The sequence below is a fragment of the Microcebus murinus genome, chromosome 2 (assembly GCF_040939455.1).
Source record: "Microcebus murinus isolate Inina chromosome 2, M.murinus_Inina_mat1.0, whole genome shotgun sequence".
Classification (NCBI taxonomy): Eukaryota; Metazoa; Chordata; class Mammalia; order Primates; family Cheirogaleidae; genus Microcebus; species Microcebus murinus.
The window spans coordinates 107,524,589-107,596,677 of NC_134105.1; the positions used below are offsets into that span (position 1 = coordinate 107,524,589).

At 39.3% G+C, this 72,089-nt stretch overlaps 4 protein-coding genes and 1 long non-coding RNA gene across 5 annotated transcripts; 3 read left to right on the forward strand and 2 right to left on the reverse strand.

Moving 5' to 3' along the window:
* Positions 1-5,060: 5,060 nt before the first annotated feature.
* On the reverse strand, positions 5,061-11,728 carry LOC105864486 (olfactory receptor 10J5). Its single transcript, XM_076000273.1, has one exon. It carries the CDS (start codon positions 9,634-9,636, stop codon positions 8,707-8,709), a length of 930 nt encoding a protein of 309 aa, XP_075856388.1. The 5' UTR covers positions 9,637-11,728; the 3' UTR covers positions 5,061-8,706.
* Positions 11,729-15,719: 3,991 nt separating this feature from the next.
* On the reverse strand, positions 15,720-38,753 carry LOC105864489 (uncharacterized). Its single transcript, XR_012918177.1, has 4 exons — positions 34,367-38,753; positions 33,545-33,669; positions 18,466-18,737; positions 15,720-16,904 (listed from the first exon to the last, which is right to left on the reverse strand). It is a non-coding gene; the product is annotated as an uncharacterized LOC105864489 (long non-coding RNA).
* On the forward strand, positions 26,404-27,523 carry LOC105864490 (serum amyloid P-component-like). Its single transcript, XM_012752393.3, has 2 exons — positions 26,404-26,578; positions 26,750-27,523. Exons 1-2 carry the CDS (start codon positions 26,515-26,517, stop codon positions 27,379-27,381), a joined length of 696 nt encoding a protein of 231 aa, XP_012607847.2. The 5' UTR covers positions 26,404-26,514; the 3' UTR covers positions 27,382-27,523.
* Positions 38,754-45,390: 6,637 nt separating the features above from the next.
* Positions 45,391-46,442, forward strand: APCS (amyloid P component, serum). Its single transcript, XM_012752343.2, has 2 exons — positions 45,391-45,564; positions 45,679-46,442. Exons 1-2 carry the CDS (start codon positions 45,501-45,503, stop codon positions 46,284-46,286), a joined length of 672 nt encoding a protein of 223 aa, XP_012607797.1. The 5' UTR covers positions 45,391-45,500; the 3' UTR covers positions 46,287-46,442.
* A 9,184-nt stretch (positions 46,443-55,626) lies between these two features.
* Positions 55,627-56,556, forward strand: LOC105864467 (putative olfactory receptor 10J6). The gene has a single exon (XM_012752351.2). It carries the CDS (start codon positions 55,627-55,629, stop codon positions 56,554-56,556), a length of 930 nt encoding a protein of 309 aa, XP_012607805.1.
* The last annotated feature ends 15,533 nt before the right edge of the window (positions 56,557-72,089 follow it).

Consider the following 72,089-nt stretch of genomic DNA (forward strand, 5'->3'; position numbering starts at 1 on the left):
GACTCTTTGGGGAAGTATCCTGCATCACCAATGCAAGCACACACTATAACTCTTTCCCCAAAACTTCCTCCAAAGGAATCTGCAGCTATATACTACAGTGACTGCATTGAGGAATAGAAAATACCCAGACCTTTCAAGAATCACTTGACCTTGGCCCTAAACTGATGCTAACATCTTGACACCCACAATATTACTGTGGCTCACCCATCAGAATGAAAGCTTATAGTGGTGGGGTGGTCAAAATGACATACTCTGTGGTTGCCTGTCAGCCTCTCTTCTCAGATACCTCAGTGCTTATACAAAAGTCCCATGAACAAAGTGGCCATGTCAGCAGAGATGGAGACTATACATGGACTCAACAATATGGGGTTCCCCTTACCAAGGCTGGCCTGGCTAATGCTACTGTTGAGCACACAATCCACTGAGAGCAGAGACCAATAATAAGCCCTAAATATGGAACCATTCCTTAAGAACTGGCCTGGGGGCAGGTTGATTATATTGGACTTCTTTCATCATGGAAGGAGCAGAAATTTGTCTTTGCTGCAATAGCCATATATTCTAGACAATAGATTTGCTTTCCATGATCATAATTCTTCTTCCAGCACTACCATCTGTGGACACACAGGATGCCTTAATCACCATCATGGCATTCCCCATAGCATTACATCTGCTCAAAAAAACTCGTTTAACAGAAAGGAAGTACAGCAATGGGCTCATGTCCATGGCATAAACTTGTCTTACCACATACTCCATCTTCCAGAAATAGCTGCTGTACTTGAAAGATGAATGGCTTACTAAAGACTCCGTTAAAACCCCAGTTGGGAAATATCTTGAAATTATAGAGCTCTGTTTTATAGGATGTAGTGTGTGTTTCGAATCAAGCAATTATATGCTGCTATCTTCCCCCTAGCCAGAATTCATGGATCCAGGAGTTAAAATGTAGAAGTGGGAATAGTTTCTTTCACTCCTATTACATCTAATAACTCACTTGTAGAATTTTCCATCCTTTCCCAGCATCCTTGAGCTCTGATGATTTTAGCCCCCATGGGGAAAATGCTTCTACCAGGGAATGCAATAATATAGCCCATTCAGCTGGAAGAGGAGACTGCCATCTGGCTATATGTGGTTCCATATGTCACTAAACCAACAGCAAACCCCTGCTACAATTAATTCATTATATTAAACTTTCATTGTTCAAATTACTGTGTGATTTCTGTCTCAGGAATGGACCATGATCGATATGCTTTTTTTCCACTATACGCATTCAAACTATAATTTACTCTCTGAATACTAGTTTAGCTGAATTTCACAAGTTTTAATATCTTATGTTTTTATTTCTATTCAATTCAAAATATTTTCTAATATCTCATAATTTCTTCTTTAATCCATCAGTTATTTATTTATTTATTTTTTTGCTGGACAACATATTGTATGAGTATCTATCAGTTATTTAGCTGTATACTGTTTAACTTCTAAACTTTTACGTTTTTATTTCTAATTAAATTTCATTATGGTCAGAGAACATAGAGTCTGTATGCTTTTAATCCTTATAAATTCATTGAATCTTCTTTTATAATTCATATGTTCTCTCTTGTTTCTATGTACACTTGAAAAGAAAATGTATTCTGTTGTTGGTTAGAATGTTCCATTAATATTAGTCAGTCAGATTGATAGATACCATAGAGCAGCTACTTTATGTGCTTATTTTATGTCTACTTGTTCAATCAATTGCTAACAGAGGAGTATTGAAATCTCTGATTAGAATTGTAGATTTATCTGTTTCTCTCTTTAATTCTCTTAGGTTTTGCTTTATATATTTTGAAGCTCTATTATTAGGAGCATATGCATTTGATTGGTATGGGCTAATTTTCACTGATGATTTAGCCTTTTTTATAATGAAATGTCCCTCTTATTTATGATTATATTTCTTATCTTGATGTCTGCATTGTCTGATATCGATTTAGAAGTGAAAATAAAAGATACTTTTAGATAGTGAAAATTGAGATAATTTCTACATTACCAAAAATGCTAAAGGAAATTCTGGAAGGTACCACACTCCAGTATGATTAGAATTTGCATGCTATTAATATAACTTTCCTCATACTTTTTTTTCAACTTATCTATGTATTTTTATGTCAAGTTTGTCTTTTTAAAATAGGATATACTTGGGTCTTGCTTGTTTTTTATCAATTCTGACAATGTCTGCCTTTTCATTGTCATGTTTGGTACACTTAAGTTGAACATAATTATTATATTATGTTGATGAATTTTTCTATTGTTTTGCTATTTTTTGTTTGTTCCATCCATCATTTTTTCCTCTGTTCCTCCTTTTTTCCTTTTTTTGAATTAAATAAATATTTTTTACTATTTATTTCTATATTGCCTTCTTAGCTATATGTCTTTGCATTATTCTTCTCATTGTTGATTGATGGAATAACATATGAATTCATAACATCACAGTTTTTCTTAGAATTAAATTATACCACTCTTTTTTAAACAAAAGCATCACATAACAATATATTTACATTTACCTTTTCCTTTCTGCTAAAGCTGTTATTTGTATGACATCAACATACATTACAAACTTCACAAAAATGTCAAAATATTTCTTTAAATTATATTCTTTAAAACAATTGAGAAAACAACAAGATATTCTCTTTTATTTACCCACATATTTACCATTTTCAATGATCTTCATTCTTTTCTGTAAATCTAAAACTTATATCTGGTGTCATTTCCCTTCAGCCTGAAGAACTTTCTTTGGCATTTCTAGTAGTACATAAATTATCTCAGTTTTTATTAATCTGAAAATATCTTTACTCCACTTTTATTTTTAAAGTTATTTTTGCTGGATACAGAATTCTGGTCTAACACTAAAAATTTCACTCAATTTCTTCTGGCCTCCATTTTTTCTGATTAGAAGTGAAATACAATTATTATTTTTCCCTGGGTGTGTAATATGCCATTTTAATCTGATGACTTTCAAAATTTTTTCTTTACTTTCGGCTTTAAATATTTTATTCTGATGTACATAGATTTGATGTTATTTTTATTCATCCTATTTGGGATTTACTAAGATGCTTGGATCCATAAGCTTATATTTTTCACTAATTTGAAAATTTTGGGCCAACATGTATTCAAATATTTTTGCAAAACACTTTATTCTCTTGTTTTGAGACTCCAATGTATATTATATTTCTTGCATTGTTATACAGGTCATTGAGACTATTCACTTTTTTATTCATTTTTATCTCTGTTTTTCAGATTTAATAATTGCTATTAATCTATCTTCAAGTTCATTGACCCTTTCTTCTACCTATTCCTGTCTATTGTAAAGCAGATTACTGAATTTTTTATTTCAAATATTTTAATTTTTAGTTCTAGATTTCTTTACTGAGATTCTACATCTGTTTACTCACCATAAACATATTTTTCTGTAAGTTTTTGAAACTATATACACTAGCTGCTCTAAAGTCCCTGACTACTAAATTAAATCATCTTAGGATTACTTTATACAGACTGATTTTCTCTTGACAAAGGGTCATAATTTTCTGTTTGTTCCAATGTTGAGCATTATGGATAATAAATGAGAGTGATTCTGGATTCATTAACCTTGGTACACTTGCTGTCTCTGATTAGGCTCAATGTCAGGAAGTCTCACTAGAATACAGTGCTTGGACTTGCCAAACTCATTCACCTTGGCCTTCTCCTACCAGTACATGCAAGGATGAAATTCACCTAGTTAGGCCATATTTTTTCTCTGGGATTTCACATTACAGTGTGTATAACACTAATCATACTGCACTGAAAAGAGCTGCAAGTAGATCATTAGCTACTCAAAGCAAGACTTAGGTCTTATTTATTTCTGCATTCCTAGTGCCTGACCCAGTGCCTGGCACTCACAGTGGACATGCATGTCATATTTGTTGACGTAACAAACCAAAAAATTTAAAAAGTCATAAATCATACAATGCTACTACAAATTTTATAAAATACTGAAATATGTGGGCTTTTAAATTCAGAAGCAAAGACTCTAAGTTCAGTTCCAATTGAAGATATCAGTGAACTACAACACAAGATACAGTTAAGTGCCCATGTAAACATGTCAACAAATATATTCATGATCATCAATACACTTTGTTTACAAAGGCAGGAAAGGAACTAGGACATTTCAGAGACTATCCATACTGATTGAAATGATGCTTTAGCTAAAACTAAAGTTTACTTATTCATGATACTTTATTCCCTGATGAGAATTAATAAATTGTGTGTGTGTGTTTGTGCACACACATGCACACACACATTTGGACATGTGGATGAAGTAATAAAAAGCATGGAATTTAGAATTAACAGATTTATAATTGAGGCTCACTTCTGTTTTAGTCCTATTTCTGTCTCCAATGATGTATGTGACCTCGGGGAAGTAATTTAAACTATCCACTGATGGTGGATTTCTCTGGAAAATGGGAGATTAATATCTTACAGGAGTGCTATGAGAATCAAATGAGGTCATGAACGTGAAAGACCATCATGAAATGTAAAGAGCTATATAAATATTAGGGATGGATATTAAATGAAATAATGCAAATAAAACACTTTTTATCACAATGCTCATAACATCTAAAACTTTTATATGTTAGCCCCCTCCCCATAAAAACACCCATGTGAGGCCGGGCGCTGTGGCTCACGCCTGTAATCCTAGCTCTTGGGAGGCCGAGGCGGGCGGATTGCTCAAGGTCAGGAGTTCAAAACCAGCCTGAGCAAGAGCGAGACCCCGTCTCTACTATAAATAGAAAGAAATTAATTGGCCAACTGATATATATATATATAAAATTAGCCGGGCATGGTGGCGCATGCCTGTAGTCCCAGCTACTCGGGAGGCTGAGGCAGGAGGATCGCTTGAGCCCAGGAGTTTGAGGTTGCTGTGAGCTAGGCTGACGCCACGGCACTCACTCTAGCCTGGACAACAAAGTGAGACTCTGTCTCAAAAAAAAAACAACAAAAAAAAAACACCCATGTGCATGTATGTGTACATATATACGTCCATACACATGCACACACACACACACACGCTTATACCTGGTACATACACCTCAGCAGTGGCAACAAAACTGACCTGGACTCTTGCACATTTTCAATATATCTTCTTAAAAGTTAAGCTCTGTGTGCTTAACCATAAACTACCTGTTTGTCTTTGGCTTTATCTCATCTCTCCTGCCCACTTTCCTTCCCTCCCTTCTTCCAGAAGCATTTGTATCCATTAATAAAATGTTTTATTCTACTTATTGTTGAGAGGACTGCAGCAATTTTCTCCTGTAATTCATCATGAATTGCAAACAGGGAATGTAAAAGGATATCAGAAAGCTACACAATTAAGACTGTACAAATCATATTTCACAAGTTTTAAGTTCCACAATAGTCTTTTCATAATTTTTCCTAAAAGATAAAATTTGAAATATCTTAACTCTTGATTTTATATGTCAAGCTATCAAGAAATCATTTTTAAGCTCGTTGACGTTATTGTCCTGGTTGTGGCTAAAACATATTAACCCAGTGTTAATCCAGTTTCCTTTAAAAGAAAGGCTTTTTATAGTCTAGTTTTAAATGACTAATTAATGTAATTATATAGTAGTCAACTGAGTTTATGGAGCAAGTAAGAACTGCCTGTAGGGAATCCTGCAATGGGAGAAAATAATTTCAAATATGCACTTAGGATTGTCACCCCTACTCTGTTATTTTCTCTGTTAGTTGACCTTAGGTGAGGGACGTCTGTAAGGTAGACAGAGGGAATATGATAATATGTATCTATCAAAAAATACACCTGGAAATCTTTGGATAAGACCTTACACTTAATAGGTGTCTGCATAGCCATTCACCCAAAGGTATGCTAAGCACCCACTTTTTACCAGGCTAATATTCAACAAGATAGTGGGCATACAGAGGTGAATAAAACACCTGCTCACCTAATACCTCTGGCATTTTCAGCACTTGTGTCTCTGCTCAGGCTCTTCCTTTTTCCCTTATTGGCCTCCCAGACATCAATTGACCCAATGCCACAAAAAGTTAATTAAATATCATCTCTCTTTGAATGCTTTTCTGACCTTCTAAATAGATTTGACCAGTTCCTTTTTTCAAATAACACCCCTGACCCCAGACAACAATCCTGTACATGTGGCAATAGCAAGTTTTTGTAATTCTTGTTATTTTGTCTGCCTTCCCAATTGGACTATGAATAATGTGAAACAGAGTCCCTGCATGACTCATTATGGTAAGCTCGGTGATAGTTAATTGCTTCACATAGTGCTTGAGGTATATACATAGATTGAATAAATAAATTATATTATAGGCATTTCTCTGATGAAAGAAAGAGCTAAATTTAAAAAGTACTAAAGGAATGGAAGTATTTTTGATGTATTATATAAGAAAAGAAAGATAAAGGATCATGGGTAGAGGGAGATAGATATCGGGGAATAATCACGGTGGTGATAATGATAAAAACAATGGGAATAGGGAAAATATTCCCCACATCAGCTGGCAATGTAAGTGTTATGAATAGATTATGGGAGGCAGCAAGAAAATGACATGCTGCTCCTGATTTATCATGCTGAAGGATCCGTGACCACATATGCCTACCCACTTTTATATTATTGCAGTTTTCTTGTAAAAGCTGCCTCTACCAGTGGGTCGAAAGCCATGCAAAGTAACTAGCCGTGCAACTAATACTAGAAGGGTATCCACTCCCCCATAAGGTGTTGGAGGGAGGGACAGGAATGGTATTGAAACACATAGGGAATAAGGGGATGATATGGAAAAAGGCAAGGAAACTCTCAATAGAAAAGACCACCTTTGCCCTTCAACATCCATCTATATCACCTATCATTCCTCAACCTCCCAGCCGAGAACATTCTCCAATTTAGTGAAAAAATAATAGGGCCTATATAAGCAAAAACAAAGTCAAAGGATACTTCTCTAAGAGAGTCTAAAGAAACAGTAACAGTCTGTAAAGGAGGGAAGTTGGATCTCGTTTCATATTTCTGCTTGGATTTGAGGGAAGAAATATTTATAACAGAGCAAATTCTTTAAGAATATGATGAAAAAGGCACACTTGTGCATATCGTCAAAATTTGGTGAATAATTTCAAAAAAGTGTTAAAAAAAAAAACAACCCTGACACCTACCCAGGTACCCTTGGAAGTATGGGCCTTTTGTTGAAACATTGTTTAGAAGGATATGAGGTGCTGGTCATCAGGGGAGACACCACCACCTGCTATGATGTCACCAACTGTAACAGCTTGCCCCAAGGGAACACGGCAGAGGACCCTCACCTCCAGCTTGTGCTCTCCTTACACAGTGCTCTGCATAACAGAAAATTACAGGTCACCTAGAAGATGCTCAGCCCTATTTCAGTGGCTCAAAATGGAAAACACCACATGTACTCACTATTAAATTGGACCTAACTGATGAACACATAAGTGCACAGAGGGAAGTAAAACACAGTGGAAAGCAACCAGGGGGGAGGGGAATAAACTAACCTAATGGGTACTATGAACACTATTTGGGTGACCGGCACATCTATAGCTAGGACTCAAGCATAACAAAAATGATTCATGTTACCTAAAACATTTGTACCCCCTTAATATTTAGAAATTTTTAAAAAAGAAAGAAAACTGGAAAGTAAGGGATAGGAATTGACCTGGAGGTGGAATAACAATGGTGTCATGAGTGTGTGAAAACAAATGTTAGAAAGTGTCTTCCAGCTCTGTCTCAGAGTAGAGGAAAACTCTGGTGGGAAGCTCTATGTAACATCCCACAACTTTCCCCATTGAGGATATAAAGCAACATAGCATGGTTATGTTTATTTTGATATAAATAAGTATTGGGAGAAGTAAAATTTTTGCACTCTTTACTGAGAGAATGGAAGTTAACGGCATTTACCTTGGACCCTGGAATTAGTACAACCGAATCCTAACACAACAACTTCAATGCTTTTGCAGCTACTACATATAAATCAAAAATCTAAAAAGTTCACATAGGTTGAGAAGAGTCTTTACAAAAAAGTGCAACTGGATAAAAATGCAGTTACAGAGAAAAGCCACTAACTGATATATCTTCTCCTTGCTTAGCCTCTAGGGAACAGCAGAGATTTTTGCCTTGATTGCACAGAAGGAAGGAATACACATAGAAATGAATACTATTTAAGGAGCTAATTTGGCTAGATAATAAAAGAAGGACCCTTTTTTGCAAAGCTGTTCATTTTTCAATCAGCAAGAATTAAGGAAACCCTTTTTAAAATGACTGTTGCAGGGAACATGATTTAACTCCTGAGAATGAAAGCTTTCTCTTTTGTATAAGAAGAGAGAAATGAAAGCTGCTGCTTATTTTCCCAATACCCCTGCCACCTAAGTTCCCACTACCTCTTCTCCACATCCCCTTCCCAGACTAAGTCAAGAATTTCACTATTAGAGAGTTCAGATAAAATGGGGCCCCTAAAAGTTTCAAAACCAAAATCCTCAAGCACAGAAACAAGTAGAATTAGACTGACTTGGAATGATTCTTATATTTGGTTACAAAATTCACGAGAGCAGAAAACCTGCTTTTTGCCATCCTTAGAAGTAAAAAACAAAAGCATTTCCACTCTCTGACATTATGCTCAACAAACATTGTATTGGATGAACGTGTGTGTCTCCTGACAAAATGATTCAATCTGTTAAGAAATGTTTCTGCCCACAACTCTGTGCAGTGCATCTTTGACCTCCTTGTTCCTCAGACTGTAAACAACAGGGTTCAAAAGGTGAGTGATGATGGTGTAGGTCACAGAGAGAAGAAGGTCTTTTTCTATTGAACTTTCCAACTTGGGCTTGAGGTGGGCAATGGAGGCACAGCCACAGTGGACAATGACCACAGTGAGGTGGGAGGCACAGGTGGCAAAGTTCTTCTTCTGGCCCTCAGCTGAGGCAATTTTAAGGATGGAGGAGATGACGAGGACATAGGAGATGAATATCAGGCCTATGGGCACAAAAATCACAAATGAACTTACACCATAATTGATTATCTCATTGATAGTGGTATCAATGCAAGGCAGTTTCATGACTGGGTAAATGTCACAGAAGAAGTGGTCCATCACTGTGCCACAGAAGGGCAAATTGAACATGGCTGTCACATGGAGAACTGCCGTAACCAGACCAGTGCCAAAGGACCCACATACCAACTGCGCACACATTCCTTTGCTCATGATGACTGTGTACCTCAGGGGCTTGCAGATGGCCATGTAGCGGTCATAGCCCATTGCTGTCAGCAAGATGCAATTGTTGGTGGCCAAGATGACAAAAAAGAACATCTGGGTTGTACAGCCTACCAAAGAGATGGGCTGATTGTGAAAAATGAGACCGGAAAGCATCCGTGGGACAATAACCAGTGTATACACCATCTCTGAACTAGCCAGCATGCTCAGGAAGAAATACATGGGTGTGTGGAGGTGATGGTCAACGCGGATGATGGTCACAATGATGATGTTAACAGCCAGAGTTAAAATGTAGATGGTTAGGAAAACCACAGAGAGGGTTATCTGATGCTTTCCAAAGCTAGAGCATCCCAAGAAGATGAATTCTTTCACTTCTATGAAGTTCTTTTTCTGCATTCTCTTATATCAGTGTCTGAAAGCAATAAAGAAAGTCATCAAGAGGAAATTCCATCAGCAATTGGACTTTAAAAAGCAAGGGACAGTGATAGCTAAAGCGAGAGAGTGAACCCAATGCCTTTCTTTTTGAGCAGCATGCTCATGGATAGGATCCTTGCACATGGAGAGACAAACCTATCTGTGCTTCTTCGCGGTGTAAACGATGAACAATATCACTGCAGAACAAACTATTTCCTGTGCATGAAGACTTCTGAACACATGCACACCTCACAGACATCATAGTGATGCTAGGAAGGGAAAAGGGGCACCAAGGAGAAAGTCATTCTCTGTGTCTCAACCAATATTGATATCCACCACTTAGACCCTTCTAACAAGGAGGAACGCTGGTGAAGTGGATGTTGAGAAAACCATAAAAGTGAATGTCTTTAGAAAAAAGGGTATAGCGGTAAGTATTAAAGGAAGGCAGACTTTGAAGGGTGGCCACAAAGGGCCTTTTAGGCAGTGTTTCAGTTGAATTCTGAGTGTAGAAACTTGATTTCCGAGAGGTGATACCGTCCAAACACGTCGTTGTACCCTCAAAACAGAATAACCACAAAACATTTTCACTCCACTGAAAATGATCATTCATGTCCCACCAAAAAATATTTTTCTTCCTAATTCCAGTAGTCCTTTGGATTGAAGTCAGGAAGAGAAAGTTATGATTGAGAAAACATGTTTAGTTTCCACTGTAATAGTAAAGAATTAGGACAACTTCAAGTTTGGACGAGGGGATGTAAGCTCTTGGATTGAAAGAGGAGGAGGAAAGTATCATCTAGCTGTTTGAAGTCCAACTGGCTTATCTATTTTATAAAAACTATTGAATAGGCAATTTGATATAATTGTAGGAAGCAGAGACACTAGCCCCTTTTGTCAAAAAGTGAGTTTATATAACTTATATAAAGAAGATACATCTGATCCTGTGGTTCTCTACAGTGACAACCTCATTGTTCTCTCTTCATTTTCAGAATTACTGAAATAGAATTTCTCTCCTACACCCTGCAATTCCCTACAAGTTGTCTTAGCCATGTTCACGCCCATGAAATTGTTTGTTCAAATGTCACTGAAGAAGCCTCTATTGCTAAAGCCATCAGACTTTGCTTTTTCTTTTCTTTTCTTTTCTTTTTTTTTTCTCATCCATCTCTGCTTTGACACTTCTAACCCTTGCCTCATGGAAATATTCTCCGACCTTGGTTTCCATGACACCACACTGTTTTTCTCTCTTCCCAGCACTCATTTGGTTACCTCCCATGAATTTTTTTATTCTACCTATACCATAATTATATACACTGTTCTCTGGTCAATCCCTGCCCCTTATTTTTTTCTCTCCATACTCTCCCTCTCAATTTTTTCTGTTATTATTTCTGTTGATTGCTTTCAAATCTCTATTTCCATCACTTATCTTTTTCCCACATCTCCAACTTACCTCCCTCTTTACTTTTCTATTTGTGTACTTTGCAATCATAATAAATTTTACATTTTTGAAAGCAAGCTAAACATCAGTCTTTCTTATATCCAGAAAACGCTCTCCATCTCAACTTTTCTATCTTCCTCAAGGATCTTACCATTATTCCAGCCAATCAGGTCAGCAATTTAGAGCCACATCTACTTTGGCATTACACTCAGTGGGCTTTTCCTTAAAGTATATCTCCTGTCTGTCCAATTTCTGAATGTACAATAACCTATTTAAGATTAAGATACCAAATCCTCTAGCCAAGATAATAAAACATTCTCATTCTAAAATTTATATGGATATGCAGAGGACCAAGAATGTTAAAACAATTTGGAAAAAAATGTACAAAGTTAAAGGACTTATACTACTTTTAGGCTACAGTAATCAAGATAGTATGGTATTGGGGGAAGAATAGACAACGGAACTAAATGGAGAGTCCAAAACTAGATCCACATATATATGTTTAAATGATTTTTGATAGTGTTGAGGCATCTTAATAATGATGTTTTCAACAAGTGTTTTCGGAACAATTGAATAGCCATACAAGAAAAAACAAACCCCAAGCCTTACCTCATGCCATACATAAAAAATAACTCAAAATTAACTATAGGCCGGGCGCTGTGGCTCACGCCTGTAATCCTAGCTCTTGGGAGGCCGAGGCGGGCGGATTGCTCAAGGTCAGGAGTTCAAAACCAGCCTGAGCAAGAGCGAGACCCCGTCTCTACTATAAATAGAAAGAAATTAATTGGCCAACTGATATATATATATAAAATTAGCCGGGCATAGTGGCGCATGCCTGTAGTCCCAGCTACTCGGGAGGCTGAGGCAGAAGGATCACTGGAGCCCAGGAGTTTGAGGTTGCTGTGAGCTAGGCTGACGCCACGGCACTCACTCTAGCCTGGACAACAAAGCGAGACTCTGTCTCAAAAAAAAAAAAAAAAATTAACTATAAACATATATAAAAAGGTAAAACTACTAAAAATCCAGACAAAAATAATGGAGAAAATCTTGACCTTGAAATGAGCAGAGTCCTTAGATATGGAACAAAAAGCATGAACCATAAAAGAACACAATCACAAATTGCACTTTATCAAAATTAAAATTTCTACTCTTCAAAAGGCATTGTTAGGCTGTCTACAGGAAACACACCTAAACCTTAAAGATGCCTCCTAGCTGAAGATCAAGGGATGGAAAACAATCATCCAAGCAAACGGAAGTCAAAAGGAAGCAGGGGTTGCTATATTATTTGCAGACAACATTAGTTTTAAATTAACAAAAGTTAAAAAGGATAAAGAAGGCCACTTCATAATGGTGAAAGGGAAGATCTAACAAGAAGACCTAACAATTCTTAATATTTATGCTCCCAATGCAGGAGCACTGAATTACATAAAGCCAACCTTGTCAGAGCTAAATACCACCCTAAACAATACTGCCATAGTAGCAGGGGACTTCAATACACCACTAAATGAACTGGATAGATCCTCCAAACAGAAATTAAGTAAAGAAATAAGGGACCTAAACAAAGATATTGAACAAAAAGTTCTGACAGATCTATATAGAACATTTCACCCAAATAAAGTTGAATTTACATTCTTCTCAGCAGCCCATGGATCCTTCTCAAAAATTGATCACATACTAGGCCACAAAGCAGATCTCAAAAAATTCAAGAAAATAAAAATAATACCTTGTGACTTCTCTGACCATAATGGTATAAAATTAGAGTTCAACTCTAACAGAAATACATGCCATATCACTAAGTCATGGAAACTAAACAACCTACTGTTGAAAGACTATTGGGTCAAGGAAGAAATTCAGAGGGAAATCAATAATTTCTTCGAACAAAACGACAACGGAGCCACATCTTACCAAAACCTTTGGGATACAGCAAAAGCGTATCTGAGAGGAAAACTAATAGCAATAAATGCTCACATCCAAAAAACAGAAAGATTATATACTGACAACCTAATGAATAGACTCAAGGAATTGGAAAAAGAAGAGCAAACCAATTCCAATCCTGGCAGAAGAAAAGAAATATCTAAAATCAAAGCTCAACTAAATGAAATGGAGAATAAGAGAACTATATGGAAGATCAACAAACCAGAAGCTGGTTTTTTGAAAAGATCAACAAAATTGACAGCTCTCTGGCTAGGCTGACAAGAACTCAAAGGGAAAGGACTCTAATAACCTCAATAAGAAATGAAAAAGGAGAGATCACAACAGACTCCACAGAAATACAAAACATTATGTTTGACTACTATAGAAATCTATATGCCCCAAAACTACAGAATGAAGAAGAAATGGATAGATTCCTGGAATCACACAACCTCCCTAAGTTCACCCAGGAGGAAAATGAGTTCCTGAACAGACCAATCACAAGCTCAGAAATTGAAGCAGTAATTAAAAACCTCCCCAAACGGAAAAGTCCTAGGCCAGATGGCTACACCCCAGAGTTCTACCAAACATTCAAGGATGAACTCATACTTATACTAGAGAAACTATTCCACACCATTGAGAAGGATGGTACCCTTCCTAACTCATTCCACGAAGCCATTATCACCTTGATACCAAAGCCAGGAAAGGATGCAACAAAAAAAGAAAATTATAGACCAATATCCCTCATGAATATAGATGCAAAAATTCTAAACAAAATTTTAGTAAATAGAATTCAGCAGCACATCAAAAAAATAATTCACCATGACCAAGTGGGGTTTATTCCTGGCATGAAAGGCTGGTTCAACATACACAAGTCTATAAATGCAATCCACTTTATAAATAAAGCCAAGAACAAAGACCATATGATTCTGTCAATAGATGCAGAAAAAGCATTTGATAAAGTCCAACATACCTTTATGATAAAAACCTTTAACAAAATAGGCATAGATGGCCCTTAAATTTATCAAATCCATCTATTACAAACCAACAGCTAACATCATTCTAAATGGGGAAAAATTGAAATCATTCCCGCTTTGAACCGGAACTAGACAGGATGCCCACTTTCTCCCCTCTTATTCATATTCAACATAGTGCTCGAAGTCTTAGCTATAGCAATCAGGCATGAGAGGGGTATTAAGAGCATCCAAGTTAGGTCAGAAGAGATCAAACTCTCACTGTTTGCTGATGATGATATTATATCTAGAAATCCCCATGGACTCATCCAAGAGACTCCTAGATCTGATAAATGAATTTGGTAAAGTTTCAGGATATAAAATCAATATACACAAATCAGAAACATTCATATATGCCAAAAACCATCAAGCAGAAACTCAAATCAAAAACAGAATACCCTTTACTATAGCTCCAAAGAAAATTAAATATCTAGGAGTATATCTAACAAGAGATACGAACGATTTATATAAGGAGAACTATGAAACACTAAAAAAAGAAATTGCAGATGATTTAAACAGATGGAAAAATCTACCATGCTCATGGCTAGGAAGAACCAATATTATTAAAATGTCAATATTACCTAAGGTGATCTACAGAATCGATGCAATTCCCATCAAAATACCACCAGCATTCTTTACAGATCTAGAAAAAATAATCCTTCACTCTTTATGGAACCAGAGAAAACCATGCATAGACAAAGCAATCTTAAGTATGAAGAACAAACTGGGATGGATCAGTCTTCCTGACTTTAAGCTGTACTATAAGGCAATAATAGCAAAATCTGCCTGGTACTGGCACAAGAACAGAAACATCAATATCTTGAATAGATTTGAGATTACTGGCACAAGAACAGAAATATCAATATCTGGAATAGATCTGAGATTCCAGAGATCAAACCATCTGTATACAGTAACCTAATCTTTGATAAAGCAGACAAAAATATACTATAGGGAAAAGATTCTCTCTTCAATAAATGGTGCTGGGAAAACTGGTTAGCAATATGCAGAAGAGCAAATCAGGACCCCAACCTCTCACCCCTCACAAAAATTCACTCAAGATGGATAACAGACCTAAACCTAAGACATGAAACTTTAAGAATTCTAGAAGAAGATGTTAGGAAAACCCTATCAGATATTGGTCTAGGCAAAGAATTTATGAGGAAGACCCCCAAGGCAATCACTGCCACAGCTAAAATAAACAAATGGGATCTGATCAAATTAAAAAGTTTTTGCCCTGCCAAGGAAACAATCATTAGAGCAAATAGACAACCCACAGAATGGGAGAAAATATTTGCTCTCTACACTTCCGATAAAGGTCTAATAACAAGAATCTATCTAGAACTTAAAAGAATAAACAAGAAAAAATCAAACAACTCCATCAAGAAATGGGCAATGGAAATGAACAGAAACTTCTCCAAAGAAGACAGAATAATGGCCTGCAAACATATAAAAAAATGTTCAACATCTCTAATCATTAGAGAAATGCAAATCAAAACCACAATGAGATACCACCTAACCCCAGTGAGGATGGCCTGTATGAAGAAATCCCAAAACAACAAATGCTGGCGAGGATGCAGAGAGACAGGAACACTCTTACACTGCTGGTGGGACTGCAAATTAGTGCAACCTTTGTGGAAAAGAATTTGGAAATACCTCAAACAACTAGAAATAGAAATACCATTTGACCCAGCAATAGCATTGTTGGGCATCTATCCAAAAGAACATAAGTCACTCTATTATAAAGACATCTGCACCCGAATGTTTATGGCAGCACAATTCACTATTGCACGGTCATGGAAACTACTCAAGTACCCGTCAATTCATGAATGGATAACTAAAATGTGGTATATACTCACAATGGAATATTACTCAATCCTAAGAAACGATAGTGAACTAGCACCGTTTATGATATCTTGGACTAAGCTTAAGCCTGTAATACAAAGAGAGATGACACAAGACCTGGAAAATGGACTACATATCTACTCACCATCAAATTAGTACTGACAGCCTAAAACTATGGTGTTCAAATAATTGTAGTGTTCAACAGGGATCTGAGGGGGGAGACCCACATCTTAAGGATGTGATGAGCATTGTAGGGGGGAAAGGATTTCCTCTATCCCTTTTTGGGGAGAGGCAGAAAAACACACTGTAACCAAAATGTCTAAAAAATAATAATAATTTGTTAATGGGAGGTGAACAGGTGGAAGGGGGGAGAAGGGGAAGGGTACGTACTTTCATGGTGGGTGCAGGGCGCACCACTTGAAGACTGGACACGCTTGAAGCTCTGGCAGAGTGGGGTGGGGAGGGGGGGCAGAGGCAAGATATGTAACCCTAACAATATTTGTACCCACAGAATTTGAGAAAAATAAATTTTAAAAAAGGCATTGTTAGAAAAATGACAAGGCAAGCCACAGTCTAGGAGAAAATATTCACACTACACATATCTAAAATTGTAACTAGAATATATATAGAATTCTTACAACTCAATAATAAGACACATTTTTAATTGGCAAAATATTTGAAATGGTATTTCACAAAAGAAGATAGAGAAATGGTCAATAAGCATCTGAAAAGATGCTAATTGTTATTGGCCACCAAAGAAATGTAAAATAAAACCACAATGAGATGCCACTGCACACCCATTCGAATGGCTAAAATTAAAAAGCCTAATAAGACCTAACGTTGGCAAGGAAGTGAAGGAATGGGAACTCTTAAACAGTACAGGTGGGACTATAAAATGGTATAACCAATTTGAACAACAAGTTGGCAGTGTTTTAGAAAGTTAAATATATACTTACTCCAGGGCTCAGCAATTTTTTCATAAGTGTTTTACACAAGGGAAAACATGTCTCCATAAAGAGATGTATATGTGAAAGTCCTTAACAGCTTTCTTTCTAAAAGCCAAAAATTACAAATAACTCAAATGTCCAAATCATAATATATACATATAATGAAATTCTGCTCAGCAATAAAAGGAACATTATTAATACAAACAGCAACATGACTGAATCTTTAAAACATTATGTTGAATCAAAGAAGTCAGACACAAAGATCTAATACACTATGATTCTATTTATATGAAACTCTAGAAAATAAAACTCTAGAAATCTAATCTGTGCTGCCAAAAACCAGATCAGTGGTTCCTAGAATTTCTGGGAAATTGACTGGAAAAGAACACAAGGCAACTTATTAGAATGAAGGAAATATTCTTGATTGTGGTGGTGGTGATACAGGTGTATAAATTTGTCAAAAACTCACCAAAATATATGTTTAAAATTGGTGAACTTTGTTACATTATTTACATACTAATGTATTATATTCTATTACATTGTATCATATCATAGTGCATTATGTCATATTGTATTATACTTCATCAAAGTTGACTTTTAAGATTCATATTTGGCTATGAATAAGATTTTATCCATACAAATCTATCACTGCTGGACTTACAACTCTTTAGGTGGGTTTATTACAATGCAAGAAACATTGGAATTGGCTGGGACTTAGGAAATCTGGAACCTGATCTGGAATCAGTCAATGTCAAAACATGTGGTCTGGAGCAAATCTCCATGGTGGCAACTGCAAAATGGGATCCTTAAACTAGAATGTCTCCGAGTTCTGATATTATATTAGTAACCTATAATTATATTACTTTTCTGATCTGGTAAATAAACCTCAGCTGGGCTGATGAGGCCTTGCCCTAACAGACCATTTTCACACAGCAGATCTGCCATCTCTTCCATTGCAGGAAGGCCAACCTCGCCATCTAGGAAGCTTCCAATATGCATTGTCAAGTCTGTGCCTCTGTTCATATTTTTCTTCTTGCCTGGGGAGTCCTCTATTCCCAGCTGCCCACCCAGATTTCAAGTCCTTAGAGCCTGGAAGCACATCCCTCCCCACCCCATCCCACCCCACCCCACCCTCAATACATTCCTGACATATAGCTCCCAAATGAAACTGCATTCTCATTCTTTACTTAAATGGAGTATTTTTAATCTGCCAAACTAGAATAGATCTATTTTTAATTTTTAAATTGTTTCTTAGGAGTATTTTAAGACTCAGCTTATTGCCGGGCACCTTCATGAAATCCTCTCACAATAACCCTGCTTCTCACTTCCATCCCTTTCATAAAGCCTGTACTCAGTGGCATGCTGAGCCAGCCTGCACAGGCTCACCAGAGCAGATTGCAGGCATCTCTTTCTAGCTCCGTGTTCACTAATACCCAGCTGGTAAATTGAAATCTATTGTGAAGAAATAGTTTTTATCTCAGAAACTGATGAACATTAAAATCAGGACCATATTTCCCCCCTAGAGAGCTAGTTGTTAAACATTTACCAACACACCATTGGCCTTCATCCCTGTACCACATATCGAAGCTGAGTCCATGCTATCTTGTCACCCGCGTGTCAGTCTTATTTCCCAAATTAGATTGTAAGCTCTTAGAAAAAAACATACCAGGACTTGATCTTCCGAATCCTCCACAAAATTGACTCAGAGAAGCACTCCATAAGTATGTTTGATGAGTGTGAAGAATCTAGAAGTCTCACTGCACTGTAATTAGAGCTCAATTTGCCAAGAAGACAGAGCTAGTTATCCACAAAAATAGTGGAACCCGAACAATGAGGGATGGATTCATGTAGCATCCTGGGGTAAATTTCAATGTTTTTCTTCTCAATCTTTCTTCACATTTTTTTCACAGGGAATCAGATGACAGAATCTAGAGCAACCTTGGGAAGAGAAAAAAATATTGCATGGGAGAGGGAAGGGACAGTTTGGATCTAGTTGCCAGTGGCATTGGAACCTATCAAGGACAAGTTTCTGAATTGACAATATGGGTCAGATCTTTATTAGCTGCATTTTTCCAACTCTTTGTCTCTGCTAGTTGGTAAATGTGTTCACTGTCCAAATCGAGAGACTAGAGTAAGGTATCATATTAGCAAAGTATCTTTATGCTCCAACATTACCACCAATCCTGGGTCCTCTCTTCTTGTTGTTATTATATAGATTTAAAGAGCACTAGCTCTCAAATCAAGTTGCTTGAATCAATTCTCTTCTCTACCACCTAACTGTGCAGCCTTGAGCAACGCATTTAGCCTTCACCACCCTCATTGTCATCTGTAAATCAGGTAAAAGTGGTACTTTTACCTCAGAGGAATACTGTGAGGATTAAATGAGATAATTCACCCAAAGCACTAAGCACAAGGGAAATGTCCAATACGTGTTATCTCTTAAAATTATCATTGGTATGATATGTAATAGGAAAAAAAAAACAATCCAAGAATATTTGAAAAGTCAACAAAAACAAAGAACAAAAACGTGTGAGTCAATGAAGGATGAAAGAGAGAGAGAGAAATTGTAGATCATCGTCTTGGGAAAATAAGAACACTATAACAGACTAATAAAATGAAGAGTTAGTGCAGGAAATGTTTTAGTCATGAAGAGTATATGTCAAAAAAAAAGAGAAAATAGAAAAATTTGAAGATGGAAAGAGGCTATTGTAGAATTTATAGATACTTATAAAAAATCATGTATCTGTTCTTTAAATCTGAATGAACCTTTGAGGGAAAAGGAAAAAATTTAAAATCTGCAACTTATCTCCTGAAGAATGATGTTGCATGTAAATGACTCCTGCAGAAAACAGACAAACAAACAAAACCCTATGGCTTCCTCTTTAGAGACAAGTAAATTCTAAGATGCTGGGGCTGGATAAAGTGACCTCTTTAAAAATCTGAGATTATTATAGCTATCTGAAGAATACAGAGGAAGAAAAACATTTAATCATAAGAAGAATGTGGGAAAGAAATTGCAAAGCTACGCTTTTAGGACTTGAGCCCAACTGGTGTATCTGTGATGTGTCCCATCTAGAATTCCAGATCCTGGCACAGGGTGGGTGCAAGAACAAGTGGGACTGGGACTAGAACCTGCCTAAGCTAAGAAGGAGAAACAGGTATTCCCAACAGCTCTCAAATCTGGTCTGACAGTATCTATAAAAACAAACTAACATAAATGCAAAAAAAACCTGTTGCCTCTTTGGAGGCATATAATGTCCTGATCACTTACCTCTCTAGGTAGGGCTGTAGCTTAGATAAAGAGTGGTGTACGGCATGCCCACTGGTCTCCCTGGCTCCTCCCATAAGGGGAGGAGAAAGTGCTATAAACTCAAGAGATCAGGGGCCGGGCGCGGTGGCTCACGCCTGTAATCCTAGCTCTATGGGAGGCCGAGGCGGGCGGATTGCTCGAGGTCAGGAGTTCAAAACCAGCCTGAGCAAGAGCGAGACCCCGTCTCTACTATAAATAGAAAAAAATTAATTGGCCAACTAATATATATACAAAAAATTAGCCGAGCATGGTGGCGAATGCCTGTAGTCCCAGCTACTTGGGAGGCTGAGGCAGGAGGATTGCTTGAGCCAGGAGTTTGAGGTTGCTGTGAGCTAGGCTGACGCCACGGCACTCACTCTAGCCTGGGCAACAAAGTGAGACTCTGTCTCAAAAAAAAAAAAAAAAAAAGAGATCAGGAAGGGAATCTCAGAGGAAAATCCATGTTGTCTATACCTGCTCTCCTGGGTCTCTTTTCCTCAAGGCTTCCGGAATATCTCAAGGGAATCTGTGGAGTCAGACTCTAGAAAGGTGCCAAGGGATCTTATTTAAAATGAGAATTTTTAATTGTCCAGGTGGTTAGTACTTTGAGATTCCTGGAGCCATTCTCTCAGATGTTTTCCCTTTCCCTTATCCTTGACTTTATTGAAAGAGATGGTATATGAATGGTGCAAGAATTGTTGGTGCAAGAAGATGGTGGCTTAGTCTCTGTAGTGTTTCCCAGGTAGAGGACACTATGTGAGCAAATAAAATTCAATATTTCCCAACGACATCCATTTGTTAATGAGTTCAATTTCAGCAGTATAGATTTTCCTAGAAAATCATGGCATGGGTATTAGTAGTCAGACTACTTCTAGGTAGCTTTCCAGGGTATGTCCAGTTCCTGGCATCTTGAGTTTCATATCATCGCACAATGCCAGCTTCCTTTGACTAATACAAGTTCTTTTTCCCTGCATAACCCTCAAAGTTCATCTGAGACTGTACAAGTGATCTTTTGATTTCTCCATTTGACCTGTTTATTGTCCCCTTTCCTACATGGAAGTTATGGAATGGTGTGAAGAATTTAATGTGCTGTAAATTACTTCTTATACCAAAAGACCATTCCATCAGGCTATGATTGTGCACTTTTGATTTAGTGCATGCACACACAAGAATTATAATCAAGTAGTCATGTCAACTACAGCACCTGTTTCCACCCACCACAGTTAAATGTCCTTAAACAACCATAGCATTTCAATAGCAGTCAGGATTAAGAATTCTTGCATTGCCCCCAAATCATGTTCTACCTCACTTTTTCTAACCTAGTAACCTCTTAATCCATTCTTTCCTCAAGTTCATGGTGACCTTGATACCTTGAATAACACTTAAGACTTTAGAAGTTATCTGAAGCATATTCACAAACCTTTGAATTAATCTTCAGTCATCTCCATGATCTTTGCCTTTCTCCTAGCCTAGGTTCTTTCAGCTCTTCTATCTGACAGAGGCAATGCCATCCCTGGTTCTTAGCCCCCCCATTACTTTTCACATTATGATGTTCAACCTTATGGAAAAGTTGCAAGTATAATACAAGGAACTCCTGCATATCCTTTTCCTGGATTCACCAGGATTCACCAGTTATTTACATTTTACCCCATATTTCCCTCCTCACCTTTAAATCTAAATTATATAGAATAAGTTGGAGACATCATGTCCTTTTACTCTTAAATACTTTAGTGGTTGTTTCCTAACAAAAAGGAAATTCTTTTATATAACATAATCAAATTATAAAGGCACCAAGTCAAGAACCACTGTTTCTCCTTAACACTTATTTGCAGAAAATAGAAATTAAGATTTAAAGTTCAGTTTCCCACATCACAGTTCTAGTGCTTCACCTTATGAAATGGAATGAACTCTGCTCTTCTGATTCTTGCTGACCTCATTGTTGTCCTAAAACCCTGAGAAAAAAAATATCTGTTCCTGAAAAGAAAGAGTAGGAGGCTAGTCTCTTTAGAGTGACTGATCACCCACTATGAATGTCCATTTAGAAACTCTGCACATGCTCATCCCTAATTTTTTCCATGACCTAAATAATTTCTCTTACTTTCCCCTTGATTATGGTTCGTCTATCATCCTAGGCAAGATTGAGTGCCATTTTTTTCTCTCCAAATTCTTCTTTTTTATCTTTTTCAAACTTACAGAAAAGCTGAAAGTTCAGTAACTTTTTTTTTGAATCATTAGAGAGTAAGTTACTGACACAAAGGAGATCACCCTGAAATATTTTAGTATTTCCTACAAACAAGGACATTCTCCCACAAAACCACAGATTAATCATCAAAATCAGAAAATTAACATTCAGTCATTACTAGGTCCCATTCAATATTTTTCCAGGTGTGTCAATCACATATCTTTTATAACAAAAGAATCCAGTTCAGAATCAAACTTTAAATTTATTGCCATTTCTTATTACTCTTCAATCTAGCAAAGACCCTCAACCTTTCCTTGCCTTTCATTACCTGGAAATTTTCAAGGATCACATGCCAGTTATTTTGTTGAATGTCCCTGAATTTTAGTTGTTCTCATGTTTCACATTTATGGTATGGGTTTTTGGCAGAATGGGAGGGATGCTGCATGTTTCCATTATATCCTATCAAGAGGTACATGATTCTAAATTATCCCATTTCTAATGATGTTTGCTTGATTATTTGATTAATGAGGCATAAATTAGGATTCTCTACTTTGGAGTCACTCTTTTTCTCTTTTAAATTAATAAATATTTTTCAAGGAGGTAGTTCAAAATTATGTACATATTCTGTTCATTGTTAAACTTTTTATTATTTATTCATCTATATCATTTTAGATTCATGGTTTACTATTTTGTTCAATTGATTATAATTACAGTCATTACTTATATTGATGGTAAAATTATTCTCAATTTGGTCAGTGGGATCCCCTTTAAGCTAGCTTTGGTATCTTTTTGACAAGTCTCCATTATCACTAATAATCAGGGACATGTAAATCAAAACCATAATAATATATCACCTCACATCTGTTACAACAGTTATTTTTAAAAAGAAAAAGAAACGTGGTGATGAGGATGTGGAGAAATTGGAACCCTCGTACACTATTGGTGAGAATGTGCTTTGGAAAATAATATGGAGATTCCTCAAAAAATTAAAAATTAAACTACCATATGATTCAGCAATCCCACTTCTGGGTTTATATTCAAAGACTTGTAATCAAGAGCTTCAAAATATATCAAGACTTCCACGCTCATTGTAGCTTTATTCACAATAGCCAAGATATGGAAATAACCTAAGTGTCACTCAAGGGATAAATGGGTAAAGAAAATGTGGTATGTACATACAATGGAGTACCATTAAGCCTAAGGGGGGGAGGGGAGGAAATCCTGCCACATGTGAAAACAGGAATGAACCTGAAAGAAACTATGCTAAACAAAATAAAATAGTCATGATTCTACCTGCATGAAGTATCCAAAACAGTCAAATTCATAGGAGTAGAGTAAGTTGATGGTTGCCAGGGGCTGGGAGGAGGGATAAATGGGTAGGTACTGTTCAACAGGTATACAATTTCAGTTATGCAATATGACTAAGTTCTATGGATCTGTTATACATCATTGTGCCTATAGTTAATGATACCATATGATGCACTTAAAAATTTGTGAAGAAGGTAGATCTTATGTTAAGTGTTTTTACCCCAATAAAAGAAAAATCTTTCACCCATGTGAATGAGCATAGTGAGAAAGGAAAGATACTTTTTATCTGAGGAATGTGAGCCCCCTTTAAATTATCAGGCCCAGAGAAGCATTAAAATGAGATAGCAGTGACATCTCACTTTTCCCCCTTGAGCTAAGTAATCCACCTGCTATATGGACTCTAGACTGAGCGTTGCCAATAGCTATTAATTAACCCAACAATGCCACACACTGGACACCCATAAGTCATGCCCTATAGTTCAACAATGTATAACCAATCACTAATCAATGTTATTTCTGTAAACCAATGAGAATTTCTGAAAAACAACTTTGGTCATCACTCCCTCTACTGATTTGTCCACTTTTTCTTTAAAAATTCGATCGCCTTCATTGTTCTCTGAAGCACTTCCTAGTGATTCCTGGGCTATAGTCCTCAATATTGGCCCAAATAAACTCTCTATATTAATTTTGTCTCAATTTCCTTCTTTAAGTTTATATTGGCAAAGTGCCTGACTCAGAGGGAGTATTTCTCCTTCTTTTCTTTTGTTTCTTCACTTTAAAATAATCAATACAGATTTGCATTACTGCTTACTGAACTCCACAAAATATTTGCTGAGTCCCGACCACATAGGAATCAAAGTGCTACATGATGGATGGAATAAAGAGGAGAAGAACAAAAAATACTTTAAGGATGACACCCTTTTATATATACCAATAAAAAGGTGGGTATATACAAATACCAATAGTATGAGATAGAATGCTAAAATTTCCAGAAATTTTCATAATAAGAAGAATGGTTTTGAAGCAATTACTATGCACAAAGCACTGTGCTAAGTGCTTAGTTTGCATTATAGCACTAAAACCCCAAGAATGTGGGCAGTTGTGTGCCTGTTTCACATGTGAGGAACCACAGGTTCAAAAAATTTGAATGCTTGCCTAAGTTTCCACATTTAGAAAATAAGACAGCTAGATTTGGAATGCAGGTTTTTCTGATTCCAAAACCTTTGCCCTTCACTACTATGGCATCAGGAGGTGGAAACATCCCAATTTATCAGATAAAGAGAGACTTTATGAAGCAGATAGTATATGAGATAGACTTTAAGAACTGCTGGAGTTCTGTGAAGCGGAAATATGTCTGAAGCTACCTCAGTTATAGAGAAGAGAATGGGTAAAATTCTCAAAACGGGTCAAAGATATTTAAAAGGAAATACCAAGGGCATGCATGAAGATACACAAATAGAAGAGTTTGACTGCACAATAGGATCTGTGGAGGAAGTAAGACCAGACCACTAGATTGGGAAAGAATTGTAAATGGCTCCAGATTCCAGGATAATGAGTCTGTATTTCATCCCAGATGTGAAAGATAACCTAAGTCAACTCCAACTCCAAACTTCACCCAGACTTTCGGAGAAATGACAACATAGAGAATGTCTTTGAGAAAGTGACAATTAGTGTCTGACCAGCTCTGAGAATTAGAATAGAAGAAAAAGAGATTATGGGTAGTAGTTACTTGATCAGGAAAATCTATCTGAGAAGGTTGGGGGAAGATGAAGAAGAGGAGATGAAGTACTGGCAAAAAAAAAAAAGGAAAAGAAAAAGGAGGGTGGAAGTAGGAGAGTAATCAGAACAAGGTGTAGAGCAGTTGAATAGAATTAAGGAAGTGGGATAAATGGAATAATAAATATCTGTAGATAAGAAATTTCAGTTTGAAATCTTGGAAAAAGAAGTACGGTTGAGTTATGATAATTCCAATTATGACCATGTATCTACAAGGGAGATGGAGGTCACTGAATATAGCCCACCAAAAAAGTCAAGAAGGCAAAACCTGTGTACTGCATGGCACATGATAGATGTTCACAACAATTGTGTTTAGCAAATGCATGCATGAATTTATGTTAAGAGGATACATGAGGACAGAAGAAAACAAAAGTGTCAGTTAGATGCTGACATCTCTGACAATGAATGAGTGCTTCAGAGGTCAAGTCATAATGAGAAGGGGGAAAAGAAGAGAGAGGCTGGTGAGGAATGGTCAGAATAATTCTTCAGGACCAGAGGTGGTGTCTACCAGTTTTCTGAATCTCCTTAGCAAAGTGCTGGCACATCACACCAAATGAACAGGGGGAGGGAGTGGATTTTCAGTGTTTATAGTAGAAAGCAGAATCCCAGAATTTCCTGCAAACAGAAGACTAGTTCACAGAACTACAAAAGAAAGAAAAGGCCTTGGACCCACCGCCCATGAAAGGCTTGAGCTCAGGGAAACCCTCCATGTGGCTCAGGAGCTCCTGGCAGAGCACAGAGCCATCAGACAGGGGGTCCCTGGAGAGCAGAGTGGAGCCCTCCTCACATGGCCAGCCCAGCCCTTCATCTCATCCATAACCTACAGCTCTGCAACCACCACTCTCTTCCCAGCAACAAACTCTAGGTCACAAGACTTGGAGCTCTGGCAGTCACTCATGTCTAATAAATAACTCCCATTGATTTTCCAGCCTGGGGCCTCACCACCCTTTCCCTATCAGCAGCTCTGATGGCTGGCACCAGGGGGCAGGCCTGGAAAATCACTCACACATTATTGGTGCTCCCCAACCCCCATCATCCTTTCACCCTGAATAGCTGAGGTCTTAGAACATGAATCTCAGAAGCTGGGTGGACAGCCACCGTGTTCCCTACTCCCCTAATCCTAGTCACCGCTGCTGCTACAACAGCCCCACGCCAAGAACATGAACAAGCTGCTGCTTTGGGCCTCTGTCCTCACCAGCCTCCTGGAAGCCTTCGCTGAGACAGGTAGGGAGGCCAGGGGTATATGAGTATGTGTAGTAGTAGGTGGGAGTGGGAAGAATAGAACATGGGAAAGGAAGTCAAGAAGTTGCTGAACACAAGACTGAATTTGCTATTTTTTTTTCCAGTTCACATATTAAGTAAAGATTATTTTATTATTATTTTTTTCTCTCACAGACTTGAGTGGAAAGGTATTTATTTTTCCTAAAGAATCCAATTATGCTCATGTGAGCTTGATCACGCAGCAGCCGGAGAAACGTCTGCAGAACCTCACCGTGTGCCTTCGTGCTTACACTGACCTCTCCCGCACCTACAGCCTCTTCTCCTACAGCACCCCGACCAACAGCAATGAGCTGGTCATTTTTAAAACTAAACTTGGGGAGTATACCTTCATCATTGGAGGCGACAACATTTTCTTCAAGGTTTATGAGCCTTTCCCTGCCCCGGTGCACATCTGTGCCACCTGGGAGTCCTCTTCGGGCATTGCTGAGTTCTGGGTGGATGGGAAGCCTTTGGTGAGGAAGGGGTTGAGGCGGGGTTACTCTCTGGGAGCTCGCCCAAAGGTTATCCTGGGGCAGGAGCAGGATTCCTACGGAGACAAGTTTGATAAGAGCCAGTCCTTTGTGGGAGAGATTGGGGATCTGTACATGTGGGACTCTCTGCTGGCCCCAGAAGACATCCAGCTTGTGTATGAGGGTGTCTACATCAAAGCCAATGTCCTGGACTGGCGGGCATTGAACTATAAAGTGCAGGGTTATGTGGTCACCAAGCCCGATACGTGGAGTTTAAGAGTTGCTTCAATGGGATGAAGTTACTGGGAAAGAAGCCACCAATGAGAAAGACCAGCTGTGAAGACAATTGCACTTTGTGCCTTATGGCTATAGCTCCGTTTTCTTTCAGTTTCCTATGTGTTGAACTGCTTAATTTACAATAAAAGCACAATGCCTCCTAGCATTTGTTCAGTATTTTTTGAGGCCCAAAACATCTCTCATTCAGACATCGTATTTTTGAGTTTTGCTATTATCCAGAAAATGGAGTACCAAGGTCATAATAGAAACAAAACTTGGACTAAGTCAAAAAGAAAAGTAAAAGGGTTAATACTTGATTAGTAAGAGAAGCTTTTAGACTTTCCATTTAATGGAATTTATTCTTATTTTACTTACAACTATTTATTTATTTATGTAAAACTCAATTGAAGGCCACCAAATTGGATTTCTAAGTCACAGCTAATAAAAATAGAAAGTTAGAACAATTCTGGGGTTGTTCTACTCACGAAGAGTGCTTGCTCCTTCTTCCAGACCTGTCCTGATAAAATGCATGCATGGAAACCAGGGCAGGACTATCTGGGACCACATGGTCCAAGGCAAATTTTTTTCAGTCAGTAGCCCATGAGCACCGAATAACGATTGATAATCACAACTGTGTCCCAAAGTTATCAAGAAACTGTTATGTTCTAAAGAGTACTCACATCACCTTTGCTTAAAACCCTTCTAAGATTTTCAGGCACTTACAAGACAGAAACTGAACATTTTAGCATGGGATCCAGGGTCCTGCAGGACTTGACTACCTATCTGAAGGCCCTACATATAAAATGTTCAGCCTACTAACTGGCAGGAAATAAATGATACTTATTATTATAAATAATAACATCAATATATGAAAAACAGTAATATTAGCATATTAATAATAGCATTAGCATATATTATTATTTATATATCTATTAATTATATTATTATTGTTGTTATTATTTTTATGAAAAGCACATGGCACACTATTCTGTACTTAGTCAATGCATAATGAGAATGGATTTCAAAAAAAGGAATTTCTCAACTCCTTTTCCAAACAGAAAAGAGCTAAAGACGTTAGACACAGTAGGAAGTCCTAGCTAACTACGGCATGGGGCATTGGCCCTGGTTTGTGGAGAATGGAGTCAAAGAGGATTATAAAGACAGAATTCAGGATGACTCTAGGGTATACCAAACAGACAGTTGAAACCAACCAAAGAGAACACTTATAGAAGCAGATAAGAGGCTTACCATCAGACACGGCACAATGTAATGAAAATAGAAGATTCCAGAAACAAATGACTGAAATAGAGAGTTGGTATTTGAGCCTTCAAAGATTTCTTAAACACCAAGGCAGAGCTAGTGCATGTGTTTCTTACAGGTCCCATCAGCCTCTCCTCCAAGCGGTAAGAGAGCAGTAAGTGGACCAAGACAGGCAGATGCTTTGTTTATACGGGAAATGTTTAGCTTCTCTTCACCATCTCCTGACTTAACTACATACTTTCTGTTTACTATACATCTTTCCATAATTTTATATTTTGAATACTAGAAAGAAGAATAGACATGACCCTGCCTATTCTATTTGATGAATACAGTGGCAATATTTTTTGCAAGCATTCAATTAATGCCTTTTAGTTCTTCCTTTAAAATATCCCTCCTATGCAGCCTTCCCCTGGGATTGAGCTGTATGATATATTGTTTCAGGGTAAGTATACTTTAGTAAGGTAAAAAAAAAGAAAATGGTGGATGGACCAAAAATTTCCTCTAACAAAATAGTAGATGCTACTGGTACTCCCCAATATCTTGTCCTCTTCTCCTTCTTAATATGTGGAAGACCATACTTCTAAGTCTTTTTGCAGTAAGCCAGGGCCCTGATACTAGTTCATCACCTGTGAAAAGTGTCTTATGTCACTTCATTGCTAAAGTATTTAAGATTGAGTGTGAGGTCTCTGTGAGTTTCTTCTTCCTCACATGGGGAAAGTTCATATGATCCATTCTGGTGCAGCTACAAGTTGGTGGCACCTCCATCAGCCTAGATCCCTGGGTGATTGTGTACAGCAGAACACCCCAACAGCTTATAGTGGCTATGTGCTATATTATGTTCAGCCACTGAGAGTCCAGCTTCAATTTATTACTGAAATGTAACCCTGCCTAATCTAAGGTACCTACTGAATGCTGCATTAGGGAAGAAGAAAGATATAAATCACAGGAAAATTTGTTCTTTCTGTCCCTGAAAGGTTGTGTGGGGGAAAAAGGCAGACTGAAGAGAAAGGAGGGAATCAGTTAGATATGAGTGTGCTGATTCCTCCTCTCTGGGCTGCCTGCATCAATCTAAGAATTGTTTCATCAAAGTGATTGTAGTAGTTCAACTTGGTTTTGGAGAGGGGACCAGAGATTTAGCTTAAATTATGGTATCTGCTTCCAAATAAGGAAGATGAAACACAAAAGTTTCCCTAGACTCTTAGAAAAGTTTAGAAAGTGGGTGGGTTGAACTGCAATAAGCCCTCTATGTGACCCAGCTGGGAGAAAGAACAAGGGCACCAAGGGAAACTGAGTACTTTTCATTAGAATTCCCTTTTCTATACTCTATTACTATCCTTAGGAAGTGCAGAGAAGAGGATAGCAACAGGAGACACTAATCAATTACTCCAAAAGACTACCATCTAAAGAGATGACTTAAATTATCAGGTCAGGTAAAGTTTCAAACTCCTCCCTACTACCTACTGAGTAGTGGCTCGTGAAGAAGACCAGAGAGGCACAGTGTCAGTAAAATACTCAGCCCCACTACACAGATATTCCCATTAGGAACTGGTGGAAAGGTGTGTTGACAGTGATGTTTTTATAATGGTAAAGGCTGTTTATTTTACAGACCTCTTTGCTATGAAACATGGAGAAGTTCTCAGGACTAGATCAAGAACTCTAAATATCATACAATCATTGAAGTCATTCATTCACATACATAATCAACTAATATTTATTTCACACCTACTGTGAAGCCTTATGCTAGGCACAGAAGAGGCAAAGCTGAGCAAACAGATAGAATCCCTGCCCAGAAAGTTTTGTCACTGGAACAAATTATTCCAAGTCAACAATTATCCAATGTTTTAAATGATGGCTTCTGAATTTTGACTTATCTCCACCCTCCAGTTAATGCTGTGCTTTTCCTCCCAACCTCTCCTTCAGGAGAAGAGATAAATTTTCCTTTACAGAAGTGACCATTCCCATCGGGAATGTCTGTAAGTCACAAAGTCATAGTTTTTCTCAGCAAAACTAGAGATGTTAATTGAAATGGATCTCTGGTAACCTTCCCCGGTACTTTTGGTAACTCTAAGAGACATTGGTAGTGTAGAAAAAGAGGAAAATGTCTCAACTAGGGAAAAATTTGTGCCATTCAGGACCCACTGGGGAAAAAAATGGCAAAATCTGCATGTCATAGAGGCCCAAAAATATAACTGAAGGAAAAAGCAAGAGTCAGAGATCATAACAATTTCTGCTCCTTCTGGTTGTCCTAGGGCCAACAAAGACCCAGGGAACAATGGATATATCCAGTGTCCTATGATAAATGCACACACAGCAGGTAGAGTGGTAATGACTAACATCAATGTCCCTTTTACTAGAAATAAAGTCCCCCTGTGCAAGCTACTAAGAAATTTCCAGGATAAAAGCACACATGATAATACTCTACTCCATACCACTGTATCCTACAATTGACTCAGGGAAATTCAGCATAAATCCCTGAGCTTAGAGTAAATAGTCTACCTGGGCCTACAGTAAAATTTAGCTTCAGTTTGAATCGGGATGACGAAAAAGATAAGATTTGGCCTAGAAGTGCTAATTGTTAGTTCCTTTTGAAATGTGAGTCTGAACTTTTCAGACTATCCAAGGGATGTCTCAATGCTGACATGGAAAGATAAATCAGACATGGATCACTTTAACTAAGCATTGACTTGAGAAAGGTCATAGCTCGTTGGGTTATAAATTGGCCTCGTCTGAGCTTAAGAGTTTTCCATTATCCCACATGGCTTTGCATCCTAGATTGCACCACATGAAATGAATATTATTTTTGTAGTCAGAATGGTCAAAATGGTCAGATTTCAGCAATTTCACGTGATTCGAGCTAATAGATGCCCAGAAAAACAACCTCACAGTTGAGGTACTACAATGTTTACATCTGGAAAAATACAATTGTAGAAGTCAGGGTTGGTTGACTGCTACATTGTAGCTGATATATTGCACAGGGCCCATCGACTTCAAAGGTCTCACTCAGATATGTTTCCAGGAAATAAATGGCCTCCAATGGAAAGAGAATGTGCTGCAGTAATGTCTTCCTTCAGTGTGGCCTTTTGGATGTCATCTCTCCATCGCACAAATGGGAACAGACAGAAAAAAGAGTTGAGAGAGAGAAAGAGGGCAGGGGGAGGGAGGAAGGGAGAAAAGAGAAGACAGAAGAGAAAGGAAGGGGTAGAGTAGGTAGAGAAAATACCCATTTGGAATGCTTTCAACTGCCAATACTTGGACTCCTTGTGGACTAATGGTGGTTTAAACTAACAAATATTTTTTTCTGTCCCTCACACCAAGAAGTTCAAAGTAGATGATCCAGAGTGGTACATTCTTGTTGCTTTCCAAAGCATGTTGTTTTTAGCCTTAGAGATCACAAAATGGCTTCAGCACCTCCAGCCATCACGTTCATACTCAAGGTAGGAAGAAGGAGAGAGAGGTAGCACAAGAAACATCCATCTTTCTTTTCAGAAAAGTAAAAGTCTTCTAGAGGCCCTCCACCCCACCCCACTCCATGCAGAAATCTGCTACATCTCATTGGCCAGAATTATGTTACATGTACACCTATATGAAAAAGACACTGGAGTAGTGGGTAGTTAGCAGCTAGCAAGGTTGTGGCAATATTAATACATTTTTGAAGCAGCATCCCTGTATCCAGTGAATAGCTTCATGTGTTTGAAGAGGCAGATGGGGGAAAACAAACAAATAATTTTTTTTAAAAACCCAAAAAACAAAAACCAAAAAACCTATGTTCCAGTGTCTGGCCACTAGCTATGTCGGCACTGAGAGGCCTTTGCCTCAGCAGAATCAGCGGTTTCCTGGACCCTGGATCACTATTACAGTGGGGTGTTCATAAACGCTACGGGCCCAGGAGCGGCCTCCTCATCCCTCACCTTCCTGACTTTTGTAGAGACAGAAGCACCCCTGGCGGGCTAGTTCGACAACCTTGTTCTGGGAGTTGTTCCTAGAGACAGAGCCTGGAGCTTGCTCCCGCTGTCTTCCATGATTTTGTAAACACTTAATTACATCTTTAAAATATCTTTCTGTTTACAATAGCTAGCATGGTTTCTGCTTCCTGTTAACAGGGCTCTAACTGATGCACAAGCCTGCTGTTTTGCCACAGGTAGTGAGGTGGAAAGCAGGCTCTGTGGGGCCTCAGCCTCTGCCCAGGCCTGTCAAGAAGAAGCTAACAAGGACTAATATCCTCGGCTGCCCTGAGTCTCCATGAGAGAACACGTATTTACTTTCCGGGCACAGCTTTAATCACAAAGATCTGAATCTTTAGAAGTGTCTGTGGTTCTGACATTATGTCTTTCCTGAACAAATGGCACTTCTTTTGCATCCTCAGGTTTTGGTTCCCCATCCCCTTTATTTCTCTCTTCTTTCTTTTACATAAAATGACCTCAGAACTAATCCTCCGTTGCATGAATACAACACAGGATATTCAGCCTCCAGAATTTACAATCGTTTTTGGAAGCTCTTTCTTTAAAGCACAACTTGTTTTGAATTTATTAATGAATTTCTTCTTGACTAATCAAGATTATGGCACCGTCTGGGAGATGGACACGCTTAAAGCTCTGACTCAGGTGAGGCAAGGGCAATATATGTAACCTAAACATTTGTACTTCTGTAATATGCTGAAATAAAAAAAAAAAGATTATGAAGACAGAGAAATGTACAAAGATTGTTTGCTACAACTGTGTGTTGACTAGGGTCAGTTGTGCCTGGGCCATGATACAGGGACCTGACCTGAACCTCAAAACTACCAGAATATAAGCTCCCTGAGGTAAGGGAATGTGTGTTCTTACCGCTGTGCGCACCACCTAGAGCAGTGCCTAAGATTTAGTGGGTGTTAAGTAAATATCTGTTGAGCGAAAGAATGTATACTGATGCCCCAGAATCTACTCACCTAGTGTCCAACATCATTTAATCACCAAGGCAAAGTCACTGGACAGGATATCACCTGCATTTCCCTCTGCATGTGGCCCTTCTTCATCCTCTTACTTGATGTATATGCTGCGCTCTAGATTCCCTCTGGATAAGAATACAAGAGTATTAAAGAAAGTAAACAATGAGGCTTACTCCAGAATTCACAGGGCTCATTTCCTGGCTCTGGGGTTCACTACTTACCAGGGTCCATCTCTAACCTTGGAGAATAAAGCCTTTAATTTCAGTGCTGAAACAGCATTGCATTGTCTTGTACCCCAAATAGATTAAGGGATGTATGACCTCGGCAATCTCTCACAGATTGCCTACTCTACCAGGTACATTTTAGTACTACTGAAGTATGATACCTATTAGAGTACTTAAGGCTGGCAAAATTATAATATTTAAGAAATGAGATTTGAAGAAATATTTTGGAAATCAACAGAGGGATATAAACGTGTGCTTGTGTGTGTGTGTGTGTGTGTGTGTGTGTGTGGTGTGATGTTTAGGAGGAATATACTTAAGTCATAATAGATATTCTTTAAATAGCTATATTAGATAGTAGTTTAAAACACAGACATTTATTATTTCACACAGTGTATGAGAGTTAGGAATCCAAGACTCTCAGCTGGGTTCTCACCCAGGGTATCTCATGAGGTTGCAAACAAGATGTCCGCCAGGAATGCTGTCATCCAAAGACCTGATTGGCCCTAGTGGATACACTTCCACAATGGCTCAGTCATGTAGGTATTGGTATATGCCTGAGTTCCCTGCTGGCATTTTACAGAAAGCTTTAGTTTCTCACCAGTTCCTGGATGTCCTCACGCAAGCAATCCAGGAGCATGTGAGAGAGCAAGCAGGAAGCTGCAGTGCTTCTTATGACCCAGTCTCTGAAGTCACACACTCTTTTCTGATCATTAGAATGAGCCACTCAGTCCACACTCCATGGAAGAGGAGCAAGTTTTATCTCCTAAATAGAGGAGTATCAAAGAATTTATGGACATTTAAAACCACAATTGTTTCCAAAGTAGGGTGAATCTGGTTAAACACATGGTGTTCTTCCCTGTGCAGGACACTTCCTGTTTCCTCCATGAGCAGGACACTTCCTGTTTCCTCCATGAGCAGGACACTTCCTGTTTCTTCCACGTGCAGGATACTTCCTCTTTTCCCCCTGTGCAGGACACTTCCTGTTTTTCCCCTGTGCAGGACACTTTCTATTTCCTCCATGTGCAGGACACTTCCAGTTTCTCCCCTGTAAAGGACATTTCCGGTTTCCTACCTATACAAGATGCTTCCTGTTTTTTCCCTGTGTGGGACAATTCCTGTTTCTCTCCTAAGTCCAGCACACTTTCTGTTTTGTTCCTAAGGGAGGCACACTTCCAGTTTCTTCCCTGTGCAGGATACTTTCTGTTTCCTCTCTGTGTGGGGCACTTCCTGTTTCTCTCCTGAGAGAGGTTCACTTCCTGTTTTTCCCCTATGTGGGGCACTTCCTATTTCTCTCCTGAGAGAGGCTCACTTTTCCCCTATGTGGGACACTTCCTATTTCTTCCCTGTGTGGGACACTTCCTGTTTCTCTCCTAAGGCAGGCCCACTTCCTGTTTTGCTCCTAAGGGAGGCACACTTCCAGTTTCTCCCATTTGCAGGACACATCCTGTTTCTCCCCTGTGCAGGACACTTCCTGTTTCCTCCCTGTGCAGAACACTTCCAGTTTCTCTCCTAAGGTAGACACACTTCCTGTTTCTCCAAATTCACCATGAAATGTTAGAGCCAAAAAGGAAATGCCCAAAATATTGGAAGAAGTGTTCCCTCTTCTTTCCTCCCCAACAGTGGCTAAATTTTCTTCTAAACAAATATTTGCCCTAGCCCTCTGGAAGGCCAAAGCAGGCAGATCATTTGGGCTCAGGAGTTCGAGACCAGCCTGAGCAAGAGTGAGATCCCGTCTCTACTAAAAAAAATAGAAAGAAATTAGCTAGACAACTAAAAACATAGAGAAAAAATTAGCCAGGCATGGTGGAGCATGTCTGTAGTCCCAGCTACTCAGGAGGCTGAGGCAGTATGATTGCTTGAGCCCAGGAGTTTGAGGTTGCTGTGAGCTAGGCTGACACCACAGCACCCTAGCCCAGGCAATAGAGTGAGACTCTGTCTCAAAAATATATATATATTTGACAACAACTTCAGGAATACTCCTCAGCTTGTGAAAGAAAGTATATAAAGATTAAAGGATAAGGCACTTGGACAATGTGAGCCCCCTCTGGCCTTCCCATTTCACATAAAAGGAGGGGGAAAAAACTAAGAAACTCTTCTGAAGGTCACAGCCCAAGGATTCTGATCCACTTAAAAAAACAAAAACAAAAACAAAACAGAGATTTAATCGTAAGATTATGGAACACTTCTCTCCTCCAATGCCTTACCACCAAATCAACAGAGCTCCAATAAAATAACAGTGGATTACCAGTGAGAGAGCTCTAAGAGATGGATTCTACTTAAGAAAGAGTTTCTAGAAACACCCAAAGAAAACAGGGAGACAAAAATGAGGACACTAGAGGAAATCAAAGCCTTTGACACCTACTGCTACAGTGAACAGTAAACACAGCCTAACATTCAAACATGTCTAAAACCTCACACTAAAGGTCTTTTTGCTTCAGTTCATATATCATATCTGAATTATAAAAAATTGAAAGGCATTTTGAAAAACAGGAGGAAAAGTCTGAAGAAACAAAGTAAGCATCAGAACCAGATACATATATGGCATAGATTTAAGAATTATCAGAAGACTAAGAATTTAAAATAACTATGATTAGCATCCTAAGAGTTCTAAACTCACTGATTCTTCTCTTGACCATGTCCCATCTACTGACAAGTCCATCAAAGGCATTATTCATCTCTGTCACACTGTATTTTTTATTTCTAACATTTCCTTTTAATTCTCTTTTGGAGTTCTCATCTCTGTGCTTATAATATCCATCTGTTCCTGCATATTATCCACTTTTCTTATCAGCACCCCTAGCATAATTTGTCATTGGTTTCAGGTTGCCTAACAATGGAGAGTCAAAATGCACGAGGCAAAAACCAGTAGAACTACAAGGAGAAATTGGCAAATTCACTATTATAGTCACAGTCTTCAATACCATATCCCCCAGATCCAGGAGGCAGAAAAATCAGTAAAGTTATAGTTGAACTGAACAGCACCTCAATCAATAGGCTCTAGTTGACATTTATAGAATACTTCATTGAACAACAGCAAAATGTACATTATCCTCAAGCTCACATGGAACATTTATTTACCAATATAGATCGCATTATGGGCCACAAAACACAGCTTAAATTTAAAATAATAAACATCACCCAAAGTATGTTCTCAGACCACAATGATATTAAATGAGAAAAACAGAAAGATAGCTGGAAATTTTCAAAATATGTGGAGGTTAAACAATATATTTCTAAATAAAATATAGATCATAGAATGCATCTGAAGAGAAAGGTTTAAATTTTTTGAACTAAAGAAAAATACAACTTGTCAAAATTTGTGGAATGCAGAAAAAAAACAGTGGTTGGGGGAGATTTTTAGGATTGAATGCACATCTTAGCAAAGAATATTCGAAATCAATAACTTAAAATTCTACCTTGGCAAACTAGAGAAAGATGAGCAATATTAACCTAAAGCAAACAGAATAAAAGAAATAACAAAAAATTAGAGCATAAATCAATGAAATTGAAAACAGAAAAAAAAATCGGGAAAACCAATGAAACCAAAAGCCATGGCTTTGTAAAGATTAACAAAATTGATAAGCCTTTAGCCAGGTTAACTAAGGGGAAAAAAGAGAAAAGTCACAAACTACTGATATCAGAAATCATTACTGATCTCATGGACATAAAAAGAATAATAAATGAATATTGTAAATGTCTCTATGCCCACAACTTTGGTCACTTAGAAGAAATTGAAAAATTCTTTGAAAAACATAATCTACCAAAACTCACGTGGAGAAATATATCATCTGAATAGGCCTATATATGTTAAAGAAATTGAATTGATAATTAATAACCTTCCATAAAAAAAACCAGGGCCAGATAGTTTCACTGGTGATTTTAAGAAGCAAGCATTTAAGAAATTATGCTAATTATCTTCAATCTCTTCCAGAAAATAGAATGAAAGGGAAAACTCAACTTGAAAAAGAGAATATTGTTAAAATCTATAGACATAATCATACTTAATGATGAGAATTTATGCTTTCCCCCAAAGATTGGGAAGATATTCCCTCTCACCATTACTATTCAGTATTGTATTTACAGTGTTTTCTAATGCAATGAGATAGGAAAAGAAAAGAAAATGTATACAAATAAGGAAAGAAGAAACAAAACTGTATTTGTTAGCAGATGACATGATTATCTATTGTCAATAAAAAAAAAAAAAACAAAAGAAAAGAAAACAGACCCTGAAACGATAGGCAATTATATAAAAGTTGCAATATACTAAACAAAATGGGCATTTGGGGGCTTGGTTCGTTGAAAACTGCAGCCCACACTTAGAGAAGAGCAACCAAAACTACATGCCCAGAATTAGCCAACACCACCATTGCAAATAGTTACCATGCAGCCACTAGGGAATCAACAATTCTCAAAAGCTTTCAAGGAACAAGAACAAAAATGATGAAAGGCATCATTCTTTGAGAAGAGTCCCTCATCTATTCTCTCTCTGCTCAACTTCTTGGGCTGCAAAAATAATGTGGTTTAAAAAGATCTTTAAACCACATTATCCTCCTACAGAAGTAAAGGGTACTCCACCTAAATACACACTATTTAAGTGGCCAGTGGGGATGGATTCATGGACCTCTTTTTTCTGAAACTATTTATTTTCCAATCAGCACATGGCATGGAAAGCCTTTTTGAAAATGCCAATTAAGGGTCCTAACACTGAAATCAGAAAGCTGGGGAAAGTCTCAGGTGGTCCCAGGGGTTCCTTAACTGAAGTTACCACTGCCATTATCATCACTATGTTGTTCCACTCAAAGACAAAAGTCAAGCACCAAATGGCCAGGTGAAGTGGAAGCAGGGAGGATTTTCAATCAAATCACTCACGCATAGGAATAAGCTGTCAAAGTGCTTCTGGAGTGCTGCCCACCTCTGCAATAACGTGCACCCTAAGGAGAAATCCTAGCTTCCGCCTTCTTTCTAGAGCTTAAGTAGAAAAGCAGTCTACGTGTCAACCAACCCACGCCAAAGCTTTCTATTTGATCAACTTGTGAGATGTATGATGTTTGTGGGCAAGAAAAATATTGCTCTGGACTAAAGGTCTCCTGATGAAATGAGTCAATCTGTTAAGAAATGCTTCTGTCCACAACTCTGTACATGGTATCCTCGGCCTCCGTGTACCTTAGATTGTAAACAACAGGGTCCAGCGTCAGATTGAGGGTGGTGTAGTTCTTTGATACCAGGTCTATTTTCTACTAAATTCATCAGCTTGCGGTTGAGGCAGGCAATAGATGCGCAGCCACACTAGACAATGACCCTGGTGTGACAGGAGGTATAGGGGGCAAAGCCCCCAGTGAGGCCATCCTGAGCATGGTGAAGGTGATGAGGGTGTCCACATAGGAAATACAAACCAAATCCCTGGACACCTGCACATAGGCCTGGTGAAGAAAATATTGTTTACTTCATGGATAGTATTGTCATTGCAGAATAGTTTCACGAAAAGAAGGAAGTCACAGAAGTGGGCCGCCACGGTGTCACAGAGGTACGAATGGAGCGTGGATGTCATCTGAATACCAGCCATGATCAGGCCAATGCAAAAGGCACTACACACCAACTGAGCACACACCCTGTTCACAAAGATGGTTCACCTCAGCAATTTCCAGGCAACCACACAGCAGAGGGCGAACAGAATGACAAGAGACCAAGATTGCCTGGTTCTGAGCTGTGAGATCAGAGAGCACTGTGGAACAGGGACCAGTGCATGCAGTCTCGAGCCTGCCAACACACTCAGGAAACAGTGCATGGCCGATGTGGGTGAGAGCTGTGATGATGGCCTTCCCTGCTGAAGCTAAGATGTGGATGATATCACTCACAAAAGCTGGAGACACACAGAGAAGTGAGCTCTGTTAGCTTCTGTGAGGTTCTTTCTCCGTATTCTGAAGTTTTAGGGATACCAATAGGATGGGTACGCATGGGAAAATTCTTGTTCTGACATGAACTCTAGTGGTGGACAGAAACATGGCACAGGGAAAGACAAGATGACAATAGTGGGCCAAGACAGCTCTAGCCAAGACCTCTTCCAGCCACAGGAGTGAGAAATCTGTTTCTGCTTCTTCAATGTGTGCATTCTCTGTCACTGTAGACTGAGAGTACATTCCCATATAAAGAGAGTACATTCCCATATAAGGAAGGAAACTTTTCTCTTCAACATAATCCAGATATTGAGTTATACTGAGTCCTTGCCATTTTTTATATATATATAATTTTTTTTGTTTGCACATATCTTCCCCCAGATGCTGGTGACATGAAGGGATTGTGAACAGCAAAGAGGTAGCTTTGGCCAGTGGATTCCAATGGATAATAAATTTTATTAAAAATTTATATTTAAATAAAGATAGACAAAAAATTCATCTCAGCAATGAATGCTAAATTTTATAAAAATTATGAAGATGAGTAGTTTGAAAAGAAGTGCAGTAGTGTACCCACCCATATGGGGATGTCGAGAAGGATAAACTCTGTCTGAGATACTAATATGGTGACATTCTAGAGAGTAGTTTCAGGTGAGTTTCGAATTTAGAAGTGAGAATTCAGTGAGGTAACATGGTCTCGATGTCTCACTGAACCCGAAAAGGAGAAGATAACGAGCAGGGATTTTCTTTTCTCAATGAACCCTGAAATTAGGAACAGTGAAATGGGACCCAGGAAAGACTCCTGTGTCTCAACAGGACCAGGAGAAAGTGACCGGCCAGTATATGAAGCTGCCAGGATTGAGAAGGGGAGGTGGGAATCTGCAACAGCGAGCCTGGCATTTAGTGTGTGAAGGAGCTCCTTTGGTAGAAAGGTCACTCATAATCTCAGGTGGACACTGATATTTCTCTGTTGTTGGGTGAAATGTTATGGGGTGGGAAACAGAGACATGGTAGCCACTCAGTTAAGAAGAGACGATCTATAATTTACGTGGGAAATACACCTTGGATCCTGAGTCCCCTGTAGAGAATCTTATTTCTGTCTTTTTGTTCTCTGTCAGAATGATTGAACCTTAAGAAACAGACTCCCTTCCTTGTTCTCCCTCCATCATTCCTTGAAACTTGGCTTCTGCCATACTCACTTTACAAAAATTGCTCTTTCAAAGGTTACCAATGAAGTTTTTATTGCTGAATTCAGCATCCATTCTACTTAGATCTCTCTGATGCATTTTATACCACTGGATACTGCTTCTTGGACACTGACACTAACTTGGTTTCCATGACACTGCACACACCATCCTTCTCTCTGTCAAACATTGTCTTTTGTCTCCCTGCCTCCTCCCCCAACTCCAACACTCTTCTCATGCCTCCAACCCCACGAATGCAAATACTCCCTCAGGTCAGTGCTTGGCTCCCTGATCTTTTCTCTCTTCTCTCCTCTACTGAAAGAGACAATCCATTTTTGTTCCAGCATCACTTATATGTTGACTCCTGTATTTATAAGCCCTAGTGGCAGTCACATACTTCAAATTCTCCACTGGCCTTTTATATGTGTGGGTCATACTAAAATTTCAAATTTAGCATTTTGGGACCCAAAGTTATCACTTACCCTTCACCTCCTCCAAATGCATGTCCTCTCAATTGTCTTATCTGCACCAGTACTAGTAGCATATTCTTCCAAATGATATGCAATCATAAATGTGGTTCCATATTCTACATACTTTTATTTTTTAAATTCCATCTTTACTCTTTGTTTCATTTACCATAAGATCCTGCTATCAGTCTAAGATTTTGTACCTTTAGTTTTAAACAACTTCATATCAGGGTGATAATCAGTAACTCTTTATGCCTCCGTTTCCTCTTTCCATCTAAATACTCTGAAATTCCCTTACAGCTGACAGAATACACAGCAAATAATTCTTTATATTAGAACCCAAATCCAGTTCTACCCTATATTCTACTTCAGTCTCTTCACATCCAGTCTTTCCTAATGGTTATTGTGACTTTATGTCTCCTATAAATACCAAAGGCCTTACTGGTTATCTTGAAGGTATGCTTTAATCCCCCCAGTAATCTTCAATTATATCTCATACCTCTGCCTTTTTATAGTTCAAGTCAGATCTTCTTTCTAATACTGCCGGTTCCTTCTTCCCTATCTGCTCTGGAAACAAACTGTATTGCATGCCAGCTGACAGGGCCACGATAGCTCTGCTTGAGGCACACAGGTGGCCCTGCTTCTTTTCAACATACTGTCATTTTTCCTGCCCCACCTTCAATCCTTCCAGAGACCCCTCAAATAGGAACCACCACCCCTACCTGAACTTTCACTGGCAGGAAGGCACCCAGGAGCCCCTCGGCAACAGTGGAGATTGGTTCACCTGGAGAACTGCACCCCATTCCAATAGACCCAGGGTTCACTTTCCTACATCTTGACATCAGAGTCTTCCTTTCTGCCACAGGAAGAATCCTCGGTTTTCACTTTGGCAACCCCTAAACCTCAGATTGTTCTCTTCCAAAACTGAGAAACAATCCACAAAAGGAAACTGAGGAATAGAATCAGGCCCTACTTTCCAACCAAGATTTCCTCTTTGCAGTGTTTGAACACAACATTTTCATGTCCAACTGCAGCCTTGGCCCTCGGCCCCTATAGCCGTACAAGCCCCTATTACCTCCAGCCTCTCCAGGCTTGCTCCTCCCCCAGGCCAGCTCCATGGACTCCTCTCCCGTTAGAAAAGACTCTTGTCTACATTAATCTCCAAACCATTTTGTGTTGACAGAATGCTAATATATTAATTTATGATGAAAACTAGAAGCATCTGGTGAACCCTATGTTCGCTGAATTTTATGGCACTCATTAATTAACATCTGGAAATGTTAGGGAATTGCATAGTCCCTGGGTTCTCAGTAAAGGTTATCTCCCAGCTCCTACTCCCAGAATTACCTGCTCATATTACTCAGTTGTGTTCTACTTTTTATTACTACTAATCCATTTCATGTAAAAAGTCTTCACCCTACTTGAATCCTTTGATGCCACAAAAATATAAGAGGCTCCTTTCATATAAAAGAAAAATTGTTAGATAAAGTGGGTACCCACATATGAGTAAGATCTAATACCCAACTTCAATCTAGATGGGATAATAGATCAATACACTAATATCTATAGCATGCAACAGACAATGGTAATAGCCATAAAAGGCTCTAAAATGATATTGATAACAGTAATGATAATCATCCAAGACACTGTTCCATGTACTTTATACATATTATGGTATCTTATTTATCTTCACAAAAACACTAGAAGGTAGATAATTTCATCTTTGTTTTGCAGAGGAGGAAACTAAAGTTCAGAGAGGTTTAGTGACTTGTACAATAGCCAACCACTAGTAAATGGCCACTGGAATTCTACTCCAGTCTTAGATCTTTTTTTTTATTTCAGCATATTATGGGGTACAAATGTTTAGGTTACATATATTATCTTACTCCCCCTCCCAAGTGAGAACTTCAAGTGTGTCCATCCCCCAAGATGGTGCACATAGCACTCATTATGTGTGTATATACCCATCCCCTCCTCCCCCTCCACCTGCCCAACACCTGATAGATGTTATTCCTATATGTCCACTTAGGTGTTGATCTGTGAAACCAATTTGCTGGTGAGTATATGTGGTGCCTATTTTTCCATTCTTGGGATACTTGACTTAGTAGAATGGATTCCAGCTCTATCCAGGAAAATACAAGAGTGCTATATCACCATTGTTTCTTATAGTTGAATAGTACTCCATGGTATACATATACCACATTTTATTAATCCATTCATGTATTGATGGGAACCTGGGTTGTTTTCACACATTTGCAATTGTGAATTGTGCTGCTATAAACATTAGAGTGCAGATATCTTTTTTATAGAATATCTCTTGTTCTTTCGGGTAGATGCCCAGTAATGGGATTGCTGGATCAAATGGTAGATCTACTTGTATCTCTTTAAGGTATCTCCATATTGCTTTCCACAAAGGTTACACTAGTTTTCAGTCCCACCAGCAGTGTATGAGTGTTCTTATCTCTCTGCATTGGATGAGCCAGTCTTAGATCTTAACCCTATGAGGAGTTCAAAAGAGGTGAAAAGAATTTCTAGTTGGGACATCAGAAAAGTCTTCATGAAACAAATCACTTTTGAGATTAATTTTGAAAAATGGTTAGGATTTTAAGAAACAGAAAAGGATAAATAGAAATTCAAGACAGAATGAAGGTAATGAATAGAAGTAAAGAAATCAGGAAAGCCAGGCATGTATGAAGAACAACAATTAGAGATGGTTGACTGGAGTAGAGAATTTGATTAAGAGGTTACAGCCAAGTTGGAGCCAGATTACAAATGCCATCAGCTTCCAAGCTTAAGGATCTGCACTTAATTCAGGAGCCAATAGGATGTAAAACCCCAAGTCCATCACTAACCCTGACTGTGCAACAAGCCAAATTAGGTTTCACAACCTAGGATTTAGTTTAGGAAAAAAAAAATAGAGATTTGAAACTGCTCAGGGATGAGGATTAGAATAATAATTTGAATGGTAGAGAAAATGAATTCTCAGTGGGAGTGATTGTTATTGAAAAGAGTGATCAAAAGATCCGGGGTGAGCTGAGAGAAGAAAGAATGAACAAGAGACTAACCAATAAGATGAGAATGTAGATGTCATAGAATTTTGGGATGAGGGAGAAGAAAAATAATGTGGCTAGAAAGTGGAACATTAGTGTGATATTCTACAGGCAGAGCAGGTTTGGTTGGTGGCTAAACAAGTGTGACATTTTAAGTAGTAGGAGAGAGAATAAAGATGGAGATCATTGGGGTTGCATGAAGGTGAGTCACCACCGAATCCCTACTATCTAGTGCAGTGCCTGGGAATTAGTGAATAAATGTGAGTGTAATATATTAATGGGGTCATCACCAAAAATGGATTAGATATACCCTCAATGGCCAGGGACTCAAAGAAGGGGAGAGGAAAACTAGGGGACATGCTGACATCTCTGCAGGTATTGTGTAGGTCACCAGGAAAACAAGTCATAATGAGAAATGGGGAAATCTAGGCTAGGGAAGCATCATGAGACACAAAAGAAAAAACCTGAGTAATAGTAGAAGAAAAATACAAAGCTTCAGGGGGACAGAAAGTTTGTATTCCAATTCTCTCTTTCCCCTAGCAATGCCTGGATGTAGTACTCAATATCAAATTCATCAAAGGTGACGGGAATTTTTAGGATTTTCAACAGAAAGCAGAATCCCAGAATATCCTGCAAATAGAAGCCTAGTTCACAGAACCATGAAAGGAAGAAAAGGCCTTGTACCATGAGAAGCCTGGACTCCTGGCAGGGCACGGAGCTGTCAGGCAGACAGGCCCCTAGAGAAGGGAGTGAGGCCCTCCTGATGTGGCCAGCCTGGCGCTCATCCCATCCAGAACCTGCAGCTCTGCAACCACCACTCTCTTCCCAGCAACAAACTCTGGGTCACAGAGTTGGAGCTCTAGCAGTCTAATAAATAACTCTCATCGATTTCCCAGCCCTGGGCCTCACCATCCCTTCCCCCATCATCAACTCTGATTGCTGGCACCAGGGGGCAGGCCTGGAAAATCACTCACACATTATTGGTGCTCCCCAAGCCCCCTCCTCACCCAAGGTGCATATAAAGCCTAAATAGCTGAGGTCTTAGAGCATGAATCTCAGAAGCTGGGTGGACAGCCACTGTGTTCCCTGCTACCCTAATCCTAGTCACTGCTGCTGCTACAACAGCCTCGCGCCAAGAACATGAACAAGCTGCTGCTTTGGGCCTCTGTCCTCACCAGCCTCCTGGAAGCCTTCGCTGAGACAGGTAGGGAGGTTAGGAGATAGTCAAGGAGCATGGGTGAGAAAGAAGTTTGAAACTGGGGTATTTTTTTCCTGCGTTTATGGTGAAGGTCATTTCATTTCTTTCTTTATCCCACAGACCTCAGCGGGAAGGTGTTTGTGTTCCCCAGAGAATCTTCTAGTGATCATGTGAGCTTGATCACACAGCTGGAAAAACCTCTACAGAACTTTACCTTGTGTTTTCGAGCCTTTAGTGACCTCTCCCGTCAGTACAGCCTCTTTTCCTACAACACCCATGGCAAGGATAACGAACTACTAATTTATAAAGAAAAACATGGAGAGTACAGTTTATACATCGGGAAAAGCAAAGTTACATCCAAAGTTGCTGAAGAGTTCCCGGCCCCGATTCACATGTGTGTCAACTGGGAATCCTCCACAGGCATTTCTGAATTTTGGATCAATGGGAAGCCTTTGGTGAAAAAGGGTCTGAAGCAGGGTTACTCTGTGGGAGCTCACCCCAAGATTGTCCTGGGGCAGGAGCAGGATACCTACGGGGGTGGGTTTGATAAGAGCCAGTCCTTTGTGGGAGAGATTGGGGATTTGTACATGTGGGACTCTGTGCTGTCTCCAGAAGAGATCCTGTCAGTCTATCAGGGTTCGGGCTCCAATCCTAATATCCTGAACTGGCGGGCTCTGAACTATGAAATAAAAGGATACGTCATCATCAAACCTATAGCGTGGCTCTGACATCTTGAATCAAGAGTGCTTGAAAATGAAAAAAAAAAAAAAAGAAACAAAAACATCTTAGAGGTCTCCTCTCAAAGGAACTGGTTACTACTAGATCCACACTTGCAGCTCTTTGTTCTTTGTCTGCCAAATAAAAATAAATACTCTATTATGCTACCTGCTTTTGTTTAGTGCTCGCCATAGTCCCATACACATTCTCTTATATCTACTTATTTGGTAATTGGGGTTTCATTATCCAGAAAAATCAGGTTGTAAAATATGAGGAGGGAAACCCTTAAGTGACTAGAATGGTAGAGCACAAAGCCATATCACTCCATGGGTGGACAGTGACAGCACTTACAAGCTACTAACAATCATCTTAGTAACAATTCAAAATATGCGCAGCATTGCAATCCAAATCCGTCTTTTTGTTTTTCCAGCTACAAATCAATCAAGAAAAAGGTGGGATGTTGCAGTAGGGAAACAACTGTAATGAGATATGTAAGGAATAGTTGAGAATCTGTCAGCCACTAATGAGACAGGGAGGGAAAAAAAAAAAGAAGTAGGAATAAAAACTAAATATGTATAAGAGACTGGGATCATTTTGTGTGAAGACAAACATGACTTTATATCTCAAAAATCTGAGGGCTACTGTACAGTGCTTGATTTTCATAATGCTGCCCTGATGTCATCGAGAAAATATTACAGTCCAAATATTGCTCACATGAATCACCTCTTTAAAGTAGTTCCGTGGAGCTCCACTTCTTGCAGGTTATAATTTAAATCCCTCGATGTGATATTGCCCTCCATACCCAAGTACCACTTACTCTCTCTGAAATGTACACAGAGAATACACACAAAATACCCTGAAACGCACTCTTTGTACAACTCTTAGCATAGCAAGTGGCATCCTAATTATAACACTGCAAAAATAATTCTTAGATGTTATCATTATTTTTATAATTATGAAAATCACAGAGCACAGTGCCTGGTATACCCTAAATAGATATGGGTGGCCTTCTCACAGAAGCAAGGACCGCAGAGGGAGTTTCGGCTGGGTATGGGCAGGCTTTTCCCACTGATAATAAATAGCCAGGGACATCAGACAGAGAGCATCCAGAACAGCTTCAGAATGATAACCAAAGTGATTACTTAAAAGTCATGAGGCCATTTACCCATAGTGGAAAAAGAGGCAGGCACCAGATACAGAAAAGTGGGATATGACCTAGGAACTTCATATGGGGCAATGGGGTTGAAGGAGAGAGTAGCAGAGAGGACCTGGGAAGATTTGCTGAGGTACTTAAATGGAGGAACAGGGACTTTCTAAGACCATTTCAACCTCATTTCCAGTGAGATAGTCCTATAATTTGGATATGGTGTATCCCCCCCCCCCCCAGAGCTCATGTTGACCTTTGATTCCCAGTGTGTTCGTTTTGGCAGGTGGGGCCTAGTGGGAGGTGTTCAGGCTATGCGGGCAGATTCCCTCATGAATACCTTGATGCTATTCTCACATACTCAGTGAGTTCTCACTCTTGCAAGACTATGTTAATTCTGGGGGAATGGATTGGTTCCTACCAGAGTGGGTGGTTATAAAGCCAGGATGCCCCTCAGATTTCCCTCCCTTTGCACACACTCACTTCCCCTTTGACCTCCTCCACCATGTTGTGACACAGCATGAAAGCCCTTGGTGATGCCTTATCCTTGAACTTCTCAGCCTGCAGAACCGTGAGCTTAGTAAACCTCTTTTCTTTATATTAATAGATTACTAGGTCTCGGGTAGTCTTCTATAGCAACACAAAATGGACTAAGACGGGTAGAAACCATTTAGAACATCGAATTGGTTACGTAGGCATTTTAGCAATGTGGGAAATTATTAGTTTCCAATTCTCATCTCATAAGTTAGAGCTTGTTTTATGCTTCCTTAATATTAACCACCATTCCATAAACTTGTACTGTGAGTACTAGAAAGACCTATTGTTGGGTCTAGAAAGATTTATCCTTTTTTAACAGATATTTCCACCAAGAACATATGAATGTGTTGTTTGCGTTTAACATTTAATAGTCTCTTTGCCAAGGAATTTAAAAATGAAGCCAGTGTATTTTCAAGTGGTGTCATCCATTCATTCAACTATATATTGAGCAACTACTGTGTCAGGTACTTTGCCAGATACCAAAAATATAAGATTGAGTGAAATAATCATGGTGCTTGCTTTTTTTGGAGTTTATATTCTAATAAGTTGGTGTCACCTAGATATGGATTCTTCCTAATAATAATCAGCCTGTGTTGTAACCTATCCCTCACATCTTTAGGCTTCCTTCTATCTCAGGTTGATGTCATACTCCCCTTTCCAACTCCACCTGAGTTGGAGGTATCACTTATTCTTGGTGATCATTCATAACTTCTTGCATATGTCTTAGGATCTACTGTTCATGTTTTTTGTTTGTTTGTTTGTTTTTGAGACAGAGTCTCACTTTCTTTCCCAGGCTAGAGTGAGTACCATGGCGTCAGCCTAGCTCACAGCAACCTCAATCTCCTGGGCTCAAGCGATCCTCCTGCCTCAGCCTCCCAAGTAGCTGGGACCACAGGCATGTGCCACCATGCCCAGCTAATTTTTTGTATATATATATTTTTTAGTTGGTCAATTAATTTCTTTCTATTTTTGGTAGAGACAAGGTCTCCCTCAGGCTGGTTTCGAACTCCTGACCTTGAGCGATCTACCCTTCTCAGCCTCCCAGAGTGCTGGGATTACAGGTGTGAGCCGCTGCCCCTGGCCTACTGTTTATGTTTAATTTCTTGCTCTTCTGAACCCTCTGTTCTTTAAAATGGCTCTTTTGGATAGAATCCAAGATGGCTACATGGCAGCTCTTTTTTCTATGTGGCTCATGTTTCATCCAAAAGAAATACTCATGCATCCCTTGTCGCTATAAATTCTAGGAGTCCAGGATGATCTTAATGTAGACCACACTTTTCTGCTTCTGCAGTGGTTGTAGATTTTTCAAGTCGTATGAGTCTCCCACTAGCAAGGAGCATATTTTAACTTTCTGAGTGATTTCATGTAAGCCCCATCACTGGGCTTGAGGTGAAGGAAGTAGAAAGACTAACAATTATCTTCTCAAGTTATCAGGAACATATAATCCACTCATCCCTCAAAGCTGCAATAACAGCAAAGCAACAGCTCTCTCCAAAGAAGTTCTTTGGAGAAGTTCTCTCCTATGCCCCATCCTGTCCTCTCTGTGCACCTGGTTCTGGCCAAGAGATACAAGAATAATAGAGCTGGTTCTTAGTCATTTCCTGTGTCAATTCTTCATTTGAGTGGATCTTTGTATACTATTTTTATTGTCTAGTATCTATCATATCAATGGCTCATTCAAAAATGAATAAAGCGAATCCATTTGAACATCATTTAGAATAGAAATGGGATTTCTGATAACTTTATTTGGGCATTTTTCTCAGATACAGTGGTTATCACAACAAAGAAAGAAGCAAAGTCACAGAGGAAACTACTTGAATGACTCAGAATCCATAAGGAACATGGAAGGACCTGGAAGGCATGATAACCCAGGAACAGAGTTGGGTAGTGATTCAATAACTGCCTTGACAATTGCCACCCTCCTCATATTTGTCACTAAAGCTGGTGAAGCCTAGGAATAAGTAGTACACTAGATGTACAATGAAGAGCTAAAATAAGGAGTCATCTGTAATATGAAAAGCAATTTTTGAGCCTCTATCTTGTGCACATAAGGATCTGACTCTTCTTACTGTAGCTGCAGAAAAACAGGTAGGAACATTTAGCTACATGGTTCCAGGACTGGTTTCACCAGAGAAAACCACAGAGGATTTTCCTGAATGAGAGGGTTTGCAGTTATTAATAGTTCTCTACAGGTTTTATGTGGGAGACTGTGGGTGAAGGTCTGAGGTTAAAGCAATAAGGTTTCTTAGTTTGGGATACATCTTAGCTTAGATGTCAATTGGGGTGAGAATTAAAAAAAAATGTTTATCTTATCTTCACTAGAGAGGATCAATGTGTAGTTACATTTGGAAGAAAATATGAAGACTCTTTAGGTATTCCTCAGACTTTCTATTGTTTAGAAAGAATAAATGTCCAAGGTCATTGGAAGAACAGAAGGAAAAGTGACACATGGCCCGAGTTACCTTTACGAGAGGACTAAATTGCTGATTAACTTATGCACTAAACTCCATTTGTATTCCAGAATTTTCCATTTTGTTCTGTCTGGCTGTGAACACACTTCTCTGAGTTCAACATGGGAGATGCCTACGGGTTCCATTATCCACTCTGAGCACTGGTAAAGGCTCAGCACTGTGAGGGGTACATACTGCTGTGTGTGGAGTGAGAGACCAAAAGCAAACACAAAGCACTTCGCCTAGACCTCTAGCTGCTGCTATAGCTTCTCACCATAGCCTCTCAGGGTTCCTGTGAGGATTCGCTATGACAGTGTGCACAAAGTATCCACTCAGTTCATGTTCTGCAAGTGCTCAGTGATTGTTAGCTAGGATGATAATGATTTTAATCATCTGCCTTCATTTCTTGGTATATTCCTACAAATAAAAAGAAATAATTATCATGCTCCATTTTTTAGTCTCTGCCCCCAAAGCTAATCCTTACCTAGCAAAACCCATGCATGCCCCTGCTAATAAGTCAAATGAGGCAAGCTCTTTTTAGGTACACAGAGAGACACCACATTTGACTTTCATAGTGGTGTTTTTTTGGCCGACAGTAACTAAGGACAAAACACTAAGAGGAATTCAAAAGATGGTGCAATGTGACATTCAACACATCTTCGACTGAGTTGAGCTATTTTTCCTGGGAAGGGAAATATGTAGCACACCATGTGAGACCAAGCTTGCCCAGTATTCCTAGTGTGATCCACTCATAATGAGATCCCCTGGCTCATTTCTGGATTCTGATTCTGTGCAGCCCCATGGGAGACATGGTGAGTCTCTTGGCAAATTAACCCAGGGGACGAGAGCTAGACAACAAAACTTCTCCTCCGAGAGTCTCTTCCTAATCACACAGTTTAAGGGGACAGCTCTTCTAAAGGCAATACCAAAAGGGCCAGAGGGACCCAGTGTGAATGTCACCTTGTGCTTCAGCCAAAGACCAGTGAAATGTAAGTTACCTAATAATCTAATGAGGCTGTCCTAGAACCTACAAAGACTGAGCTTTGAAAGACACCAAAATTCTGTTATTTTTTTCCCCAAAAAATGACAGATTTCCTGGAATTACAGTGATCTTTGGTAAATAAGTCACAATTGCCTGGCATGTTCTAAGACCAAAAAAGAACACAGATAGATTCCACAGACTCGAGAAGGTGGGTGGACTCTTTGGGGTCTGAGGAGGCTTCTATCCCAAAGAAAAGTGATGATTCTCATTTATCCAAATTGTTCCTGTAAACATCAGTTTCTTAAGAAGTTGACTCCTTCATCCCTGACTCCTTAGATTTATTTTGTTTTAAAAAAGGAAAGTAAAGAGGAAAAAAAGAAAAAGAAATGAAACTCTGGCAAAAAGGCAGCATGTTTATTTTTTAACTGCACAATTCCTTTACACACAAAATATAATAATAGGCTTAGCCTACTTTGCATATTTTAATTTTTTAAAACATAGATTGTTTCCAGGCACTAATTCTCTTATAAAGATTGAAATATTACTATATTGGACATCCATGATTTTTATAATAATTACTTCCCTTTGCAAATGGTATTATATTTCCTTAACATCCTCAAATTGTGTTTTCCTCTCCACTTTATTTTGCTTTTTCCTCTAGTAGGAATATTGACTTCATGACTAAGATTTTGATGCATGAGCACATTTCAGTATTTTTACTCTCCCACAGGGTTTTTATCCTTCTAGAATGTATAAATCATTTTGAAAGCTCCTTTCGGTTCTATAGCATGCTTTTGAGATTATCCACTGGTGTGTTCCTTACACAGAATCACCCTTAGGGTGCAGCCACAGAGGAGGCCCAGATTGGGGTGCTGGAAGGGCTGCTGCTACTCTGTGCTCAGCTGCACTCACTTCTGGCTGGGCAGAGACTCAAAAAAGCAACCAATAGGGGGGAAAAAAACAGTAAGTAGCCATCTGTTGCTAAAACAGCCCTTAAGTTCGCTGAGATCCATGCTAACCACTGAGAACTCACCCCAGCCAACCTCTGCTAGTGGAACCAAACCACCCATTCTACACACTCCTTTGACTCCTTGGTACCCTCTGTGACCTCTTCTCCCTTCCCAAGGTGAACGTTGGTGCTCATTGCTCCAAGGAGGACTAACAATGTACCTCCCTCCTGCATCTCAGATTTCCCCATCTGTTCCATGGGGGTCTCTCTCCTTCACTTTCAGGGACCGTAACAATCCTGTATTTGACATTTAAGCCATAAATTTCTCACAGTAACAGTTTTAGATTTCTTCTTCACCTCAAAAAGAGATCGGTTAAAATGTGAGACTACCAGGCAATTGCCCTTAATCTATAAGGGACTATAAACCATCCCTGGTTAGATAACAAAATGGAGAAAAACACATAATAGAACCCCTCTAAGGGAGAGCGACGCGGTTGGGAAGAATACTTGGAGAAATGAGGGTGAGCGGATGACACCTGCTCTAGGAGGTGTTGATGGCCACTGAAGTGCGCTCTATGGAGGACGAATCCCATTTACTGCAGGGCTATTTCATTTGTTTATTTGTTGGCTTTGGCTAAACAGAGTGTTGGGCATTCCCTTGTAGCTGAGCTCCTCAAACAGGAGAAGGGACAGTACCTCTGCATGGTGTGGCTTTACCCTGCCTCCACCCACCTGTCCTCCAAATAAACACTAAACAATATGGAAAGAGCAGTGGTTTGAAGAGGCTGTTCTTATTCTCACATCCTGATCTGACCTTCCTTTCTGTGTTTGTTTCCCCAAGTTTTAAGAATACCTTGTCTTAAGATATTCTTTCATTGCCTATTCAATCCAATTCAAATGTGTACCAGAGGCAATAAACTTACTTCTTTTTCCCTTTTTTTAAATCCCCCTGGGCATATGTACCTGGCCCACTTTCCCTGCATCTAGGGGGCCATTAGCATCCTGTCTATATCTTTATAATTTATTCAAAGAAGGTAAATTCATATTTACATGAAACATTTACAACAAAGCAGTGGCTGATTTGGGGTGAAAGCAGCACTTTTCAGCTCCTAGATTAAAAATACCAGGAATTTTTTTCCCTCATTTTGCCTCAGTTCAGTTTTGTGTTTTCTTCCTTTTCTCTACTTCAAACATGTCCACAGTTTTCCTGGCTCGGTATCTCTTTAACCACATTTTGTCACTTACTGCCATAGGCTCATCAGGAAAAGGAAAAGGCCCTAAGATCTGTGGTTCTCACCTAACATAGCAACAAAATTCTTTTTCTATTCCATGCAGCCAAGTTTTCCAGCCCAAGACTCTGCTGAAACTGTGTCCAATAAGGTCATTGGCAGCCTCCTTGTTGAATCTAATCTATTCCTCCTCGACTTCTCCAAACTATTTATGAGCCATAATTTTATGCTCAAAATTAAAATAATTTAAATATAAGAATCATAATCATCACGGTAAATATGACAGGGTAAAAAGTCCAAGTCCGCTACAATCTCACACTCACCACAACACAACAATTAACCCATGATCACATCGGATACATATTCTTTCAGACTTTTTCCCCCACATGTACAAATATTTACGAACATTCACACATGCACACAAATATCCTTAGCCATATGGCAGCACACCATATTATTGTTGTTTGAATAGCTTTTTTGTTGTTATTTAATGTATTCCACACATCCATCCATAGTAAGGCACCCTCACAGCACAGTCCAACAGAACTTTCACCATCGAAGGGAATATCTGAGAGCTGTGCTGTCCAATATGGTAGCCATTAGTCTCATGTAGATTTTTAGCACTTGAAATGTGGCTAGTGTGACTAATGAACTGAATTTTTAATTCTCTTTAATTTTAATTAATTTAAATTTACATAGCCATAGCTCTACCCCATCCTTTCTAAAAAGCTGCTTAGAGTTGCACTGTCACTCTCTTTAATTTTTGCCTATCTGACTGGTATCTTGGCAGTCTTTCAATGTAAATTACTTTAATTATTAGTGACACAGTCATTTCTACTTGAAATGTTTGCCTCCTTATTTTCCATAATGGAGTATTTTCCAGAATACCTATAATGTTTTCCAGATTCTTAGTGGCAGTTCCCTAAATGTACCCAAATCTCCAGCCTGCAGGTGTTAACTTGCTCTTCAAGTAAAATGTTTCAAACCTCAAGTTGATATATGGTGGCAGTCTCAGACTCCCTCACCAAATTTCTATGAAATATTGTGAGTACTTGCAAAGGGGAAGGCTGAGCGGGAGAAGGCCTTATATTTCTTCCAGTCATTACTGGCGAAGAGCTTTTCTTCCTCACTCTGGATTTTGTCCCTTGCATGTTGTACCTTTTTCTGCATTGTGCCATCATCCAATCTGCTCCACTTCCCAAACACCCTAACCGAAGATTATACATATGGAAAACTTTAAATGAAAGTGTGGGGCTCTTCAGGGAGTTTACATCACAATATAATTTAGCAAAACAATTTTTAATCAAATATTATACCTCTTGATTCTTAAAATTCCTTCTGCCAAAAAGAAATCAGTTATTTCTTTTATTTAAGGTCTAACCCTCTGTTGTGTCGCTGGATCTCTTCTCTCTTTTCCAACAATTTCCCCTTCTCTCACTAGTTTACTTGCCCCCACCTCTCAAGTCCTTATTAATACTTTCACAAAAAATCAAGTTTACCAGTGATTTGTCTCCCCTGGACCATTTCCCCTTCATGCCCATTGAAGTTTTCCTGAAGGTCAGCTCCCTGTGACCACACTGTTATCAGGAGCTATCCACCAGTGGTTCTAGCTCAGTAAGTCCAACTCTCCCACCCCCATTTTGTTGTCCCAGCTATGCACACTTTCCCTAGGAGAGCAAGATAGCAAAGCCAGACAGCATGAGACAGGTCCACTGTGACAAACGTATCATAAAGGAAAAAGCCTTTCCTCCATGCACTACAAAAGTAACATATTCATGATGACACTGAAAAGATACAGCCTGTAATCACACATATTGGTGATTCTTTGGCCATATGCTTAAGAGAAGATTAGGGAAACAGCAAAAACAGAAAACTGGGAAGAGAAGGAAGTAGCCACATAACGTAAACCAACATGTTCTTGATTATACAGCAAAGAAATTGACTTTTTTTTTTTTCGTGTATTCTATGTCTGTCTTTCTATCCCTCTTCTAGAATCCATGTCATGATGGGCATTTCTCCATGTTGACTCTCTGCATTGCTTTCAGACATTTCATTGAAGAATGCACAGGAAGAACCTCACAGAGGTGACAGAGTTTGTTTTCCTGGGATTCTCCAGATTCCATGAACACCAGATCACCCTCTTTGTGGTTTTTCTCATCCTGTACACATTAACCCTAGCTGGTAATGTCATCATTGTGACCATCATCCGCATTGACCATCACCTCCACACCCCCATGTACTTCTTCTTAAATATGCTGGCTAGCTCAGAGACAGTGTATACACTGGTCATCATTCCACGGATGCTCTCCAGCCTTGTAGCCCAGAACCAGCCAATCTCCCTAGCAGGTTGTATCACCCAAATGTTCTTCTTTGTTACCTTGGCCATTAACAACTGCTTCTTGCTCACGGCAATGGGGTATGACCGCTATGTGGCCATCTGCAACCCCCTGAGATACACAGTCATCATGAGCAAGAGGGTATGTGTGCAGCTGACATGTGGAGCCTTTGGCATTGGCCTGGCCATGGCAGCTGTCCAAGTGACATCCATATTTACCTTACCCTTTTGTCACAGAGTGGTTGGTCATTTCTTCTGTGACATCCTCCCTGTCATGAAACTTGCCTGTACTGATACCACTATCAATGAGATAATCAACCTTGTTGTCAGTTTATTTGTAATCCTAGTCCCCATGGGCCTGGTCTTCATCTCCTATGTCCTCATCATCTCCACTATCCTCAAGATTGCCTCAGCTGAAGGCCGGAAGAAGACCTTTGCCACCTGTGCCTCCCACCTCACTGTGGTCATTGTCCACTATGGCTGTGCCTCCATTGCCTATCTCAAGCCCAAGTCAGAAAATTCTGTAGAACAAGACCTCCTTCTCTCGGTGACCTACACCATCATTACTCCTCTGCTGAACCCTGTTGTTTATAGCCTTAGGAACAAGGAGGTCAAGGATGCTCTATGCAGAGCAGTAGGCAGACACATTTCTTAATGCATTGACTCTCTTCATAAAGAGAAATTTGTCCCTAAGCAATGTGTATCCTCAGTGTATCAAACAACCACACAACTCTGTCCTGTGCAGTCAGTTCTGCACATCTTGCATCAACACTTTTATTGCAAAGTCTTCATTTCCAATAATTTCAAAGTTTTTTCCAAGCATTTTCAACTAGGTATGTGAGAGGTCAGGGGCATGATTTTTAAGAAAGCATATCCAAATTTCTGGTATGGAGCAAAAGACTTCTTAAAAGAATATTAAATGTGATTATTTTATGTTTAAAAAATAAAAAACAATCCCTATCATTTTTATAATAGAATACACAGAAGCAACACTGCACAAAATCTTCCCAGCCAGATAAGGTTACTCAACAGTGATGAATTTCCCCAAAAGAAAATTGTATCAGAATCTTGAGGGAAAGGTGAGAATTATATATTAAATAAAAATTTTTAAGAAAACATTAAGTTGGAAAAGACTGGTTTAGTCCTTGAAACTTTAGTCTTTACTATTCAATTTATATTAAAGCCTTTGCTTTCATCCAATATGGTCTTTAGAATGCTGGCCATGACCATAGATCACACATAGCTCTCACCTCTCTAATCTGAGTGTGCTAATCCAGTTCTCTCTGGTTGCTGGTTCTCTCCATAGGATCAACTTCTCTCTCATAACTATGAAGAAAAAATGAGTTTGTCAGAAATATCTGTACCTTGCCTGAAGTGAGAGCCATAAAAGTATTCTTCATTTACATACACCATGGCACCACCAGGGTAATACCATAAAGAAAAAAAAAATGGAACAAAACAAACAGTGCCAGTAGTCAAGAGTCGTTCAGAGGTATAATTGTTTAATCATTCAATTCATCAAAAAAGACTAAAATAGGAAAAAATCATATTTCCTACTAGACCTCCTTTGAGGAAAGTATTCTTTCCCCAGGCTTCCAGGCAGATTTTCTGGTTTCATGTCTATACATATCTTCTATACTGTTACCTTGGGTGATGGGTGATAGTTAATGATAGGCAGGGTTTAAGATTCTTTTATTTTGTTCCTCCTTCTGATAAAGCATTTTCTATTAGTAAATATTGGTGTGGATACAGAGAGATAGGAACACTCATACACTGCTGGTGGGACTGCAAACTAGTACAACATCTATGGAAAGTACCATGTTTCCCCCAAAATAAGACCTACTCATAAAATAAGCCATAGCAGGATTTCTAAGCATTTGTGTAATATAAGCCCTACCCCAAAAATAAGACCTAGTGATGGGCGTGGCTATGCAGCATATCTGCACAACTCATGCATTTTGTTGCAGAGCAGTAAAGAAGACGAGCAAGTTACGTGGATAAGAGCTGCTCAATGAGAGCTCTATTGCTCCACATGAGAGATTGGAGCCAATGGTTCTAAAGGAAATAGGGTCACAAGAAATTCAGGATGGAATTCGGGGTTTGGAGAGTTATGCTGATGTTCCAGCATAAGACAACTTAACGACATTTGAATAAATGTAGATTGTTGTACTGCACTTAAGAAAAATAACACATCCCCTGAAAATAAGCCCTAGGGTGTCTTCTTGAGGAAAAATAAATATAAGACCCTGTCTTATTTTCAGGGAAACACGGTGGTATGGAGATACTCCAAAGAGCTAAACCCACCATTTGATCCAGCAGTCCCACTACTAGGTATCTACCCAAAGGAAAAAATGGCATTTTATCAAAAAGACATCTGCACTCAAATGTTTATAGCAGCACAATTTAGAATTGCAAAGATGTGAAAACAACCCAAATGCCCATCAATACATGAGTGAATTAATAAAATGTGGTATACGTATACCATGGAGTTCTACTCAGCCATTAAAAAAATGGTGATCTAGTATCTTATCTAGTATCTTTTGTAACAACCTGGATGAACTAGAGACCATTCTTCCTAGTGAAGTATCACAAGAATAGAAAAACAAACATCACATGTACTCAATACTAAATTGGAATCAATCGGTCAACACTTACCCACATGTATGGAAGGAAGGCTCAAGAGAAATCAAGCAGTCTGGAGAGGGGAGGAGGGGATGGGTAAATTCACGCCTGATGAGTACAATGCACACTAACTGGATGAAGGGCACACTTATAACTTTTACTCAAACTGTACAAGAGCAAATTATGTAACCAAAATGTGTGTACCCCCTTAAAACTCTGAAATAAAAATTTTAAAAAAAGAATGCATGATTATAGTGAAAAATACATCTTCAGTTCTGTTGCTTACATTGGCTAAACTATGTGTCCAATTTTTTTAAAATAAATACATGTGCCTCCAATTTTTTAGACAATAAGATATTGTGTTGTGTTGTGGAGAGAATGGAGGTCCTAGGGTCAGAAGACCTAGGCTTCAGGTCCACACTCTGCATCCATCAGAACCTTTTTATGAATATAATGTTTATAATTCTGCCTCACTGGCCATCAAAAGCATTTTTTAACCCCCTTAGCTATTTATTGTGTACAAACTGGTATCTAGTGATAAATGCTACTTTGCATTGTTTTCAGCAACATCATTTACCTCATTCCCACCCAGGCAGTTTGTTGTTCTTTCTTATGTGTTTCTAAAGTTCTTTGTGGGAAATTATATTAGTATAACATTTTTCTCACTGTCTCATTGCTTGTTTCTGTCACTGGATTACAAGCATATTGGGACCAGAAACTTCTTTTCTCATTATTATGCCCCTTCCTGGAATAGTGCTCAGTAGAATAGGTGCTCAATAAATCCTCATTTAGTGGTTGATACCTACTGTGTACAAAGCACTATGCTTGGACTTCCTGCCATGTCTTGATCAGTTAGACACACCTGCTGTCTTAGTTCATTCAGACTGCTTTAACAAAATACCCAAGACTGGACAATTTTATAAATATTAAAAAAAATTCATTTCTCATGGTTCTAGATGCTGGGAAGTCTAAGACCAAGGGGCTAGGAAGTTTGGTATCTGGTGAGGGCCCAGTCTCTACTTCCAAGATGCCACCTTGTTGTTGCATTTTCCAGAGGGGACGATGCTGTGTCCTCACATGCCAAAAGAGGTGGAAGGGCAAAACAGGGGCCTATCTAGTTTGCTCCAGCCCTTTTACAAGGTCACTAACACCATTGATAAGGTCTCTGCCCTCATGGCCTAATCACCTAAAGGTCCCACCTCTTAATACCATCCTATCAGGGCTAGGTTCCAACATAAATTTTGGAGGGGACACAAGCATTCAAACCATAGCATCTGCTATGATTTTTTTTTCTGTTTTCAATGCAGTTGGCCCTTACCTAAAAACAAACACAGTCAGTCATAAGCAAGTCCACAGTGGCAGAGTTACTTGGGTCTGTTTTTCCTCATTTCCTGGATTTTCTGCAAGCCAACTTCTCAATTGTTTTAAGACCTTTCTCAGCCCCAGTGTTAATTTAGTCATTTGCACTGATTAATCCCTTAGCAACACAGAACCAGAGGCAGTCAAGTTTTTCACAAAAGGGCATGGAGTTACCAAGAAAATCATTCTCACCCATATTAGGATGTAACCTTTGAAACCTATTTAAAAAGAAACAAGTGTTTAAATAGAGACTGATGTGCCATATACAATTAAGAATCAGGACATCTTCTAATTATATTTTTGGCAAAATGACAAACAAATCCATTATGAGGCAAGAAAATCCTTTCACAGTTTTAGAGTTTGAGTTCCACTAGAACAAAAGCTTAGCTTCCTTTGTTGCTGGGGCTCAAATGCTCAAATTTCTGACCACCTAATTTTTCAACCCCTATTTCTCCTTGTGAAGACAGTGAGTAGACAAGAAAACAGACCTGGAAATACCAACCACCAGCAATAAACATTTTGACTGAAGGGAGCAACTAGCTCTGGAAAATGAGAGAGGGGAGGAAGAAGCAGGAGATGACTCGGAGGGTAGATGGGTTGTAAATGTCAGATGGATCTAGCATTCTAGACACTCATCTTTGAAGGGAATGGGAATTCCAAAACATTGAAGCAATGTGGTCTAAAGCAGAACACAATTACAATTTATTGAGGATTTACTATTGGGCAGACACTATGCTAAGTGTTAGTCATGTACATTATTTCACTTAATATTTCTCGGTACTTCATAATAATCTTCAAATATAATATATAATGTCCTAATTGATCCTTACAACAACTTTATGAAGCATTTGTATGGCACAAGTGCTACAGCTCCTCAGGTCCTTAGGCACCCATCTCATTATTCTTTGAGCAGCCACTTTGATCAGGTGGAATATGAAATTAGACTGTTTTCCATTCTGGATAGACGGTAAGTGGTGACTATTTGGAGTCCACTGGCTCTTTTTCCTGGCTAAATTTTTAAATCACCCTATAAGTTCATCATAAATTAACCTATACAATTTTACAGTACTTGGCACTTCATAACAGTCTTCAAATATGATATATAATGTCCTAATTGATCCTTCAATAACTTTATGAAGTATGCATTTTATGCCCACCTTTTAGTTTCATGTTAAATAGGTTAACTGACTTGTTTAAGCCACACAGTTGGTAATTGACAGAACTAGAATTGATACTAAGATCCACTGGCCAACTTGAAAATGCATGTGTTTTCCACTGTTTCATCATCATCTCTCATCATCGATCTTTCTGAAAAACATTAAATTCTCCCCAGCTTTGAGTTACTCTGATCTAATCTGGTACATCACGTCCACCAAAAATCTTTCCTAAGTAACTTACTTGGTGTTACTCCCATGATCTCCCATACTGTTCTAAGCTTATTCTTGCCCTGGCCATGCAGCAAAATTACCCATTTCCTAGTCTGCCTTCCTTACCACACAGTAAACCCTTCAACAGGACTGCTTTCTGTGTCCTTAGTGCCTAGCACAGTGCTTGGCATAAGACAGATCTCAAAAAGTTACTTACCAAATATAAAATTGAAATGCACACATTCATAACTGCTTCTTGGTGGCTGAGTGTACTGACAATGAATATCCATTGCTCTCCTGTGCTGTGAAGCATCCAGGTTCTCAGCATGACAGGTTTTGCCCTTGTTTCAAAGAGCTCACAGATTCTTCTGCTTCAGAAATTTTGTGTTTCCCTTTTGTGATCTTTCTGTCTCCTTACTTGTTTTCAAGATATGAGCCGTCACATCTCCAAGCTGTCAGTGTGCTAGACTATAGCAATGATCCTACTTCCTTACATACTATTTCCAAACTGTGGCAGAATAGAAAAAAGCAGAAGAATAGTATGTACAATTACCTGTAAAGTAGCACCTTCAGGAGACAGCACTGCACAGAGGTAAAGAAAGATCTCCAATCAGCCTACTTGGGTTCTAATTTTGCCTCTGCTACTCACTCAGTGTTCTAACCTCTCTACGTATCTATTTCCAGATTTTTCCAATGGGGTAGTAGGGAGGAGGGTGGGAGGCCTCATTATTCCCATTGTTGTACATGGAATTTAGCAAGGTTAAGTAAACTGCCATGTAGTTAGAAATATTTAACAATAGAGCTGTCTTCCAGACTACTCAACTATCCCACTAATTTCACAGAACTTAGGAAAGATGGAAATATAGAGAGATAGATAATAGATCTCCACAATAATGCAGATATGTGTGTGCATAAATACATACACATGTATGTGGCTCTGCATAAAAACCTACATATTATCATAAACTCATTTATCAAAGGTATTTATGTATTGTATGCAGACACTATGCGAGATACCAGGGCTAGAGTAATGATTAAAATATCACAACCCCTGCCTTTCTGTGTTAATAGAAAAGTAAGGCAGTGCAAAAATTAAGCAAGTAGTTATGATAAAGTGTGATAAATCTTATGATGGGAGAAATATGGGACACTACGGGAACACATACTGGTGGTTTCTAACCAAATAAAAGGTCCAGAAAGAGCTACCAGAGGAAGTAGATTTTAAACTTAAAATCCAAACTCTCCATAGGAGTCAGCTGGATGAAAGCCTGGCAGAAAGGTCTGGGAAAGAAAGATCAAAATTAGATTCCAGGCATAAGAAGCAGCAATGCACAGTATGTAAGAAAAACAAATTTTAATCACAAATAGATCTGGGGTATAAAATTCGTGGGACATCAGCAGGATAGCAAAGTGGGTAGGCAGTAGCAATCACAGGATGAAGCATTTATAGCCCATACAAAAGAGCATGTGCCCTAAAGACAATGAAGAGCATTTATGTGACTTTAAGTGAAGCAAGAGCAGTTGTAGTTTGTAACTCAGGAAGCTCACCCTGCTACCAGGGGGAAGCAGATTATAACAGAACAAGACTGGCAAGAAGATCAGCTGGGAATCTATTGTGGGAAAACAAAAGACAGGTGATGGTCATCTGGGCTGGGGTGGAAGCCGATTTAATATACAGAGAAACTGACAGATTTGAGAAATTTGTGGGAGGTGAGATTGACATTTTCTGGTGATGGATTAAATGTGAGAGGTGATGGAGACAAAGGTAACCCTGAGATTTCTGGCTTAGGCAACTGGGTAAACAGTGGTTCCCTTACCCAATACATGGAATGCTGAAGGGGAATCAGATTAGGGTCTGAAGAAGAAGACAAGTTCAATTTTGGACTTTTGTGGTTGAAATATCTGGAAGGTGTTCAAACAGGGATATCCAGGAAGCAGCTACAATCGTGGACCTTGGAATTCAGGAGCATGGTCTGAGTTAGAGATGCGGTTGCAGGAATCAGAAATATATAGATGGTAATTTATGAAATGGGATTCAATGGGTTCACCAAGGCAGAATGTGTAGGAGAGAAGTCCATCTAGGGTGGAATGCTGAGGAACAGCTGCCCAGATGGGATACTGCACAGGGCTAGAGGGGTGGAAGTACCGACAATGACATTAACTACCAGAAAAGCAGGACGTTGGGAGGAGGGGAATTCTCTGCACTAGGTTATGAGGTCTTCAATGATTGATAGGTTCTAATGTCCCCTGGTGAATGGGAGTGGGAGAAGGGGACAGCTACGATGATCAGATGGAACTGAAGTTGGACGCAGGATCCAGCAGCCATTGTGCAGAAGAGAATGTTCTACTCTTCCTCCCACCTCTTCCTCTGTCTCTTTCATGCTGTTGGGCCACACAGACATTGGTCAGAGTAGCTGGTGGCCTTTGTCCAGCACACAAGGCTGCTGTCCAAGTGCATAAGTGGGAGCTCTCACCCAGCCTGCCTCTCCTCACACACTGTTTCTATCCTCACAGAGCTCAAGTGGGGGATGGGAATGAAAAAGTGGGGGAAAACAGTACGATGTTCTAGGTAAGCTGCAGCCAGGCAGAGGCCTCATGTATGTATTCATGTGCACAGGTAAGGGCAGATGGTAGAACCCATTCTTCCCACTATGCTGTTGCCAGGAAATTAAAAAACCATCCTCATACCCCCGTACTAGTATTCTGGGTGTCTCCACACAGAAATTTAAACATGAAGCTTTCTAAACTTCATCCCTGCGGAGAGGTTGAAGGTGTGGTTAAGACAGTATAAAAGAAGGGGTGATGCCTTAATCTTTAAGGTGGCAAGGGGAAGCCTGGAGGTTCCTTAGTAACAGTGGCCTCTCCCATCCTGGACCCAGTTGCCTTTGGAGGTGTCTTGCAAGAAGGATGCCATACCTTCAAGGGAGATGTGTGAAAGAATGATCAGTGGGGTTCTTCTTGCCATCCCAGAATTAAAGCCCTATCTGAAAAGAAGACACATTTTAAAGATGGTCACTAACATTCAAGTCTTGATACCTCCCTCACACTCTCTTAAGAAACCCTAGAGCCAGCCTTACTACCCCAATCAAAACTACTACTCTATTCCTTTCCCCCAGTTAATAAGAAGCCATGTCAAGACGGACGCCATCTTGGAATATGGGGCTGTAGTAATAGGAGATTCCCACCCACTCTCATCCTTTATTTTCCTGAAGCCAGAAAAATCACTCACAGATATAGGGCAATGCAGCAAAAGGGGCTTACTGTATCTCATTTCCTTGTTGTATGTCTTCTTAGGCAGCAGACTCAATGATCTCACCCTAGACCTAGAAGGCAAGTAAAAAGGGAAGCAGAGGGGAATGGCAGGGTATATTATAAGGGCTAGAATTCCATGTGCTGCCTTGAAATCTTTGAGCTTCACAGGACCCCCAAAGCCGAATCCTGCATCTCCCTACTCTTGCCAAATATGCCCCCCACCTAGCAGGAAAGGCTCCTCATCCAGCTCATTCCCCTATTAGCTGGACCACCTGCAGCCCACCTAGTCCTTAATCTAATGGGTTTCACCTCTCTGCCAGCCTTTGAAATTATTCAAACAAGCTAATCATACCTCCCCATGGGAACCAAAGGTCACCTCACCCTCTTGTCACTATAAAGCTTTCCTCCCACAGCCCTTTTGGGTTCACTCTATTCTCAAGTGCAAACCCCACCTAGCCCTGCATGACATGTGGCACCCTCCTCCCCTGGGCTGTGAGTATATATGACAAAAAAAAATGCTGCCAATAGCATCTGCCCAGTGCCAGGTGTTGTGTGTTTGGCCCATCTTATACTATTAAGGGTGGAGGAGATCTCTCCTTTGCCAATAGGGTAAATAGGTGGTGATCAAAGCACAGGGTAGATGACATGACAAGAACATATGGGTTTTTTGTGATCAAATGGACTCCACTGAGTGTTCTGGCTTAAGATAACTTGCAGGTTCTCCACCCTAGGGCAGCCTGTCCGGGAAGGGGGTTCAGCAGGAAGTGGTTGCACATGTCTCCTGGAGGTAGAATCTGAGAGGGGTCGGGGAGGACTCTCCATTTCTATGGCAAGGAACTGTCTGGGAGGTTTTGTAGGGCCCTCCACGGAACCTATGCACGTGCCAGAGTGGGCACTTAGATGTCTGCCCTATGCCAAAAAATCTGTTAATGACAGCCAGAGAAGTCATGATAACCACTTCTAGGGGACTGCAGGCAAGGTGGTCAATTGAATTCAGAGACTCTTTTCTCTGTCCTCTTTTACTCCCTTCAATACCGATGTCACAAAGCAGTGGAGAAATTTCAAAGCCAGACTACCACTTCCCTCAATCACAATTTCCAAAGTTGTTGAAGCAGGAGAAGAAGGTTACATAGTGGACCCCAATTTTCTCATTGCTGCCTCCAATACAAACAGCTGGAGTAGAAGGAAAAATCCAAAAAAACAAGGCATTGTCCCCACTGGTCTTGATATCCTACAAGTCACAAGTCTAGTCATTGACAAGGCCGGCTGGACAGGGCCAGCTAGGAGAGGGGAATATCAATGATTTTAATGATTAAAAAAGAAAGAAACATTATAGAATCTGTCCAAAATAGCAGTAAGAGGCAGGACACAAAAATATTACAGAGCCTGATTGGAAACAGAAGTTGGAGGGAAAAAAATCAAACTGTTTATACCTATTCAACTGTGTTAAAAGTGATCAATAAACTGATTAAACATAAATAGGGTTTTTTAAAAATTGTTTAGCTCTCAGTGGAGTCTATCTAGTAATGTGTAAAGATTTTTGTTCCACTTTCAGAAGTGTGACATTTGTACACACTTTCAAAATTGTATTATATTAGGAATGTATGCAGGGGACCACACCTGCCAGTTAACAGGTGCTCGGTAGACCCTTGCGGAAGGAGAACTGTGAGGATGAGGCTGAGCCTTGGCTGCCAGGAATGGGGCAAGCTATGGATAAGGCCTGGCTTTCAACTGGCCCAGGACAAAACTTTGTTATATATGCAAGAATCCTTGGCTCTTAATTAGGCAAGAAAAGATTTCCCCAACCAATTTTGTAGGAAAAAGGGGTGCAAGTAGGAAATATTGAATTTATCTGATTATTTAGTCTTGTTCCTTCTTAAGCACCTAAGTGATCAGGAAAACAACAAGTCACCACCCAGGTTTTGTATCTGACACCCCCTTCCTACTCTTTTTTTTTTTGTGTGCCTCTTCCCAATCCCTAACCTAATTATTTTTTCCCTCTCAGGCACCTTAAGACATCTGGAAAGAGTCTCCAACCCCTGTACCTCTGAGACATCTTTGAGTACTTAATGTCAAAAGCCAACAGGTAAGGAATGAAGCACCCATTGAGGACTGGGACTGAAGTAAGCATTGGACCTGTCACACAAGGAGCAAGATGCAGTTTTCCCCAGTCCTCACTGAGGCCTGCACCTTCCCAGCCCTCAGTTCAGAGGCTGCCCCCACGGGGCTCTGCACAGCCTTGGTGAGGGAGTGCTTTAAGAGCTTTTGTGGTGGTTTAACATGCACAGTAATAAGCAAACTTGGACTTCTGTATTTATTTAGTCTGTAGGCATCCTAGGACAGGCCTTCAGGAACTGAAGTAGTGAGATCCTACCTGGAGGCCTCAGATGTTATCGACTTCCAGTTCATCTCAAATTACCAGGTGACCAGTCTTGACTTGGAGGCCTGTGCCAGCACTGGCTTATGGGCAGGTACATCTTCCTCAGGCCTGGGGATCTATAACCATTCCTTCCCAAGCCTGCTTCCCTAGGGGAAGAGAAGAAGTGTGGAGGAGAAAAGAACATATAGATGAACAAAATTTGACAAAAACAAAATAATTATTTAACTATATATACATATATTTAGCCTATTTTTTCCTGTATCGGAAGGATCGGCCTATAAAAAATAAAAACAGAATATATAGAGAAAAAATTAGCCGGGCATGGTGGCGCATGCCTGTAGTCCCAGCTACTTGGGAGGCTGAGGCAGAAGGATTGCTTGAGCCCAGGAGTTTGAGGTTGCTGTGAGCTAGGCTGATGCCACGGCACTCACTCTAGCCTGGGCAACAAAGCGAGACTCTGCCTCAAAAAAATAAATAAATAAATAAATAAATAAATAAATAAAAACATTTCTTCTTTCTGTTATTAATGACTTGGGCTCTGTTTTAATAGGCTATTGGATTTCTTCCCAAGGGGACAAAAGGAGCTGGAAATAAGAGAGGCAGGAAAGGAACAAGGGAAGGTGGAAGGCTCCAAAGACAAGGATCCGGAGAGGAAAAGTGACCCAGAAGAGGAACAGTGCACAGCGAGTGATGGCTAGGCTGACCCAGAGAAGGATCACAGAGTGGGACAGGCATTGTTTGAGCACCTCAGTGCACTTCAATGCCCTATAAGTCAACTATCCATCATACACAAGAATGAAACCACGCAGAAGATTTGTGCCAAGTGATCTTCCAGTCTTCATCCAGATAGAAACTTTGATCTACTTGCACCTGTAGATCCTTGCACCTTTGATCTACTTGCACCTGATCTACTTGCACCTTGCACTTGCATCTACTTGCACTTTGATCTACTTGCTTCTGCACACGCTGACCAGGGACAAGATCCAGTTAATGCTTTCCAATTGTGGCAGAGTATTCTACTATATCCATTTAATCCATCTCCTGTTAATAGGCAATTAGTGTGGCATTAATCTTTTTTCATTACTGACAATGCTAAAGTGAATAAACTTCTTCATATACTATCCCTCACAAGTGTAAGTATAAAGCAACATGGATGAATCCTAAACACAGTGTGCAGTGAAAAAAGCAAAACACAATTAAATATAAAACATTAATTTCACAAACCTGAAAGTGTATCCAAATAAAACCAAGTTTCCAAGAATATATCTAAAATAGACACATATTAAGTATAATAGAATGACTGTGGGAAGGTGTAAGAGAGCTAAATCATCTATATTATAACAGGAAGTTAACGGATTGCTTAAATTTGATAAATCAAGAAGAGAAGTAGCATAGAAATAGAGAAGTAAATATGAGAAGACAAAGCTAAATGAATTGCTTCCAGGAAGCAGGACTTAGGGGTGAGGCAGAATAAAGCAGGAAAGTACTATTTTTCATTATAAGCTTTTTAGTATGTTTGATTTTTAAACTATGGGTATACATTACTTTAATAAGAATAAAACTTAGAAATAAAAGTCAAAACTAAATAAATAGCCCTAAGGGCAAAGATATGAAAAATAATAAATAATGTATTAAAATCTGGAATTTCAAACCCAAAGTAGATTTTAAAGGGTATATATGTATATATATCATGAAATTTCCCTCTAGGAAAATTATATTACCTCAATAATAAGTGAGATTGCTCTTTTTCTCATATCCCCACTAACATTAGGAATTAACTTTTAAAAAGCCTTCATGGTAGTTTTTGAAGAATGCCAGGGAATGCTTGTTACTTCAAATACACACACACAAACACACACACACACACACACACACACACACACACACAGGGTAGGCCCAGCTATGTACCTGGAGGTGGGAGGGGCAGTGCAAAATTAAAATTCAGGGTCCTTTGTTCAAAATTATGAAGAATTTCAAGGTAGCACCAGCAGTCTATTAAACTAAGTACAAAGCCCTCCTAAGCACAGGGCCTTGTGCAATAAGTCACATATCCATGAAGCCAGCCTTGAAAAATATATAGATATTTTGTTACTGAATTTCTGGAGATAAAGAACATGAGAGTTTTCACTTTTAATAAGAACCTCAGGTGTCTGTGATTAGGGTTCCCAGGAACTATACTTTGGGAAACATTTCTTTAGACCCACGATAAGGGCCAGAGAAGCACTGAGGAGCAGCCGCTGATAACAGAAGCAAGTTTAACTGGACTGGGAAAAAAAACGTAACTAACAGTAGAGCCCTTTTCAGTCTTAACTCACCAGTGACATAAGATGAAGGAGTCAGACTGTGTACCAAAAGACAAGAGCATGCATGATTCCACAGAGAGGGGGTCCTGGACTTAGGTTTGGTATATCAGCTTTGGTTATCAAAGAGGGACACTAGAGGCAAGATTAAGACAGGATCCCAGTTCTTATGTCTGGAATGGGACAAAACAGGCCACTCAAACAGAAAGTCAGAAAAGGGAAAAATGTATTCATTCATTCATTATTATTAATGAATTATTTCTTGGGGTTTTCTGGCAGAGAACCCTTCTCGAAGGTGCTAACAATCCAATGAGTGACTTAGACAAATAAATCATCGGTATTGGCAAATGTTATGATAGGTCCATGCCTATGATATACCTTAGAAGCAGAGTGAAAGCATAGCAAATGAAAATAGGATAAATAGGATGGGGAAGGAAAAGAAGGAAGTGTCTCTCAAGGAACAGTAGGATTTAGCAGAAAAGAATATGAAGAAAAGTTGCAAAAAAAAAAAAAAACAAACCTAAAGAACAAAAGTGAAAGAGTATGTTGTATTAGAAGAACAAGGAGAAACTTGGTACACTGGATGGCATTTAAGGTGAGATATCAAGGACAAGCTACCACAGCAGGGGCACTGTAAAAAATGAATTGCCAAATTGGGGGTACCATAAAGGCAATCAGCCCCATGAGACCTGAATGTGGACAAAATTAGGCAAAGAAATAACGTCGCTAAACAGAATTAATCTTCCTGCCTCAAGTCCAGATGGTCCTGGGAAGCCATACTGGGGCCAAGACTGTAGGTAGAAAAGCAAAAAGTCCCCCTCAGGGAAGCAAAGTAAGATTTCAACAGAGAAATGACTCTAAACAAGGAGGGAAGGCTGAGAGCTTTTCCTTGTGAAATTTCCCTTTACTAGTCACATGTGTTCAAAGAAAAACTTTAGGCAAACTAAATTTCACAGAGTTCATTCGAGCAAAGAAAGACTCATGAATCAGGCAGCACTCAAAACTGGAAGAGGTCCAGAGAGCTCCACCCCAGCAATGTGATCAGTGGACTTTTATAGGCTGAACACAAAAACAAAGCAAAGAAATTATTTGATTGGCTACAACTATGCATTTGCATTATTTGAGTATGATTTTATGGGTGGTATCTAGATATATAACCAATCAGCTACTTGGCTGTCTATGATTGGCTGAAGATCAATCCAAAATGAATCAGTTACAAGGAATGCCTCTAAGTTAGGTTTTAGTTTTGTTTTGTAAGGTTTCCAGGCTAAACAACCCTAGGCTAAAGACTTTCTGCTCATTTTGCTTTAACCCATGTCTGACATGTCCCATGTAACATATGTGCCATCCAAGGTGAGATGTCCCTTGGAACCCAGCCTGTGTCAGAGGCTGATATGCTGGTGCCTGAAACAACACAGATGTACCTCACTGGATAAAAACAAAAGCACAGAATTCCATATTCTTGCTCTGAAAATTCTGGCTGTCCTGTAGGCAAGTTGGGTTTTTGGTTTGTTTGTTTTTTTTTTTTTTTCATTTTTGTTTTGTTTTCCAGCTGCACACATTTTTATGTCCCCATTATCATAAATTACTTAAGAGATTACTTAATCCATTACTGACACCTTAGAACTTGTTTATTTTCAAAGACCTCAGGAGAAGTGGCCACAGGTCATTTTTACAACAGAGTCATTTAGACATGAATCATATTTACAGAGGATTATCCTATATCGCCTATTTGAATTTGTAATACAAAACAAAATTCCTTCCGGGCCCAGAGCTTCTGTATAAATTTCTTGTTCCTTTGCAGCCTCAGATTGTCAGTATCTTCCCTTCTTTAGTTTCCCATTTTTTTCTCTAAGTACATTGCCTTTGCGCACACATTATTTGCTGTCTTAATTCCTTGACAAATAGGAATACTTCTATCATCTTTCACTCCTACTGACTTTTCTTCCCTGTGGCATTTTCAGTTTGTATCATCACACTGTTTCTTCTTACATTTTTGAGAGTCTTTCTTAATATTATCTTGGTAAAGTTTTCTAATGGCATCTTCCTTGTATAGAACTACCTCTAGACCTCAGAGAAAGAGGTGTCCAACATCTGGAGTGTAGATAACTATAGTGGCTTAGGGTGCGGAAAAGGCTGTGACTTTGTTAACTATTGCTGTAATAAACCTGCGGATCATCTACACACATAAAGTCACCTCCCAGCCCACCCCAAGCCAAACATCATGCTATCACTACATAAAAGATGGCAAGAGTGGTTTTTTACTTTTCCAAACACTTTAAACTTTGATGGAATTTTCTATTTTTCTTTTGAAGACTGGTCTTAACATTGACTATGTTATAAATTCGTGTGAATAAAAATATATGCTCACAGTGCCCTGACCCATAAAACAAAGGAGTAGGTGGGAGGTAGCACAGTGTTAAGTACTGAGAAGTGTGGTTATGCTTATTCAGAAGACAGACATCTTCATAATGCATGTACCCTCTTATACAGAAACTGTTATCAACATGCAGAAAGAGGTAATGAGCCCATATACCTGAGTAGAGACTTGTCGGATGGGGCAAGAAGAAACTGGGACAATATGAAGTTGGTCTCATAGATAAAGCCAGGCTATGAGGAGCATTAAGATGAGGCAGAAAGATAGCAACAGGAGCAGAGGGGTGTCACACAATCAGGATTTTTCCACTTCAAATGATCATACAGACCCTATAACTCTAACTTCATTTTAGTCTATATATAAAGAAACTGAGACTCAAAGCAGTTAAGTGACTTGGACCAGGTCAGAAAGCTTGCCATTATTAGCAAGCTCCAGATTGGCATGCCAATGTTCGCACAACTATCTACTCCACAACGCTCTTCAGGTTGTCCTGAACTCCTTATGAACAGTAAATTAGGGTATTAAAAGCCT

Excerpts from the sequence above, each read along its gene's own strand:
- LOC105864490 (XM_012752393.3), top strand. The coding sequence starts at position 26,515 with ATGAACAAGCTGCTGCTTTGGGCCTCTGTCCTCACCAGCCTCCTGGAA. Across the intron at positions 26,579-26,749 it reads GGAAGCCTTCGCTGAGACAG|ACTTGAGTGGAAAGGTATTT; the intron begins GTAGGGAGGCCA and ends TTTCTCTCACAG.
- LOC105864467 (XM_012752351.2), top strand. The coding sequence starts at position 55,627 with ATGCACAGGAAGAACCTCACAGAGGTGACAGAGTTTGTTTTCCTGGGA.
- APCS (XM_012752343.2), top strand. The coding sequence starts at position 45,501 with ATGAACAAGCTGCTGCTTTGGGCCTCTGTCCTCACCAGCCTCCTGGAA. Across the intron at positions 45,565-45,678 it reads GGAAGCCTTCGCTGAGACAG|ACCTCAGCGGGAAGGTGTTT; the intron begins GTAGGGAGGTTA and ends TTTATCCCACAG.
- LOC105864486 (XM_076000273.1), bottom strand. The coding sequence starts at position 9,636 with ATGCAGAAAAAGAACTTCATAGAAGTGAAAGAATTCATCTTCTTGGGA.